This window comes from Musa acuminata, chromosome BXJ2-5 (assembly GCF_036884655.1).
Source record: "Musa acuminata AAA Group cultivar baxijiao chromosome BXJ2-5, Cavendish_Baxijiao_AAA, whole genome shotgun sequence".
NCBI lineage: Eukaryota > Viridiplantae > Streptophyta > Magnoliopsida > Zingiberales > Musaceae > Musa > Musa acuminata.
Window position 1 is genome coordinate 36,494,136 of NC_088342.1, and position 72,089 is coordinate 36,566,224.

At 37.8% G+C, this 72,089-nt stretch overlaps 1 protein-coding gene across 2 annotated transcripts; it reads right to left on the bottom strand.

The window, feature by feature from the left end:
* Positions 1-567: 567 nt before the first annotated feature.
* LOC103985151 (protein OSB3, chloroplastic/mitochondrial) lies at positions 568-31,185 on the bottom strand. Of its 2 annotated transcripts, XM_009402776.3 has the most exons (9): positions 30,683-31,185; positions 28,568-28,706; positions 23,490-23,583; positions 16,072-16,131; positions 12,583-12,686; positions 12,335-12,494; positions 1,207-1,268; positions 935-1,108; positions 568-828 (listed from the first exon to the last, which is right to left on the bottom strand). In XM_009402776.3, the coding sequence occupies exons 1-8, from the start codon at positions 31,084-31,086 to the stop codon at positions 944-946; spliced, it is 1,188 nt and encodes a 395-aa protein (XP_009401051.2). In that variant the 5' UTR covers positions 31,087-31,185; the 3' UTR covers positions 568-828; positions 935-943. The 2 variants fall into 2 exon arrangements, with proteins under 2 accessions (XP_009401051.2, XP_064965289.1); XM_065109217.1 differs by lacking the exons at positions 12,335-12,494; positions 12,583-12,686.
* Between the last annotated feature and the right edge of the window lie 40,904 nt (positions 31,186-72,089).

The window sequence follows — 72,089 nt, forward strand, 5'->3', positions numbered from 1 at the left end:
TGTGAAGATACTGCTCGAAACATATGCAAACACGTTATAAATGTCACGTAACACAAAATGCACTAGAATTGTAGAATTGAATAAAATTCTAGTGCATATTAGAATTGTAGAATTGAATAAAATTCTAGTGCATATATGTCCCAGCATGCACTAGAATTGAATACAATTCTAAAAGAAATTGTATGATAACCGACAACAACACATGCAAAATATGACCCAGATGACCAGTCCATAAGTCAAAACTGAAGTCAGACATCATTTCTTATCTATGGTTCAAACCTATTAAGTTAATACCTGTCACAAGTCGAGTTGCAGCTTACAAAACTGGCTGTTTGATGCCGGGAGTACATTGAAATGTCCTTTAACAACACGTAAACTGGACCTAGTATTAATATATGTCAGAACAGAAACTAATTAAACCCAGAACAAAGGAATGAATTGCAAGCAAAAAAAGAAAAAAGATGCATTGCAGAACACACTGATGCGTGGAGTGGGAGATCTCTGGATTCCTCCTGTTTGGGGAGGAATCACTGAAATCAGCCAGATGAAAAGCAAATAAGCACACAATTGATCATGCAAACCCCTATTAGCACTACTGAACAACATTGTTTAATCATGCTATGATCCAGCAGTTTTATAAACTCAGAAATAAATTTTATCATAGTAGTTTTATCAGCAAACACTGTAAATGATACAACTAAAAAAAAGCCTTGTGGCATCTGAGTGATATCGATAGACCACTCCAAAGTGAATCCTCTGAGTCTCGTGTTCATGATATCCAAGGAATTATCAGAAATGGTGAGCCACAACATAGGATGATATTTTAACCTGCATCAGGAGTATAGAAAAATGTCCACATGAGCAAAATGGTGTCTAATGATGATTAAATAACGAACTTCAAATTACATATATAGATCAAAATCAAAAGGATTACCTGCGAAGATTAAGAAATTATAGTAGCCGGTGATGAAGATGCCATTCTCCTTTCAAATTTTTTTTCTGTGTTCACTGGAGGCAAGCTCGTCAGAACCCACTGAGGTGTAGTAGAACTTAGCCACAAGGCTTCACCAGTTTTCTTGTGTTTAAAATCAGGAGATTTCTGATTGAACTGCATATGTAAGAAAAAACAACAAATAAGTAATATCAAGCAGTCAAATAAATTGATGTCATCTTAGTTGAAATATCTGTTGAATATCAGGGTTATACCTTGTTTGCCCGGTTGTCCCACCAATCATTTGGATTATCCACAAGGCTCTTCCATGAATTTTCTGCCAATGGCAATCGAAAAATGTTAAAAGAAAGCATAAAATATATTCCAGACCAAATTATACTATCATAGTAAGTCGAAGGAAATGTTTAACTAAGGTAAACTTATAAGAAATAAATAAGTGATAATTATTTTTTCAACAACAATCATCAAAAGCTGTCATATATTTAAAACACAACTGGAGAAAAAAGTCATAAACTTCCAATCATAATTCCAGCATCCTGACGATTTGTCAAAACACCCTTGGTGAAAATTTTCTTTTGATAAAGTAAAATAAGCTTTTTACCAGTTGTAACTTAAAGAACTAAAAAAGGAGAACAGTAAATTAAAGATTCAATTGGTAAGACCTGCTAGTATGCAAAGTCTAGGAAACCCATAAAATAACAAAGTCCATGAACTTGCACTTGTGATCATTCTTTAAATTCAGGACGAATAAAGTTATGCCAATACCATATGAACATGCATAATCACATTCCACCGAATAATACAATTAAATTAAATTAAATTAATCTCAACCTTGAGAGCAAAATTTTGAAGGAATGGGACTAATTAAGAAAAAAGAACAGCAATGCATCGCCAAGAAATGGAAAGAAATGTTGTTTTCTTTAGGAGTTTCTCATGCACTACTCCACTGTCCTTGGGCACGTTTCTACATATTGGGGATAATTTACAGACATGCTAATTGCCACTTCACCGTCATCATCATCATCATTGTCTAGACAACAATCAAACACGTCATGCAATGCAAGACCAACTGGTTGCGTGGAATGTAGGATGGATAAAGTTGACAAAACAGGACAAATCAACTGAGGAGCCTCTCTCTTTTTGTGTATGTCCCTTGTCGAGCCCTTGTTAACACCATCTTCTGGTCTCATTCTCCCAGTGTAATGGTTTTATCATGAGCTCACACCACTCACCCCTCGAGTAAGATTTGCTGTTATCAAATTGCAAGTAGCAGACAATGCTAAAGAACAAGAATTAAACTAAATGACACTAGATATCTTACTTTGGTTCTTTAGGTGCGTTACCCAACATGTTGCAGTCTATATGGACATAAATAGAAGACAATCTGGAGGAAAAAAGAAGAAACAAATTTTGAGAGTGAACAAAGAGCCTCACAACACGACACAAGTTCTCGAAGATCAGGAGAGGAGAGAACAGGTGGAGAGAGGAGAAAACAGGAAAGGTGCAGAGAGGAGAGAACAGGAGACATAGAAGAGTGAGAACAGGAGGAAGAAGAGTACCAAAGGAGATGAATGGGAGGAAAGGAGAGAACAAGAAAAGGGAGTGCTAGTTACAGGTGCCCTGCAATGCAATCACGTGAGTGATGACATATGTAACATGCTGCATAGTATTTTTGGTTATGACATTTTCACACTTTATATTGGTTGATAAATATATTGTGATGTCCTTAGATCTATGCAATGAGAGTTGGATCATGATTAGATCATAATAATGAGACTAATTCGCCTATAAACACATACCTTAAATATTCCCCATCATAGGTTGCTTGAGAAGAACATCGAAATAACTGAATAGACCAATATGCTATATACTCATCCATATGATAAATGTAGCTAGTCTCATAACTACTTGTGTGGAGACACTAAGGATATAGCACAAGTGCTCACTAGAGAATGAGTTTACTGAATAATCCGCTCACGGAATGCTGGATGGTTAATGATACCTTATCGTCAGACAGTGGTTTCGTGGTCCTAATTGTGTGTCTGATCCTTAGAGTTGAGACACCAAGGATGTCCTGTATGAGTACTCCACTCTTTGATACCAGACTTAAAGGTCTAGAAGTTCCAAATCTAACACAACCGATCATCGGAAGTGGTAGCCAACCTTACAAGGGCAATTGAGTGTCGATAAAGGATCATCCGCTGAGAGGAATGTCCCGTATGTTCTTGCTCAGGCAAATCCCTAACCAAGGTCATTCAAATTGAGAGGAGTTCTCCAAGAGAATCCGATTAGAGCAAGGCTCGAGTAGATTCCGTAGGAGCCTGACAACACCATGTCAGGTATACGGTTATTGGGATATTAGATTAATAAAGGACTATAGATACACGATAATAGAGAGCAGACGAATCCAATGGATTAAATCCTCTTGTACCGTTTGGGGACTATGGCATAGTGGCTTAGTACATCCATAGTCGATGAGTTGAGCGAATTATTATGGGATAATAATTCACTAAATCAGTTCTGACAAGTGCAACTCACGACCGGCTCGGTATTCGGCCTAGAGGGACACACATATGGTGGATGATGTGCCGAATAAAAGATTGGATATATGATATCCAATAAGCCCCTGTTTTATTGGATCTGTTTTCGGTATTCGGCCTAGAGGGTCACACACATATGGTGGATGACGCAACGAATAAAAGATTGGATATATGATATCCAATAAGCTCCTATTTTATTGGATCCGTTGAGTGAAACCCAACAAGAGCTTAGAGTGGATAATTGGATAGAGATCCAATTTCCATCAAGCTAGGGATAATTAGATGATGATCCAATATCTAATATACTAGGGTAATTAGATGAAAATCCAATACCCAATAGGGCAGGATCCATTAGGGTTAGCAAAGAGGGCTCTTTATAAAAGAGATACGGGACTAAAAGGGTTACAAGGCTGGACCCAATAGCCGCCACCTCCAGGACCACTCTCTGCTTCTTCCTCAACCGACTACCCCCCTCTCTGGTGAGAGAGGGCAGCAAGGACTTCCCCTGCTGCGTGGTGGTAGTGCACGAAAGTGAGGAAAGAACGCGTCACGAGAGGAGGTGCATCGTCGAGAGGAGGTGCATCGTCGCCTCATCCGCCGTGTCGCGAGACGAGAATGCGAGATCTACTTCATCCATAGACTAAGATATACGGACAAGGGATATATGAGTTCCCTTAGGTGAGAGCGTCTCACAAATCTTACACAGTTTTCGATTTCACGATTTTTTCACTCCCAATCGTCGAATGCGATTCAATATACATCTGTTTTTAGGAAACCGATTTCCGTTCTATTTTTCCGCTGCGCATGTGATGCTCTCCCAGGTTTCCCAACAGTGGCATCAGAGCCAGGTTGTTCGTGCAACGATTGGTTATTAATTACGTGTGTTGTGCTGAATCGTGTAAAATCGATGTTTACGTAAAGTTGTTACGTTTGATACCGATCATAGATTTGAACTGCATCAGTTTTGGCATTTAAAAGGTCATGTTGACCACTAATTTATCATCAAAACGATTGACAGAAAATTGGGAAAAGGGCAACAACTATTGCAGCCCTGCAATGTTAGCGGAAGGCTACTTGCAACCTTGGCCAAGAGTAGAACTTGATGCTCTCGGCCTTGCCAAAGGTTGCATGGCCAAGCAGAACCCCTATAGCCAAGGATTCTTCGTTGCAAAGGGGTCCCTGGCGGCTAGGGTTTCCTGGCCACCCAAGCAACCCGTGCGGCCAAGATTTCCTAGTCGTATGGGATACTCAGTAGTATGGATACTATAGAGTTTCCTAATTGGATTAAAAGTTAATCCAAGTTTAATTAATTAAATAATTTAATTAATTATTACCTAGTAGTCCTATACCTTTGTGTACATATGATGTATGATGTGAACAGATGATCATGGGCCATGTGTGATGATGTGTATGTGATTATTATTATTGGAACCTACGAGCCTCCCTCTCCCTCCCATGTATCCGACATGTAATTCTATCTCTCTCAGTATTGTACTTCCTCTTAATTGAGATCAAAGCTTCTCATTATGTGATATGTGTATTTGTGGGCCTATGTGCCTGTAATTAAGTTGTAATTTCATGAGAAGGCGCAATGAATGTTTGGAGATACTAGCGAGACCAAAGAGGACGAGGCGAATGATCATCGGGCATGGAGATGCACCGAAGTGTCGATAGGACCGATGAGGACGAGACAGATAATCACCGAGCATAAAGATGCGCCGAGGCACACTTGAATCTTTTTGTTTGTGATCAAGCCTTTGGCTCGGTTTTGATCACTTTGGCTCTGGTCCATGATTATCTGGTGTGGATGTATGTGCATATATATGATATATATTTCTACACCTACTAAGTAATATATATATATATATATATATATATATATATATATATATATATATATATATATATATATACACATGAGATATCAATAATATATTAAATATATGTGTGTGACACATAACGTTTAACCACAAGACCGAATTAAATTAAAAAAACCCCTCTAAAATAATATTGACCCACGTGTCCTTCCAACATTATAGGCGGAAATCATTTTTCGACGTAGGCTGAGTTGGTTAAGTCCTCAGAGACAATAATAATTCGGAGGCCGAACATGACGGAAATCACAAGTTATGATTGGCAAGAGTTGCCTACCATTTGGGTTTAATGTGATTGGTCAAGTCCCTCAAGGTCATATACTAATATGTCGATTGGATCCCAATCCCCACTAAAAAATCGTCGGGGATTTCCGATTCACATATCGGAGGGAGTTGTGTGTTTCACGAGAAAATAAGAGTAGATTAAGATAAAAGACCATATTTTAATTGTAATTGTAAAATCCAAAATCTGCATATTATTTACTTTTCAACTACATCTTTAATTTTTAGAAAATGTCACTTTCAAATCCCTTATATGGCATACTTGATATCAATCGTCTCACTGGTCCAAACTACACGGATTGGCTCTGTAACCTAAGAATTATTTTCATGACAAAGAAAATCACATATGTCCTTGACATAGTAATATCTACGCCCAAGGAAATGGCAAGTGAGGATGAGATCACTCGCTACGTGAAGTACATAGATGACTCCACTCTTGCTCAATATTACATGTTGGGCTCCATGACTCCCAAGTTACAGAGGCAGCATGAAAAGATGAATGTTAGATTCATTCTCCTACATCTCCGCAAATTGTTTAAGGAACAGAAAAGGACTCAACGATATAAAATATCCAAGAGTCCCTTTCGCGCTAGGATGACTGAGAGGACATCCGTTCAGAACCATGTCCTTACGATGATTGAGTGGATAGAAAAACCCACTGATTTAGGAATGGTCCTAGAGGATAACTTGTGTGTGGATCTTGTATTTCAATCCCTCCCAGATTCTTTTTCGCAGTTCATTATAAATTTCAACATACACAAGCTTGAGGTGACTCCCTGAGCTCCTTAATATATTGAGGGAGGCTAAGAGCACCATCAAGAAAAAAAAGTCAGTTCTCTATCCTGGTAAGACCAAAAGAAAAGGAAGGCAGAAAAGTCCCTGCAGAAGGACAAGGGCAAGGGCGAACCGGGCAAAGCAAAGGTTGCAAAGAAGGACCCAACAAAGGACAAAGGCCAGTATTTCCATTATGGCAAAGACGGGCACCGGAAGAGGAACTACAAAAAGTACCTTGTAGAAAAGGCGAAACAAAAACTTAGAAAAGCTTCAAGTACATTCATGATTGATCTTCATTTGTTAAAAAATTATAATAGTGCATAGGTATTAGATACCGATAGTGCATCTCATATATGCAATTCATTATAGGTTCTGGCAAGGCTAGGAGATTAGCAAGAGGCGAGATGGACCTTAGGATGGAGAATGACGTAAAGGTTGACGTTAGGAAGGTCACCCTACAGTTGCCTGGTGGAGCTCTTTTAGCATTAAATGTTTCCTATTTTGTTCTTTTAATTATCAAAAATATTATTTCTATTTTAGGTTTGACAAATAATGAATATAGATTAGTTTTTGAAAACAATGATTGTTCATTGATCCTAAATGATGAGAACATCGATAAATAAATATTAAATAATGGTTTATTCATATTAGATGATGCTTCATATGTCATGAAGCGAGATGAGATAAACAATACATACTTATGGCATTATAGGCTAGGTCATATCTATGAAAGAAAATTCTAGAGGTTACTAAAGGATGGATACTTAGATTCATTTGATTACGAATCATATGCAACTATCGAGTCTTGTCTTCAAGGGAAATTGACCAACTCTTCATTTAATAGAATTGGAGAGAGAGCCATTGAGTTGCTGCAACTCATACATAGTGATGTGTGTGGTCCCATGTCAACTCAGGCCATAGGCGGTTATTCTTACTTCATTACATTCACTGATGACTTCTCTAAGTATAGACATGTGTACTTGATGAAATACAAGTCCGAGACCTTCGAGAAATTTAGGAAATATAAGAATAAGGTAGAAAACCAAACTGGAATGAGTATCAAAACTCTTTGATCAGATCGAGGAGGTGAGTACTTGAGTACAGAGTTCACCCAATTCTTTAAAGACTATGGGATCTTGTCTCAATGGACCCCTTTTTATACACCTCAGCTCAATGGTATATCGAAAAGGAAGAATCACACGCTATTAGACATGATGCAGCTCATGATGAGTTTCACCGACCTACCTGTCTCATTCTAGGGATACGTCCTAGAGTGCACAGCTTACCTTCTAAACAGAATTTCAACTAAATCGGTAGTGCCTACACCATATAAGATATAAAAAGGGAAGAAGCTCGATCTTAATATTGTTAAGATTTAGAGTTGCCCTGCCTATGTTAGGAGACACAACCCCAACAAGTTGGAATCAAGGACAAAATGGTGCAAGTTCATGAGATACCCCAAGAAAACTTGTGGATATTATTTCTATCACCCCGAGGACCAAAAGGTCTTTGTTGCTAAGAGGACAGTGTTCCTTGAGAAGGAACACATTCTTAGTGAAAACAGTGACAACGTGATAGAGTTGAACGAGGTAGGAGAACCTAACTCGAGCACCATTCTGTAGGCCGAGTCTATTCAGGTACCTAGCATACAAGTTCCAACTTTGCGTAGGTCCGACAGAATACCCCCCTCCTGAGAGATATGTGGGACATATCAAAGGAGAGGACATTGAGGATGTTGATCCTCAGACCTACGATAAGGCTATTACGAGTATAGACTCCAAGACGTGGCTAGAGGCCATAAGTTTCGAGATGGATTCTATGTACTCCAACATAGTTTAAAACCTAGTTGATACACCTAAGAGTATTGTACCCATTGGTTACAAGTGGATCTTCAAGAAGATCGGAGTAGATGAAAAGGTAGAGACCTATAAGACTAGGCTAGTAGCAAAAGGGCATCGTCAAAGTCAAAGTTTTGACAATAACGAAACCTTCTCACTCGTAGCTATGCTGAAATCCATCCGAATTCTGTTGACCATTACAGAACACCATAATTATGAGATCTGGAAGATGGACATGAAAACCGCACTCCTCCATGGCAATCTCGAGAAGGAGGTGTATATGATACAGCCATAGGGATTCGTGTCCAAAGAAAGTCCAGATAAAGCATGCAGATTGCTTAAATTCATCTATGAACTAAAGGAAGCTTTCCGAAGTTAAAACATAAGATTTGATAAGACAATCAAATCTTATAACTTCGTTAAGAACGAAGATGAGCTTTGTGTGTATAGAAAGGTAAGTGGGAGCGCTATCACCTTCTTAGTGCTATATGTGAATGACATCTTAATCATTAGGAATGATATAAGAATGCTCTCCACAGTTAAAACTTAGTTATCTAAAAACTTCTCTATGAAGGACTTAAAAGAAGCATCCTATATTTTAGGAATTCAGATCCATAGAAATAAATCTAAGAGGATACTTGGCTTGTCCCAATCCCAGTACATAGACATCATTATCAAAAAATTTGACATGAAAAATTCCAAAAAAGGCCTCATACCAATGAGACATGAAATATCACTTTTTAAGAATATGTTCCAAAAGACTTCTGAAGAAAGGGCACACATGGATAGGATACCCAATGCCTCTGCGATAAAATATATCATGTATGCTATGCTATATACCAGGCCTGATATAGCGTATGCTCTCACTGAATCAAAAAGAGTTTTGAGTCAGAAGAGGTTCTGACAGGTGCAACTCACGGCCAGCTCGGTTTTGGGCCTAAAGAGTCACATATATATGGTGGATGACGCGACGAATAGAGGATTGAATATGTGATATCCAATAAGCCCCTATTTTATTGAATCTGTTGAGTGACCCAATAAAAGTTTAAAGTGGATAATTGGATAGAGATCCAATTTCCATTAAGCTAGCGATTATTGGATGGAGATCCAATATCCAATATACTAGGGTAATTGAATGGCGATCCAATACCTACTAAAGCAAGATTCATTAGGGTTAGCAAAACGAGCTCTCTATAAAAGGGATATGGAACTAAAAGGGTTACAAGGCTAGACCCCATAGCTGTCACCTCCAAGACTTCTCTCCCTGATTCTTCCTCAACAGACTACCCCCCTCTCTGATGCGAGATGGCAGCAAGAAGGATTGCCTCTACTGCGTGGTGTGGTGTGCAAAAGTGAGAAAAGAACACGTCATGAGAGGAGGTGTGTCGTCACCTCATTTGTCATGTGGATCACCATTAGAGAGGAGAACACGAGATCACATTCATCCACAAACTGGGATCTGCAGATCAGGTATCTGCAAATCAGGAATATACAAGTTCCCTTAAGTGAGAGTGTCTCACGAATCTCATGTAATTTTTGATTTCACGAGTTTTTCGCTCCCTATCGTCGCACACGATTCGATATAAATCTGTTTTGAGGAAAATGATTATTGTTCTATTTTTTCGTTGCGCATGCGATGGTCTCCAAGGTTTCCCAACAAGGAGGACCAGGATATGGAAGAGGAGAGAACAGGACAAGAGAGGGGAGCAGAGGAGAGAATAAGAAGAGGAAAGGGAAAGAGAAGAGAGAACAGGAGGGAAGAGAAAGGAAGAGAGAGAACAGAATGAAGAATACCAAAGGAGCAATAAAGCACATGTAGGAAGTGAAGAGGCGAGGGCTCGATACCTTGTTGCACTAGAAGTATATTCTTTTTTCTTTTTTTTGGCCTTTTATATAAGCACTATTGAGGGAACTCAAAAAACTCAAGCCAACACATATGGGTCAACCAATTTTTACAACCTAAGCCCATCAGCAATCAGGTTCAGTAACTAGGCTAACTCCAAGCTGGATATAGGTTGCAAGATCGTGCAATTTTAAGGTCTAAATCATGTTTACAATACCCATGGGAATCATCAACAATCAGAGATATGTGTCAATAAAAGATAAAAACAACTTTAAGGTATATCTGAGATCCAATAGAGATAGAAACTACTAAAGGCACTTCGGTGATCATTACAGATGATATTGCCCATTATAGAGCACAACAACGACAAGATTCCTTGTTTAAGGAAATAGTTTAGAGATTTGAACCCTATTTACTCACAAACTGCATCAATGTCCCAGGAGTTGGGACACCTAGAGGGATAAAACCAACCTCAATAACTATTAATAACTCCTATGGGGTAACTATCACTTTCATAGTTAAACAATCATAGAATTAGAAAAAATATATTTACAAAAGGAATTCTCATAGAATAGGTGCATATTATGATGTCTTACAAAGAAAAGAGTTAGCCAAACATTTTTCTCTAACATTAAAATCTTCAAAAGAGCAAATGTTTCATAACAAAACATGATTCCATCAAACGCGTTTCCGGTCCTTTTTAACTACTATGCACACATGCAATGAGCATACATGAAACGATGCTATGATAAGTCACATGTAATCACATTATCTTAATTTTGCATTATGAATCGGCGAAGTAATTCTCTTACCACATAGAGAAATTCTATCTTCAATGGAGACAAAGGTTAGAAATTAGAAGCATTGAGTTAATTAACACTAAGACCAAAAATAGAAATACAATTTGAGAATTGCTAAGAGATAAATTAAGGTTGTAATTACCATAGACGATTATGGAGTTTTTGTAAGCAAAAATTTTAAAAATCTTAGATCTGTTATTCTCCAAGAATAAGATTGATGATGACACTTTGATAATAATGAAAATTTTATAGTTAAAGTAGGGAGAGCTGTTGGGCGATTTGTGTGATCATCATTTGTTCCTTCAAATTACAAGATAGTTGTATGCTTTATGAACCATCATGTTAGATATTGTTGGAAACAACACTCATGAAAGGTTAGTGTAGTCGAGATAATATTCTAGAAATAAAAATGTGCGGTTACTAGAAAAATATAGAATAAAAATGTTTTCATTTGCAAAAAAATTAATGTAGAATAGTGAATAACATAAGAAATTTTAATTTAAAATGACATGGACATGTTCAAAAAAAATCTACAACGTAAAGCCGAGATGAGAATGTTAGGAGGTTGTGTGGAATTCATGAAAATGATAGACTGCAATGTTTTCACTACAAACAATTTGATGTAGCTCCAATAAAGAATAAAACAAAAAAATTAAAATGGTATATACATGTTCAACAGAAATTTACATACGAAATTATTAAAGGAGCTACATTAGTTAAATTAGTAGAAGAAGAAAGGTAAAAGAAAGCCCAGTGGTGAAGATAATACACTTAATAGGGATAATACACTTCAAAAGAGATTTTGGAAAACAATAAAACGAGATTTAACTACTATTGATTTAAATAGGGATAATACACTTATTCAAAGCTCAGTGGTGAAGATAGATTCATGCAAATGATCCAAAAATGGTGACGACTTGAGACATTAGAGGTGGTTGATATTATGTTCGCTTCTAATAATAAGCTAAATCGGTTCATGCAGTTGGATAAAACAATGTTTATCAATGATCAGACCACTATTACTAAAAGATACATCTTTTTCAGGACCTCAGGCATAAAACATAAATCAGAATCAATTCAAAATCAAAAAAAAAAAAAAAGCATTGCTTATCCAAACAAAATTATGCTAGATGTCAGTTGAAAAATGTATACAAAGTCCATGTACTGAAACATTATTAATATATATATATATACATATATATTATTAAATATCATTAGCATGTGGAAAAGGACTATTAAGAAGAGATCTATGCAACAGTGTGTCGAAAATTTAACTAGCCAACCAAAAGTTCATAGCTATACCCACCAGTTTCTTGTTTAGCTTTACCTGAGTTTTGAATATATTTACCTATTTAAAGAAAGCATGCACAAAAAAGATGAAAAAATCAAGGATGAGAATCAAGATGTAAAAGAATTCACATATACCATTACCTTTTTGTTGAGCGGGCAATTCTCCGTCTGATTTTTCACCCATCCTGGTAGTTCTAAACACTAAGCCATCCAGTTTTGCTGACACCCAACTTGGCGCATCATTAAGCCATAATGCTTTCTGAGTCTCATTGTGCTTAAAATCTGGGAAGTTGGGGTGCAACTGCGTAGCAGGATGAGTAAATTATTAGTTATGACAAATTTCTTCAAAAGAGTGCTAAATGGCATAATATGATTGAAAAAGTAGGCACCGATCCTTTCTTCTTAGCCAGCCGATTATCCAACCAATTGTGTGGATTGAGAACAAGATCATCCCATAGGTTTTCAGCAGACTTCTCCATTTTCTTGACACTTTCTGAAGGAGCCAATTTCTAGCATTAGGATTTGATCTGAGCGAGTTCCATTTGAAATTTACAACAGTCACTAAGAAAAACTACCAATATTTATGTCCTTTCTTGAGTTTTTTCTTAATCAAGTGAAAAATCAAATAAACATGAAAAAGGAAATTCTAAATTTATTCTTAAATATAGCGATTTAAATGACAAAACTTAATTCCCTAGTTTATTCAAAAAATCATGAACAACAAGATGCATCCATGTAGAAGAGCATATCAACTCTTCTAATCCACAAGCATAGTTGATATGCAGCAGTAACATACTGTACAACTGAAAGGATATATTACATACTGTACAACTGTAAGGATATATTATGTATCGTAGCACCTTTATAGGATACTAAAATTCAATATAAGCATGATACTTCACATACAACCTTCTCAAAATCCTTGACCTTGAGCACTCCCACTGAAGAACTAGATCAAGTGGTGTTGTAGTCAATATATTACTTCAACCACACCCCTTCACATGATGCTCAGGTTACTTATTACCGATCCATGGTTCCACCATTCGGCACGGTCAAGAGGCACAACTTCCATTTGCAGAGGCTAAAATTATTTTGCGAGGTCATAAGCACCCACAACTTAATCAAGTCTTTCAAGAAGCAACCGAATCTTTATGTGACAACTGGTCTGACCAAATCAAGATGGGTATCATAAATTTCCACAAAAGGATCATCTTCCACAACAGATCTACATATTATAAGCTGTCTAATCCTGACACTAATTTTGAGGCAAGTGAACAACTAATGGACACATCTTTGTGTGTTTTTTGAACACCATGAACAACCCATTATAAAGACATAATGATGAATATTAATGACATCCCACAGTCCCAGTGGTGAAGGCACTAAGCATCAACATTTTGTTGATAATCATCAATATTGGGTGTATGCAACCTGAAATTGCCATGGGGGAGGCTCCCACAACTAGGTGTCAGAATGAAGAATACATTTACCATTTTGCTAGATTATCTGATGGGAAAACCTTATGGAAGCACAATCTATCCTCTGAATTTATTGTGGTCACAGAACCATAATGCATATCCTGCATTAGGATGACACTTTAAAAGAGGTTGCACATGGACTAGGTGTACCACCTTATATGCACTGCTAGGGTAGAGATCCATCCCTTTTTGCTAGATTATCTGATGAGAAGACCTTAGAGAAGCACAATCTATCCTCCAAAATCATTGTGGTTGTAGAACCATTATGCATATCCTACATTAGACTGACACAAGAAAAAAGATGGCACATGGACCAGGTGTACCACCTTATATGCACTGCTAGGGTAGAGTTCCATTAGGGATTCACTAATATGAAGATATCCAAGTACTTCCTCCATATAAATGACCAGTGATAGAACACTCAGATGTCCGAAGAACTTCATATGACATGTGAAGTTTTCATTGTTTTTAAACTTTGAAATAATAATAGATATCATATCATTTGTCTGATGTTGTCAATTACTACCTCAACCATGCCTACCAATACCAGTACTACCTACCAACGGATGATAACTTGGTTGTCATTCACAATGTCAGAACTAAGTTATAACTAGATTTCTCAAGTACAACTCATTCAGTTAGTGAGGTATAGGAATACTTTATTGTTTTTTGTATACTTTCAATTTAAACACTTAAACAACCAACTTATTACATATGTTTCCTTCAAGGGTAACTATTCAAAGCCTATTTCACATTCAGTATTAACTGTCATGACAATATTATCAATGGATTCTTCATCAATATAATATAGATAACCAACCAACATACTTTACACACCTTGACCCACCTCCAATCTAGCATAACAAACCTTTTAATACTGGTAGCCATAGAACCTTTTAAGTACGTGCATATACAAGTTTTAGAACTATAGATTTGTAATGCATGTATCATGTACAAATTTCATGCACTTTTAAAAGTTCTATAGAGATGTTCTTGACATATAGTCTATCTTACGTTTTTAAAAATATATTCATTTGTTATCGAGTGCAAAAAACTAATAACAAGGTTTCATAGGGATCTATTGGGTCTGAGATCAGTATTAATTGGTTCAACTGGTACCAAACAATACCATGACTAGCAAAGATTCTAGTTTTGTCCATGAGATCAGTATTATATTTACCAATCCAAGCCAAGCATGTTCATGCAATATGACTTGATACAAAAAAACCACTCAACAACCAGCACCAAGTTGTGTAAAGGAGTAAGCCTACTGCCCGCTATAAAAATAAACCCGAGCTTCCTCTAAAGCACCATTTGTATCACTACCCATCGTCCATGGCATCACCTTGAGAATAAAAATACTCGCCTTTAATTGCAGCTGCCTTGTCCACATCACTTTCTTGACTAGCGAAGGGTTCGCCCTTGGGTGTCGCCACATTGGCCATGTCTTCTCCTTAGTTGACAACCTCCTTCCCTCCACCACAACCTGTAAGGCCCTCATCCTCAAGCATCATCGCCTAGTCCACAACCCAGTCGGCCAACAACCTGACCTGCCTCCACCATAAGTGTAGTTTTATCTCTCTACTCTTAAGGCTGTAGGCGTCTCCACTAGTAACCGCCAATACCAAACCATACTGACACTCGAATACATTAGGTATATCGGCATCATGCTGGTCTGAGACCACCGACTGATACTGATACTGATAAAGATTTTAATCCTTGGTATCCAAAAATAGAGATAATGGATCAATACTTCAAAGTTTGCTACATACATCTCTTCTCCGACATGTTATGTACAAGAAAAGGAACTACCAATGTTAATTTTTTTATTATAATGGCATTAGTGAGGCCCTTCGAGTTGTTTATCTTTTAGTATCAAAAGATCAACTATCACATTTTCATCTTTCTAAATATGCATGGAAGTTGTCATATATTGGATTCCTCAACGATATTTAAGGTTTATTACACCACATGGAAACTCAATCTTGTAACACAATAACTCTTCAAGCCCAGGTTTAGTTATTTTATACTTAAGGGCATAAGCTTACTATTTAAATATTTTTGGAATCTACTTAGATTTGAGTATATGATTCAATAAGATCCATTTTTCTTTTGGTTTGTCTAAACTTCAAGTATTCAATAAACATATGCTATCAATAAAAGACATTTTCTTTTGGTTTGTCTAAACTCCATTTATTCATTAAACCTATTAGATTCAATTCATTTTCTACAAGTAGAATAGAAGCTATGGAATGTGTGCTTTCCAATAAAAACCCCAAAACATTTGTTGGGCCTCTAACCAGTAGGAGATAGCAACCATGAGAATAGATGAAGAAAATTATAAAAAAAGGTTACAGCATGACCACACGAATGACCATTTGAAAACAAAATGTTACTTACTATGGTTATTGAAAACAATGGCCATATGTTGTCTTTGATGCCCATCCCAGTGTCGTTTTCCTGTTTTAAACAGAAAACTAAATATATAATATGACATTATAATGTTATGTTCATAATGCAATTTTGATAAACATGGAATCCACATCCAAATTAAGTTGAAGTAAATGCTTGTACAAAAATGTTTCTAATAAAACATTAATGACTTGTGCTACACAAACTAACCAGGTGTCTGAATGGAGCTTATTAGGAGGATATCATGAACATTTGATGTTAAAGAGGACCCATCTCTAGTAAAGAGGCACTTGAATCAAGCATATGATGTTGCAAAGCAAGGACACCATCTCTATAAAGACAACGGTCCAATGCTTGTAAACATAATAACTTGTTAATTGAACCCATATCACAAACTTGAGCTGTAGAGTCGTTGATCTCATTTTTGTAGTTAGTCATGAGATCTACACAGAGGCTATACAGAAGAATCTCCTTTCTTCACAAGATCTACACAAAGGCATCTTCCATTTAGACAGTAGATAAGATTTTTTACCCTTGAAAACATTTTGGATAATTTATTATTTAAGAGGCAAGCCTTGGCAACATGATAAATTGCTGCTTTGCAACATGATGACTGGAGTTCAAGATGTGAAAACCTCCTCTTCACTCACAAGAGTAAAGCCTTCTACACTAACTCTACTTAGACTGCATTGGCAAATCTTTGATTACTTGCAAAGCAGCACAATACAGGATGAAGACATATAAAAATAGAAAATATGACTAATGCCAAGTGGCCAAGAAAAAAAATTTCATTTATAAAAAATCAAAAATCAATATTTTTTAAATTTTTCCAAAGATGTATTTTATTTAATAAAAAGTACTTGTTAGTGATTCACTCACAATACTCTTTAAAAGGAAAAAATAAAGACAACTTATAGATAAGTTTAGTTTATATAGGTTGCATTTGGGAACATATTTGAAATGTTAATTGAGGGCTCAATGAATATTTTAAATGTGAATTGGTATTTAATAAATTCTATCCAAATCGCATCAGGCCTGGATGCTACATTGGAAATGCTCAAAATTTTAGCGCTATCTTAGGGTAGCATCAGCAATTCAACATTTGTAGGGTGTAATATAATTTTTTAAATTCTGAAAATATCCTATGAGTTTATCTAAAATTACAAGATTGCCAAAATGATTTAATGAGAAACCAATATGATTTATATTTTTTATAGGTCAAAATTTATTTATTTATTTTTAAAAATTATTTTATATTTATTTATACTATTATATTTTTATTTATTATATATTTGGGCCATATGAAATTTTTATAATATTTTATTTAATTATTTATTTATTTTTAATTTAAATAAAAAAAATATGTATTCACTTTTGAATAAATATTAAAAATATTAGAAAGGTCAATTTGCCATAAAAAATTTAATGGGCTTTTAAAATACAATTTTACCAAACAAAACCTATGTCAATTCACATTTAAAATACAATTTTTATATATTGTTTATCAAGCACTCAAAGCATTCCACAACTACACATTCATTCGAGCTCTTTCTTTAATTGCACATTAAAAATAGAAATGTATTCCCAAACACAGCCATAATAGTTTTAGCTCATCAGGCTCTTTTCCAAAGCAACTTTTATTAAGTCTTTCCTTGAAAAATCTTGTTCTATCTTATAATGATTGAAATATCGTACCGTATCGGAGTTTCGACATTCGCTCGGTACGGTACGATACTGTATACCGAGCGGTATACCATTCGGTATACCACTCAGTGTGTGTATATATATATATATATATATATATATATATATATATATATATATATAATTTGACAATGTCACCTCTCTCTTCTCTCAACGAGATGACATCGCCTTTTCCTTCTCCCACGCATGGCGACGTCGTCTTTTATAAAAATATTTATATATATAAATAAATATATATATATATATATATTCCGTCCGGTAATGGGCGGCCCGTGTACCAGTCAGCTGACGGACTAGTACGTACCGCCCAGTATTATTCAAAACTGCATACCTAGTATCTTGTAAATGGTGCAATTCGCCTCCTTTCAACCACTAGTCACTTCACCATCCAGATACCTATCAAAAAATAATGGACACAACTCAAACAAAAGAGTCAACCTACTAAAATTTATCCTCCTCTTGGTTGCCCAACATCACACTCATGATCATTTGAAGTACTTTAATAGTTTAATAGGTTCTTTTTCTTGATCTTGAGCACTTGATGAATTAATATGTTCAAAACTAACATGCAGAGCCCATTGTCACATAAATGCCCTCAACTCAATGCCGTTCTTTTCAGCAATTTACTCTAAGTTAAAAGAATCCTGTATGCAAGCAGGGAATGAGAATGGATGTCCAAATGTGTCAAAATTCAAATTGTGACTCATTGCTCATCTATTCTCCCTTCTCTGTATTCCTCTTTCTAATCTCTCTGTCAAATACAAGGGAGAGCTGAAGAGAAGAGAAGCAGAAAACAATGATAATTTGATGTAACCAATCCCAAAAGATATCATATTCAATGATCATACAGCAAATAATACTTGTAACGAGACTCCTGTAGAACTTAAAACCCCCAAGTAAACTAGGAAGATGTTAGGACCCTTTTTATGAGCTTTTGAATAATGTTTATTGAGTCTATTTAGTCCAGTTGTTTATTGAGTCGGTTTGGTTCAGTTAGAGTCGAGTAGAGGTTTATTTAATATTTATTTATTATTACAGTTCAAGTCCTGATGGACTTTGGGTGGAACTCTATAAATAGGGATGTAACTGCTTCTTTTCGATAATCTATAAAAAATATTATTCTGTCTTTTGACAAACCCTAGGATGCTGATCCCCTCGAAGTGATCAAGGAGGGTCGATCCCCTCGAAGCGATCAAGGAGGCTGATCCCCTCGAAGTGATCATTATCATCCTCATTTCTCCCCTTTCTTCGACGATAAGGCTTTAGGGTCTTATCATTTGGTATCAGAGCGGCGATCCTTAGGGTTCTCGCTGCCGTAGCTATAAAAAAAAAAAAAATGAAAGAAAGAAAGACAGAAGAAGCAGCAGCAACCGCAGCCACGCACCCCTGCTTCCTGCTCGGCGACCACCGTCGCCGCTGCTTCCCGGCCAGCGCCCACCGCTGCCGCTGTGCCACGGCCAGCAACCTTCTCACCTCGCCTCCTCGCTGCCCGCATCTCGCTCAAGCGAGAAGGGCCACGGTCGCCGTTTCCCAGCCAGCGGACCACCCATCGCCGCTTCTACCGTCGGCGACGCTGCCCTAGCCGCACCGCCATTGCTGCCTTCCCTTGGTTGCAGCTTCGGTCGTGCGATCTGTCGACGTCGCTGTTTCTGTGGTGCGATAGAAACAGAGCAGCCGCCGATCCCTCTGCTACCGCAGGCGCCGGTTGCCTCTACCGCCGGCGTTGTTTCTCGGCCACTTCAACGCCACCCCTCTCCTTCGTTGTCGAGCCACCACCGCTGCCAGGCACCGTGCGACGACCACCGCACGCCTCCCAGCAGTCGATCCCCCTTGCTCTGCATCTTTTGTAACCGAAACAGAGCAATCACGGCAACTCACATCTGTTGCCCTTGTTTCCAGCCGCCGTCGTCGCCTCGAGCGTCGTCGCCGTCGCCTCGAGCATCGTCGCCGTCGCCTTCCAGCCGCTGCTCCCCCGTGCGACGACCGCCGCTCGCCTCCCAGCCGCTGCTCCCGCTCGCTTCCCAGTCGTTGCTTCCCCTTGCTCTGCATCGGTCGTGACCGAAACAGGGCAGTTACCACCGTCGCAGTCGCGGGTCCCCTTGCTGCTGCGAACGCCGGTTGCCACCACCGTCGCCACTGCTGCCCAGCCAGCGACGACGCCGCTCGCCGCCCAGCCTGCCACGACCATCGCTGCCTCCTTCTCCACCGCCGCCGCTACGCTCCGGTCAGCAACGACTGCTGCTGTCAGCCACCGCAGCCTTCACCTCAACCCCCTCGATCTGCACCGTTGTTGCAACCCCCTTGCTCTGCATCATTGCCGCAGCCACCGGTTGCCACCACTGCAGCCTCAATCCCGGCCGCTTCAACGCCACCTCCCTCTTGTTCTGCCTCCGCTGCTGTAGTTGTCGATTGCCATCACCGCAGCCTCAACACGGCTGCTCGGCGATTGCTTCCTTGGGTCACAACAGTCGCAACCATCGCCTTTCAGCCTTGGTGCTCTCATCTCACGTAGTGACACAAACACAGGGTAGCTACTCTTCCTCTAACGCAGCGACCGCAGCACTGCCCTTGGCGTCCACCTCCTCGGCAACTTCGCATTGATAGTGTTGATGCCCTTGACTGACACCAAAAACAGGAGTTGAGATTACAAATTTGCAGTCTTACGCAATGGCCACTGATAACTCGGTGAAAGCACAAATGGAAGCATTGGAAATCAGAATTGAGAACCGACTGCAAGAAACACTTAATGATTTCAAAAAGAGCCTACTGGAGAGCCTCGGCAAATTTCAACAAACTGGGGGCTCAAGTTCTACGTTGCACAGATCTGAAAATACAAGAAAAGGATCCCAAGATTGTGACACAAATTACTCACACATGAAGGTGGAATTTCCAAGATGGAAAGATGAAGATCCAACCAATTGGATCTCTAAGGTAGAAAATTTTTTCCGTTTTCACAGAACCCCAGAAGAATCCAAGGTAGAAGTGGCCTCAATCCAGCTCAAGGGAGATGCACTCCAGTAGTACGATTGGTATGAAACTTTCCACGGAGTTCCTTCGTGGGAGCAGTTCAAAAGAGGGCTTCTTGTTCGCTTTGGCCCATCCGAATATGAGAATGTTGATTGCCAACTCGCCAAAATTCATCAGACTTCTACAGTGTTAGAATATCAGAGTAGGTTTGAAAGATTGTCAAATCAAGCTAGAGATTGGTCGGACCGACAACTTCTGGATACATTTATTGAAGGGCTTATTCCAGAGATCCGGTATCAAGTTAAGGCTCGTCAACCCCGTACTATGATAGCTGCGATCTCATTTGCAAATCTACATGAGAAAAAAATTAACAAGGAAAGATCAGCAAGGGGTTTGTATTATGATGAAAAATGGAGTATGGAGCACCAATGTAAACAAGTGCAACATATGATGATTGAGCCAATTGGAGAGGAACCGAAAGCAGAAGAGTTGGACTCTGATTATGAAGATGTAAAAACTGATGAAGATATTGAAGTCATCACACATACAGTGCATGCATTGGCTAGCTATGCTAACCCACAAACTATGAAAATCAAAGGAACTTTGAAACATCAGCCTGTCACTATGTTGATTGATACGTGCAGCACAAATAATTTTATGGATAGGAAAGTTGCAGCCCGATTAGCTTACCGCATTGAAGGCTGTGATAGATTCGAAGTAAAGATTACTGATGGACGGATTTTAACTTGTGATAGCAAAGGCCAGGAGTTTCTTGCAATGATTACTACACTAAAAGATCGACTTGTTGCTTACACTGTCAAAAAGTGGAGACCATACTTACTTGATCAACGGGTTGTGATGCGTTGCAGATAGCCTATGATTGAAGTGCTGAAAGAGAAGCTCCCCGAGATTGATGCTGCTCAGCCTTGAGGACAAGGCTGATTTGAAGAGAGAGGAACTATTAGGACCATTTTTATGAGCTTTTGAATAATATTTATTGAGTCTGTTTAGTCCAGTTGTTTATTGAGTCGGTTTGGTTCAGTTAGAGTCAAGTAGAGGTTTATTTAATATTTATTTATTATTAGAGTTCAAGTCCTGATGGACTTTGGGTGGAACTCTATAAATAGGGATGTAACTGCTTCTTTTCAGTAATCTATGAAAAATACTATTCTGTCTTTTGAAAAACCCTAGGAGGTTGATCCCCTCGAAGTGATCAAGGAGGGCCGATCCCCTCGAAGCGATCAAGGAGGTCGATCCCCTCGAAGTGATCATTATCATCCTCATTTCTCCCCTTTCTTCGACGATAAGACTTTAGGGTCTTATCAGAAGACTTAATAGAAAACTTTCCTTTTCCATGAAATATCATAATTCCACAAAAACTAGCAAAAATTCATCCAGATCTCGCCAAATAAAACTCTAGATTTTATGCAGTATAGGGCCATAATAGGATATTGGAGAGGAAGAGATGAAGAGAGGAAAAAACATTGACATATTGCCACAATTCACCTCAGAAGTTACTCAAATTTCATTGATTACCTCATCTTAACCCCAAATAAACTACAATGATTTATGAAAGAAAATAGTTTCCTTTTATGGAAATATCATAATTCCTCAAAACCACAGCAAAAGACTCCTCTCGATCCATCCAAATATTATTAAACACTTTTTTTAATTACACTAGACAAAAAATTTTGATTCTCTAACAATGATATCACCCAATAATAGAATCCTAAAACATTAGGACAGAAGAAAGAAAAATAAATGAGAAAATCTGAACAAAATTCCAAGAAAGTAGTAAAAACTCTGATATAAACCTAAACTCTACGGTCTACTCAATATAAGCTAAATAGGATTCAGTTTGGTGACCTCGCCTAAACCAGACTAATGACCATCATGCATCAAGTATTGAGTAAAGAAATCTACAACAATGATCTTACAGCTGAATATGAACCAAAAATGCAAAAAGAAAAGTCAATGTTTAAACTTGTATAATTAACAATGACAGTATAAAAAATCAAGATGTCCAACATCAAAAGAAATTAACTCCAAACAATAAAATTGAGACAAAAAAAGAAAAATTCATAGAAGCAAGGCAAAGAATCACTTGGATTTTGCCAATTCATGAATGAGATTCCATGCATCAGATAGAAAGTGGGAGTACACATGAAAAGCACAAAAAAAAACTTCCAACGATTTAAAGTCTTTCACACTTCCAAACAGTATCATGCATGCTGCCCATGTATATGGTCACATGACCAGCATAAGCAACCCAAAGGGGCCTTAGTAGACTTGCTAACCTTGCCATGCAAATCAATAACTCGCAAGACCTACCGAAGGAAGGAAAACTATGCATTCCCGTACCAAAGCAATGATGAATTAGTTCTAGTCATGTGCTAATCATCTAAAAAAGGCATTATATTTATTGTTGATCGCAAGCATAATAACAGGAAGCAAGACAAATAAGAAGCTTAAAGAAAAGCCTAAAAAGCTAAGTTTGAAATAAAATTTATCTTTTTACAAACTTATAAAAAAGGTATTCCTAGCATGAATTTGAAATCACATACTGGAAATGTAGAAGCATTGATCCAAAACACAGGTATTCTCCCAATCTTATGATAGCAATAAAAAATTATTCATAAAGAAAAACAAAAAAGTCAGAAACTGATACATGAATACAGCCAATTAAAGCAAAATTTATCAAAAGTTATAAATTATGCATTAAATAAAAAAATTACCCAAATCCAAAGATGGTTCATCTTTCTCATTTATGTTGTCATCAGCCTTATCTGAATACTTGCTTTGGACAAAATTTAAGCTATGAGCTAGCACCTATGGCATTCATGACAAAACTTTAGTTACCTTGTAGACTTATCTGAATCCTTGTGTAGAAAAATGTATGAGAAACAAGTGGAGATGACAGACGTACAAAGCCTACTAGATATAACTATGGTAGTGAAGTCTAAAATTAGAATATTTAGTAAAACTGAATGACATGAGCATAACTTTCAGAAACAAATAAAATTATTGGAAATTCAAGTGCAAACAAAGTTACAAAGGCATATCAACAACAGGCTTTTATTTCCAATAGCTTGGGTCGACTATGGTGACCCTTTGCTCATTTAATTCCACAAAGAAACACACTCCAAGAATCCTGCTACCATTATATTCTTACCTAACTTTCCAACGAGAAACTAAAATAGAAATTGAATTTGATTTCACATATAGTGGAATGAAATGAATGCAAAGGAAAAGAACTTTCCAAAGTGACCTTAATCTGAAACCTGTAGCCCATTGTTATCCACAAGATAATTAGTTCTTCTGTCCCTCTACTTGTTCGATTTTTTATCCCTTTATTTGTTCAATTTCTTAATTCATTTGTCTCTACATGCTTCCTTTCATTTTCTGCAATGACACATTTTTAGTTTTACCAACAACAGAAACATAATTACTTTTGGAAGAAAACACCCTCAATTTTTTTTAGAATGTTAACTGAGGATTTGCATAAGATGTTATTTGTGTTGGAAGCCAAAGTTCTTGTTTTTCATAAATGTATTTATCATCACATCTAAAGAGTCTACATAATATTTTAGCAAAATAGAGTTGGTTGAGGGCCATAAGTTTGTGAATTTTCTTAGATGTCTGTTGTTTATGCAGGAAATCAGACCTCTAGTAGTTTGCTTGTTGCATTGCATGTCACAGGTCTAAGGGCTACTAGATAATTCCCATCTTGGTTGAGGGCCATATATGTATGTTTACTTACTTTTCTTTGATGGTGAGGGGATTTATAATTTATGTCAAAGTTTATGAATCATATGGAATATATCTGTCCAAAAGATCTTCTACCAAATTGAAGGCAGGTAATACCCTGGTAAAAAGGCATTGGTCAAGGACCACATAATAAAAAGTCAGTATCACACTAAACAAAAGGCTATAAACCATGAAAAGAACAAATGAGAAGAAATACCCACTACAATAAGCACTCAGTATGAAAAGCAGGAGTAACTAAGTTGGTAAGCAGTGCAAGAGTTGTTCTGCATAACTACAGAAACAACATAAAGTTTAAAATGTGCAAATGAAAACATCTCAACTAGGCCAGTCAACATGACATGTGAAAGAAATAGTTTTAAGGAGGGTGTAAAATGTTGCATTTGCTTGTTTGGATTGATAAGGTGACAATATCAAATATAAGCTCATTTTTATATATAAGGTTTGAGATAGACCTGACCTCTGGAACTGGCAGTTCTGGTTCCTAAATTTTGGGAACCAAAACCGAACCATATAGGGGCCAGTTCCAATTCGAACCGACTTTATTATTTTCTATAAAAATTAATTTAAAATCGGAAAAAATCACACATATTTTAATTGTGAACCGTTGGTTTGAATTAGAACTGGAACCAGCGATTTCGGTTCAAGAACTACCGCCTTTGGTTCTCAAAAACTAGGAACTGTAATTGAACTACCCAGGTCCAGTCCCGGTTCAGTTTGAAACCGACGAACCAACGGGCCGATTCGGTTCTGGTTCCAACTCGGTTCTAGCCTCGTTCGGAACTGTTGTGAAGGTTAGTTTGAGAAAATAAAAATTTTCTTTCAAATGAAGTAGGAATGGATTTATGTTATCCATGCAATTAGACCTTTGGGATTATATGTCATGGGGAATTAAAGCAAGCAACTTTATACAGGTAGAGGTATTTTAATCGCATCGAAAATCAGGATATTTCCTCCCATCAATAGTCATCATCTTAGCATTTAATAAGCAAGATGTTTCTTATTAAATAAACATCATAAAAAATTGATGTTAAAAAATTCATAGTAAAAATTCATAGATAAGATGGTAAAAAATTGGCAAGTAATTAATTGCTTTCCAAAATGATAAGATTACTGAACTTTTCAGACTAATGAAATCATTAGCCTCAATAATTTATTGAGACAAAAAAAGAAATCATTACTTTTATTCAATAAGATCTCAATAATTGAGTGAAGGAAACATAAAGGTAAACCCACATAACAAGAAGACAAAAAAGTTTACTCATTTCAGTGATCCTGCTTATTAGCACAAATCTATGAGATGTAAACATCCCTTCCTACTATAAAACTTTTATCCAATAATGGCTCTTCAATGAAAATAGAAAGCTAAATTTTTGCAATTGTTGAAGAAGTAGAAGATTGTGTCTAAGTTTCTAGTAAACAAATGCTACCTCTACCAAAGGCATGTACATTGAATCCATCCTAAGATCATATCTTTATGTAGAGTTAAGATGATGACAATCCATCATATCAAACCTGTCTATCACCCACAAAAGTATTTATTCTTTATGTTTAAAATATATTAAATTATTCCTTAAGTTCAAAAGCTCGGAGACCTTGTTTTTAACACAACCTAAACAACCCATGGTGGACAGCCTAACTAGCACACAACCCAACCTTCAACCCGCACCTCCCAGACCAAACCAACACAAACTTGGATATCTAAGCTACGGTATATATAATTCGTGCCCACTCTGACTTTTGTGAGACATGCAACAAACAATAATAGATTGCATCAAGATGGCATAGCTTAAATTCACACTGGCTCAAATAGGTGAGGAATGGGCATAAAAGAAAAAAATGGAGTCTTTGGTACAATCAAAATGGTGGCAGTTCATGTGGATAGAAGAAGATAGGACAATCACAACAAAGATCACAATAGACAATAAAGTTCAATTATCTTATCCTATAAAGTTCCTACCTAAAACATTAGTCTGATAGTGGTTTGTTTGACTTGCTTCGAGTTCAAAATCTACTCTTCATACAGATTTCATTTGCAAAAAAATAAATCCTTTCAAGCTACTGAATTAAAATAAAAGATAAAAAATAAGTTCGAAAAACAAAATTTGAGGATGTCATTATGCATACCAGCCATAAATAAGAAGAAAAATTATATTGCATACTTGGCAACTCAATGGAACAACCCTTGAGTCAACAGAGCAAATTACAAACTCACCAACCATATCAATCTTTTCCAGTTCATGTGGCTACTCCTTGCAACAAAGTTGGGCATATACTCAACCAACTTGTGTTCAAGTAAAGTCAGTATTCAAGAGAATGTGGGAAGGCCTCCATGCAAATGGTGGTGAGGCAGCAATGGGTAAGGGGTGACTTGACAGAAAACAGTAATGCTGACAGAGGAGATGATGCTCTACAGCAATGCGATGATGATAGGATTTAGGAAATACAAGATCATGCCACCACATGATGACAATAGTTGGATGATCAAGTCGAACTTATAGTTCCATGCACAGAACAAATTCGTCAAAGAAATTTTGAGAGCAAAGATCAGCACACAAAGAAACTTCAAAGAGGAACTACATAGCTAGTGATGCATGAAAGAAATTTTAGAAGAAAAAATAGATTCAAGGGAAAAAAAGTTTATATATAATACATGTATGTACATATACATACATACATACATATATGTATATATATATATATATATATATATACATATATGTATATACATACGTACACACGCGTGCGCGCACACACACACACACACATATATACTCTTTGATGCTGAACTGGATACTAGTTGCTTGGGTTGCCAGACCTCCCAACGGAAGTTAGTGATAGAACATGACCTTCTTTTTTAGAACTTTTTTATCCAAAGGGACAAGAAGGGTGTTTCGGTCTATCAAACAGAGAAGTAATCTACCAACCTAAATAACTTTATTGCATAAAAAGAATATCACATTCAAACATAAGACCTTTGGCTTGCATCCTCTCAGACATATTGACAAATGAGATGTCTTGTGCAGAAGAACTCAATCTGTGATTACTACACCCTCCCAAAACCCAACACTAGATACCCCATAACTATCTGTCTGCATATGATTCCCAGCAAAACAAATTGCCTAATATATATAACCATATTAGGGCTTTTAAACTTTAAACAGATTAATTGGACTTTGCAGAATACTGCATCTGAAAATAATAAAAAAATAGAAAATATAAGCCTAACACCACTAGGACTAGGTAAGGAGAGTAGGGGACTCAATCTATCCTCTTCCTTCCTAACTTGACTGGGAGTGAATTAAGCAGGCTCAGGTTGCTTCGTAGCAACCCAACCCGAGTTTGTCAGGCTACTATTTTGCTGACTGGAGCTCATGTCCAACCCATGAAATAATGCAGGTTGGGCTCGAGCCAAAGCTAGGTTGAGTCACCTACGTTGCGCATCCCTACAAATTAAATTCTAAAAAAAGAAGAAAGGCTTGAAAATTTCCCAATTGTCCCTATGCTTTTCAGCCAAATTAATTTCAAAAGAGATATTGACGTGTTTACTATCTACAGTCCAATTCCAAATTATTCCTTCAATTAAACTCAACCAATTCCTGATATTTGATTTAACTAACAAAAAGGCTTACTTAGTTCTAAATACATGCTGCGTCACCCTTCATTTATCTAATGACTATTTTACCTTCTACAGGTCGGAGAATGTGTTCATAGAGAAATTGAACATGTTGCAAATTTAGGTTTTCATACTTCTCAGCTGGTTGCTTATTTGTCCTTACTAGACCTAGTAACCTAGATAGCATCTCCATATCAACCAAAAGACGTCTTATAATGAAATTAAAAAAATGTTATGACAGCATCACAAACAAAATAGACATCAAACAAGTAATACTCTCTTTACACCGCTTACTATTCATTGCAATAGTTTAATTGTCCAATGGTAACATTATGGTTCCAATGGAAACATCATCCACACTGACACATTCCCATACAAATTCATACACATTAAGTGTAGATATACAATAGTACAAATATGACTAACTTCTACCTGGAGTTTAGTATGGGCATCTTCAATTGCATGAGGTGGTGCATCTCCACTTAATTGTCCAGTCACATAGATCACATCATTTACCTTCAAGTGACAAGCAGCAACCTGCGCCAAATCACCTTGAAATTTTACTGGGATCCTGATAAAACAGAAAACACAAATCAAGATAAACACAAAAGGTATAAATTATAACACCTAACTCAAGGTCAAAGAAAACAATCTGGTAAACAGAGATCACAAATAAAGAAATACTAAAAAGAATTTAATTTTTTGGAACAAGTCAAAGCACCGTTGAAAAAACAAAAGGCACACTCCAAAAACTCAACAGGAAACAAGGACCTATTAGTCAGATTTTTGGTTTCACTGCCATTTTTTAACACATTTTTGTTCATACTTTCATTTGTATAAATTCATGCAATTATTTTGAATGATAGACTGTTACGAAAGTGGACAGAACCCAGTTCACTAGAATTAAAAAAATGAATAAAAATAACCAAAACATAGAAATATATAAGCATTTAATGCTTTGATAACAAATTAATTGGAGTCGATGAAAGCTGAGCCAATAGCCTTAACTGGAGCTAAGAAAGGACTCTAGCGAAGGTTTTGTCAAATTAAATGGTGCTTCCACTACAAAAAGTCTAGCAGATTTACATATGCTAATGAAGACAACACTGACCTATGGCAGTCACCCTGCTGAGGGACTCACAAGCCAAGGTCGCTTATCGAGCTCCAATAAAGGCACCACTAGCCACTAGCAGTGGCAATCCCGCAACCAATCGCATGGGCGGAAGTCTTGCATAGCACTAGCTGAGCCACCAAATAATTGTTAAGACCACATGCTTTAAAATGTTTATCAATTAGTTGAGCGCTGGGAGTTTTTGATGCAATGTTTCAGACATCTAAGACCTTACTTCCCCTCTATAAATATATCTGGAGCTAGTCATTTTGAGAAAAAGTTTAAAGTCTTTTTAAAGCATTATTTAATATATCTTCTTGAGCTTTGTTTGATATTTCTTAGTTTTACACTTGACCATATTCTTCTATGTGGTGCTCATTTTTAGTGAAAAAAAAAAGTTTAAACGACATGCTAGTGTTTTTTTCCTCTTGCTTTGGTTTTTCTCTTGTTGTGAAGGTTGGCTTGGCAGGCTGTGCATCATGATGGTGATGCAAGAATTGGCTCTTGAGCCCGAGAAAAAGGTTGTTGATCTCTCATGTCGAGATCGTACGACTCAGAAGGAGGACCCTCCCGGGAGTGCTGTTACTTGTTAGGGATTGCCCTTTAATCCCATAAAGGATAACACCAATTGCAATTGATTTGATTTTCACTGACAAAGAGGAGCAAATAATGAAACAGCCAGCCTAAAGGAGTTAAGAAGCCTAACAGTGGATGTAAGCTTGTTTACCTAAATCAATATAAATCGTTTGAGTTTCCATCTTATCCTCTTATCTTCCTTACTTATATTTGCTTATCGGGTATCTTGAATATACACTGTGTGGGTTCCTTATACAATTTCATCAAATGACAGTTGACTCTCTCTCTCTCTCTCTATTATCTTGGTTGATTATTTAATCATTTTTCTTAAATATAAACGTGTATATTGTGCTAAACATCATATCACAAACTTATTTACTCATTGAGAATAATCACGACCATGCTTTCCTTTATTTAGCTGAGGCAATATTATATCTTGAAAACCTTTTGTTTATTAAAAACCATTTGCACGAGGGCATAAGTACTTCGATAGCACTAGTTCAAACTTTGTTAGTGTCATCTCAATCCATCGATTTACTTGTTTTAGAACCCTTGTACATTTCTTAAAGTATAGGATTTCTGCAGCTGCATGATTCGTTTCACCTAAGTTTTCTCTGCTCAGAAGGATATTACTTAAAAGTACCAAGTGACAGCTACCTAAAATGGCAATACGCACATTCCAACCACAAGCATTCACGGTAGACTCAATCATGCTGAATTTTACTCAAATGTAAACCCCTCACGTCCTCAAATCACTAAACGTGAAGGTTTTTTCTAAAAGTATTTCTTCTTTAAATAAATGAGAAAAGAATGATTAGAACGGACGTTTTGGTCCAATGCCATTCAAGAAAAGAGCGTACCAGAACTGATGGAACCCCTTGGTCTTCTCGGAGGCAAGAATCGACACCGCAGTGTATGCGCCATTGGGCAACGCCTGCAGCTCAACCGGCACGCCCACGGTGCCGATAAGATGAACCTGGTTGGCGACCTTGGATTGGAAAGGTATCTCGCTCGGGCACCGCGGGTCCAACGATTCCTCCTCCCGGGAGGCGAAAGCAGGGGACGTAGCGACGGGTGTCAGAGGGTCAGCCTCTGGTTTAGGTTTGGCGGTTCTTCGATAGGTGCGCTTCGCCGGTGCGACGGAGTCAGCAGAGAGATAGGCGAGTTGGAGGGCGGCGAACGGAAACTGGCGGAGCGATAGCCATTTGTTGGACCGGCAGCAGTGGGAGGATAGCACTCTAGTGATGGCTCGAGAGAGATTCATGATGGAGAGAGAGAGAGAGAGAGAGAGAGGCTTGGTGAGACAAAACCCTAGGAGGAGGGATGAGCCAAAACCCTGAAAGAGGACCCTTTAGAGAGGCGATACGAACCGACGATGGCAATAAATATATTAAAATCTCATGATTAAAGGCGGTTGCCACGGGCAATCCTTAGCAACCCTCACTCATTATCATCCCTTAAAAAATATATATATATAATCAGACTAAATATAATCCGTCAATTATTTTCTTATTTATTAAGGTTTTAGTTATTATTATTTTATATAAATCATTGTCATAAGCATAGATATCAGAACCCTTTTTTTTTTTTCTACTCTTCGAAACCTGAGCTTTATTGACATTGCTTCGACATCAAAACCCTAGCTCCGATCATCTCCCAAAGAAGAAGAAAATTAGTGTATAAAAAGAGTTAAAAGAATTTATTGAAATTAAATAATAAATTAAGAATATTTATGTTCAATTAAAAGAGGCATCGATGGTTAAAATTTTTTAAAATAAAATTATAAATAGTAAAATTATTTTTTCATGTAAAACCCTCCGTTCTCCTCTCTTCAATTTGCTGGTTTTCTTAGTTTTTCCATGTCACGGCATTCTGGTTCGCTGAGAGGTTGCGGTCAGGTTTGCCTGACCCGGAAGCTAGTTAAAAGATCTTTAGAAAATAATATGACTGTCTCATTTTTAGAATTTTCTTATCCAAAATATACACAAAACCTCCTTATGACAAAATACTCAAAATTTGATATCATTTAACAATAGTTTTGTCAATTATACTATTTTCGTGATACAGTATAACTATCTCATTTTTTTTTGACTCAAAATAGTACCCAACTAATCTCCTTTATCACAAAAATAGACAAAACTGAATATAATTTTTTTTGTTAAATAGTAAAAAAAAAATAGTGTTATTGCTTTAATCAAGAGTATTTAGTTAAAAATATAACTACTAAAGAGATAAGTTTTTAGTTTAAAACTCATCCTATAGAATTTGAGCAAATGTAGATTTAATTTAGTGACGATGTGGCCACTTACAAAGGTTCCTTGGAGATATTATAATAGTTTCGTTTCTGTTTTCCAACATACAGCAAAGAACCTTTCGCAGAAGAACAAACAAAATCGGATAGAAAGTCTTGGTCGGTTTTTTTTTTTTCAAATACTGTTAAGTATTTCAAACTTGAATATTTTCAGCATAAAATGCATCTAATAAGTATCATTATCAAAAAGACTATTCTTGCGGAAGATGAATAGAACTGGATATCATTTTGTAAAGTTTTGAGAAGTTACAAATTATGAAAATAAGACACTTGCTTCGATCTTGTGGTTTTATTAGCCTAAGATATAACCATAGTACTTTATTATTATGAAGACATCCTGCAAAATTTGCAAATTTAGATTTAAGTTATTAAAGGTACGATTAGTTACAAGGTTTGTTTTCTTAGAAACGGTATAATTAATCATAATTTCATCATTATGAAACTTTGTAACTGATCATACCTTAATCTAAATTTTATGCTGTATTTTTATGATAGAGAAGTCTTGTGAGTAAATTTTAGGCCACAAACTCAAAATTAAAACAATTACACTATTTCCCCCAAAACCTTATGACTAGTTTTAACTTACTAAAGTTATCTAATTTATCCATTTTCCACGGACATGAAAAGTCTTTGTGATGCTGATGAGGTTCTTTTGTTATATTTTATTTTGAGACCAAAATACTCAAGAATCTCGTAACAAACCAAAACTTCATTAAGTAATATCCAATTTTATTAATCTTCCCCATTGTGGGTCTTTGTGATATTGGTGTTCTTTGGGACAAAACCCAAAATGTGATAATCTCACTGAAAACCTGTAACTTAGCGTATCATCACTAAATTGAATATTAATTTACTCAAATTCTGCATAAAGCAGTTCGGTGGGTATATTTTAACTCAATAAGCTCAAGATTGGAGCAGTTACACTAATTTTAAAAAACCTTATAACTCAAAGCTTCAATATATAATATCCATTTTTTTCAATATATAAAATCCAAGAACGTGATAATTAATTCCAAAAAATTAAATTTGAAATAAATGGGACTAAAAATAGAAAAATATAGGCTTTGATTTTAATTAGAATATTTATTCGAATAGATTTTGATGTGATTATATTTTTAAAAGGAGTTTTGAGTTCTAATCACACTTTACAAAGAAGGAAATAAATAAAATTAAATTATTAATTATTAAATTCATGACCTTATGATACAATTAATTGGAATCTCTTCCTCTCCCATCCCCATCATGTTGTAGTTCCTGACTCTCTTAATTTCATGATTATGGTAATTTTATAATTTTATTTTATAGGGGTTAGATTTAATTGTAAATTTTGTGATTTTTAGAGTGAAATTCACAAAATCTATGATTTATTAATGGTTCTAAAACTCCATTGCAGATTATAGTTCTGATCATATTGTATTTTATCTAGTCTACAATTAACTCAAAAGTTTCTATACAAAATATTCATGATTTATTAAATTTTAAAATTGAAAATATTAACTTATTAAATATTTAAATATGCATTATGTAAAATTTCACATGTCTTAAATTTTTGTTCTTATAATTCTTATGATTAAAACTGTTATTCTAGATTTTTTTAAATTCTATTAGGAAAAATAAAATTAATTCAATCGAGGAGATTGAATTGGCTAGGCTTGGGTCTCACATAAGTCTAACTTAGTCAATCTAGAGCCTACCCAACTTCCAACTTAGCATAGGTTCCAACTCAATAAAATCTGTAGCTCGACACCATATAGCTTAGAGCTTATAAGTAGGTCGCCGATCCAACACGTCAAAGTGACATTGCACACCATTGATCAGCTTAGTGCTAGTTGGCATAAACTAGATTAGAAGGCCTAAATATAGCTTATCGTTTGATCTACACGAGGTTCGAGTTCAACAATCTTCTCTCCACTCGATACCACCTTTTGAATAAAAATTTTGACGAAGGAAAGAAATATCGTTAGGAAACTGGTGTAAAATCAAAACAAAATAATCTCTATTATTTGTAAAGTTAAAGTACGAACTAAAAGATTCAAAACAATGAAATTGAAAGTATGATAGAAGACTTATAGATATGTAAGAATGCAAATTGTCCTTGGACACTGCTTAGGTGCTCTCAATAAATTATGTGTTACTATTGATTTAAGATTTATATGCTTTTTGCAACAATTGATAGGAGCTTGATGTAGAGTTTTAGTTATTAAAACTCGAGGAAGAATGCTATAGTTGGAAGGATTGATTGTATCAAGCTCCACCTTGCATAATTCTGCTCTTCTCTCTTCTCTTTTTTAAGGCTGGGACAGCTAGGGCTAGTTAGGTACTTATTGGGGACTTCTTTTTATTTCCCTTAGGATCCTTTAGATGGATCTCTCCTCCTTTTATAGCTGAGGAAGGGTTGGAGTCCTAGTTAGGTTAAAATTTAGAGAATTCTAATGCCTTGGTTTTAGAGTCTTTAATGTCCTTAGGTTATGAAGAGTCTATCATGCCTTTAAGACTTGTTAGGGTGGTGCATGACATTTCTATTTCTAGTCACTCTCCCCTTGTGGTTGTCCCTATTTGAGTACGAGCTATCCTAATCCTAGTCATAGTACCATTGGGATTGAGCTAAGTGAGCTATTGTGATATGGGTTTTGCTTACTTAAATAGGACTTTGAGTTTTCAAGAGACCCTTCCATAGGGGCCGATAAATCTAGTTGAGTGTTGTTGAGATCGTTCTTCATCATCATTGATGCTTAACCTATTACTCTTTTCCTTATGTAGACACTTACTACCCATATGACACATTTTCGAGCCCATGCGAGCTAATCTGAGCCCAACCTATAGCGTTTGTTAGCACTATATCAACTTACCTAAGACATTTATGGGCTCTCCAAATAAACCTAAAGTTGAGGCCCCCCTATTGTGTGCATGTATGCTAATTTAACCTAGTCCTAGTAGAGCCTTATGTAGCTAGTTTAAGGTAGGCCCCAGGCACCTTGTGACCTAGGCAGTCACCAAACCTTATGATCCCCTTAACCTATGGCCCTTTTGTGGCCTAGCCATTGGTTTAAAGTTGATCGAACTAGATTGATTTAATCGTATCAGGCTAGTTCAAGATGATTTCATATCGATCTTGATCAATTTAAGTCTATTTTGTTAGGAACAAGTCGGCACTAAGAGGGGAGGGGGGGGGGGGGGTGAATTAGTGCAGCGGTAAATTACGTCGGTTTCATAAAACTCTTTTGTATGTTAAAAATCGAATTTGAAAATATAGCTTGAAATCTCATTCGTATATGAAGTGAATGCAGTAGGCAAGTAAAGATTCAGTTTGCAGTAATGTAAATTGCTCAAATATAGAAATGCAAACCAGAGAAGAACATGCCAATTTTATAGTGGTTCGGTCGTCGTGACCTACATCCACTCCTCTGATTCCTCTTCTGTAAAAGCTACCAACATCCACTATTGATCTTCCTTTAATAGGCAAAGATTAACCGCCTTCTTACACCCCTCTTCTCCTTTTACCGGGTTTAGGAGACAACCCTTACAAGCACTCAAGAGATTGTAGTAGCGTTTTCTCACTTTTAAATTCTCTGTGCTTGTGTTGTTAACCAGAGATGCGAGGGGTATTTATAGGCTTCAAGTTGATTCAAACTTGGAGCCTAAAAAGGTCTCATCCTAGATTTCTTGGGTATTGGCGGTACCATCGCCATTCCTAGGCAGTACCACCATCGAACAAGGGTAGTACCACCACCGAACAGGGGCGGTACCACCGCTGGTAGCATTACTGCCAACAGTACCACCGCCCAGGTTTCTTGGGGTATTGTTCCCCAGGCGGTGCCACCGTCGGCCATGGTTTTAGCACCCTGGTTGGGCCTTGAATCCTGCCCAAACTAGTCCAACTTCGGTCCAAGTTGGCCCCTAACAGAGTTGATGGGATTACCTCCCAATCCTAACTCCAATTATATGCTAACTATGATTCCTAAGACATAATCTAAGCAAGATAAGTCTGATTTCTTCCGGCGAGGTTCCGACGATCTTCCGGTGAACTTCCGATGATCTCTCGGCAATGTTCCGACAGACTCCTACCAAGCTCCTGGACTTCACGATGATCTTCTTGGCGAGTTCTGACAAGCTTCTTTGGCAAGCTCCTAGACTTCTCGGTTGGTTTCGGTAAAACTTCTAACGAACGTCCGAACTTCCGACGAACTCTCGAACTCCCAACGAAATCGCGTTCTTGACTTAGGACTTCATTTTGCTTTATGCCTTGCTATCATAGTTAATCCTACACACACAAAAATACACTTCGATCAAGACAATTATTACTAAGCATGAATCATGTTGTCCGGCATGTCATTGGTCCACCGACGTTTCGTTCGATTCTTCGGCGCATCGTCCTCTCTTGCGGCCTATTGCCCAATCGGCCAGTTGACCTCTGCAACTCCGATATCCTTAGTGCAATATCCGCTCTTCTTAGCCCGATGCCCGAATCCATGGCCCAAAGCATTCTATCGATATGTCGACTGATCCTCCGGCCTGACATCCAATCTTCTGACACGTTTTCCTCCGGCCCAACATGATTCTTCTTGCTTTAATTGTCTCTCCCTGATCGAAGCATCTTGTGTCACTGAAAACATAGATTAAATCATAAACACTTATCAATTGATTTCATTATCAAAATATGAGATTCAACAATCTCTCTCTTTTTGATGATGACAACCATTTGATGATGGAGTTAACCTTAACTCTCGGAGTTTAAACAAACTCCCCCTATCAATATATCATATTGATAGAACCTTGAATTCAAGCTGAATTCAAGTTGTTGCAAATTTCATCATGAATATTTGCAACACATCATTATGCATAACATGATCATACTTCTCCCCCTTTGTCATCAATGAAAAGGAGAAGTTCCAACTATCAAGTGTTTGAGATATAAGTTCAAATCATTGCATGTAAAATATCAAGTTTTATCATCATGCAATTTGTGAGCTAGAAAATTTAGCAAGTGTTACATCATGCAAGCTATCAAGTTTTAGATATGTTAGGTAATAAGATAATAAGTTTACAACATACAAGCTAGCAAAAATTTTACAACATTTTAAAACATGCAAGCTAGCAATTTCGAGATATTAAAGAAACCAACTCTTGTTTCTTGAAATATAAATTTTGCTATATGTGCAAGTTAGCTTTTTTTTTTCTTCTTAAGATAGACATGATATCATGTCTTGGTGATGTTCAAGATAGTAAGTTCTACATCATGCAAGCTAGTGAATCTTATAATATTTTAAAACATGCATAATCACTAAATCATCATAAATTTTAATGATGTGTAAAATTACAAATTTTGTAAGTTTGCATTTGTGAGTTTCGAGATTTGCAAGATAACACTTCTTGCTTCTCTTTTGATATGAGCAAGCTAGCAAGTTTGCTTCTTTTGTAATGTACAAGTTTCCAAATTTTACATCTTGACCTAGCAATATTTCTCCCCCATTGTCATTGTCAAAAAAAAGAGAAAAATACAGTTTTGTAGTTCCTTTTCCCTTTTACAACGATTTTAAGATCATGACAAAGGTAAAGCATTCATTTTTATTTCAAAATGTCATAATTAAGGTAAATCTTGAATTCAAATCAAAGCAATTTCAATCATGATTCACATCATATACGATACATCACATACATCATCATAATAAAAAGTATAAGTATTACCTGCATCATTCCAAATCATAAATATTTCATATCATGATGGTATCAATTTGTCAAATTATATCCTACCATGATTATAACTTCTCATTTGTATGCATCAAAATAATATCAAGAGCATTTTCATGCATAATTTTATATCATCACATAAAAAATATCAAGAGAATTTTGATGATGAAATACATAAATTATGAAGACAAATTATGAATATCAAGAGACATATTATGATTCTTTTTGGATAACTTAAATGGCAAAAAGAAAGAATCATAGTAGACAATCTTGATTTATAAAAAGAATTTTCAAGTTATAAATCATGAGAAATCAAGATCATGATTTTGATAAAATTCAATAAATTTAAATCATTTTCATAATCCATGAGATTCACAAAAGCATAATATATATGGATTCATTAGTGAAGAATCAAAATCAATTTCATGGTTCAAAAATTCATAACATAGGAATTAAGAAATTTTCAAGAAATGTATTCCCCTTTTATTTCATACAAGCATGCCTTTGCTAAATAAAAACATTCGTCATCTTTTCAAAACCGAAAAAGCCACTTTTCATCATGAATAACTTCAAAGTCTCATGCATAGAATAAATCATCAAACATGATTTCATTAAACATAAATCATCTTCAATCAAAATCATGAAATCATCAAGATACACATTAATGCTTTTTAAACTAATATTGTTAGGTGTATATCTAACATTTTATTACATTATTATATCATTAAAACATCAAGCATGATTTCATAAGGCATTCAAAATTATTTTGTTTATTTATCATAAAACATATAATTTTCATGATTATTTTTAAAATTACTAGCATGATCATAATTTTTGTATTTTTATTTTATTTTTAAACATATATTTTTTTAAGAAAAATAATTAAACTAAATTAAAAATAACTCATTAAAAGGATCATGTAATTTTGAAATAAATTAAGGGAGTTTCGTTTACCTCATCGTCAAAAGCCATTAAGGCGTAGTTTGCCACCTCGCCTTTGTTGTTTTTCTCCTTGTCTTCGGAGGAGCTCGATTCATCTTTTGGCAACTTCTTCTTGCGTTCATAGTAAGTAGTTTCGTTCTTTTTGTTTTTTAATTTTTGTTTAATGATGTTTTTAAATTTCATAGTGATGAGTTCAAGTTCACCATCACTTGAGCTTATGCTCGAGTGGTTTTTAATTGTTCTTAGTCTGAAATCCTCTTTGTTCTTTGAAAGGTGGTTCTCGAGTTCTTTTTTTACCACATTATTCATTTCATAGGTCATTAAAGACCCAATTAGTTCTTCGAGTGGAAGGTTGTTTAAGTTTTTAGCCTCTTGTATGGTAGTTACTTTTGAATCCCAATCTTTAGAAAGAGAATGTAAAATTTTGTTTACAAGTTCAAAATCAGAAAAACTTTTACCAAGTGATTTTAAACTATTGATGACATCCATAAAACGGGTGTACATGTCTCCAATGGTTTTGCTTGGTTTTATATGAAACAATTTGAAATCATGCATCAAAAGATTAATCTTCGAAACTTTTACTCTACTAGTGCCTTCGTGTGTGGTTTCAAGAATGTGCCAAATGTTGAAAGCAGTTTCACACATAGAAACACGATTAAACTCAGTTTTGTCTAAAGCACAAAATAGAGCGTTCATAGCTCTAGCATTTAAAGAAAATATTTTTTTCTCTAAATCATTCAAATGGTTCATTGGAAGAGAAGACCTTTGAAAATCGTTTTCAATAATATTCCATAAATCAAGGTTTAAGGAAAGCAAGAAAACTCTCGTATGCGTTATCCAATAAATGTAGTCCGTCCCATTGAACAAGGGAGGACGAATGAGAGAGTGACCCTCTTGAAAGTTGAAAAGAATCATTTCTCTTGGGTATTAAACCAAATGAGAAATACGAGGCTCTGATACTAACTGTTAGGAACAAGTCGGCACTAAGAGAGGGGGGGGGGGTGGTGAATTAGTGCAGCGGTAAATTATGTCGGTTTCATAAAACTCTTTTGTACGTTAAAAACCAAACTCGGAAATATAGCTTGAAATCTCATTCGTATATGAAGTGAATGCAGTAGACAAGTAAAGATTCAGTTTACAGTAATGTAAATTGCTTAAATATAGAAATGCAAACTAGAGAAGAACACGCCAATTTTATAGTGGTTCGGTCATCGTGACCTACATCCACTCCTCCGATTCTTCTTCCGTCAAGGCCACCAGCATCAACTATCAATCTTCCTTTAATATGCAAAGATCAACCTCCTTCTTACATCCCTTTTCTCCTTTTACCGGGTTTAGGAGACAACCCTTACAAGCACTTGTTGAATCTCGTATTTTGATGATGAAACTACTTGATATATGTTTATGATTTAATCTGCGTTTTGAGTGACGCAGGATGCTTTGATCAGGATGAGACAATTAAAGCAGGAAAATCATGTTGTGCCGGAGGAACATGTCAGAAGATTGGACGTCGGGCCGGTGGATCGGTCGACGTATCGACAGAAGGCTTCGGGCCGTGGACTCGGGCATCGGGCCAAGAAGAGCGGGTATTGTGCCAAGGATATCGGAGTTGCGGAGTCAACTGGCCGATTGGGCAATAGGCTGCAGGAAAGGACGATGCGCCGAAGAATCGGACGAAGCGTCGAAGAATCGGACGAAGCGTCGAAGGACCAATGACATGCCGGACAACTTGGTTAATTGCTTAGGATTAATTGTCTCGATCGAAGTTTTGTTTTAGTGTGCAGGATTAACTACGATGAGAGTAAGACAAGCAGCAGGTATTGCGCCGGAGTCAAGATCATGATCACGTTGGGAGTTCGAGAGTTCGACGGAAGTTCGGACGGTCGTCGGAGGTTCAGCGAGAACAGATCCGAGAAGTCCAGAAGCTTGCCAAGCGAAGCTCGTCGGAACTCGCCAAGTGGATCGTCGCAAAGTCCAGGAGTATGCCGGATGTCCGCAGAAGGATCACCGAGGGTTATCGGTTGATCGACGGAAGTTGGCCGGAAACTCGCCGGAAGAAGCGATTGACGCATCGGAGCAAAGCTGCAGAAGTTGTCTTAGAGTTAATCGTAGTTAGCATGATGATTAAGCATGAAAATGGGAGGTGATCCCATTAGCTTAATCTTGGGGCAATTGGGCCCCTGAAAAGATTCGAATTGGGCCGAATGGAGTGAACCATTCGGACCCTGATTGAGCCAGGAGGTGCAACCGCCTGGGCTGTGGGGTTGGGAGGTGCAACCGCCCCAGCCAGGAGGTGCAACCGCCAGGGCTGCGAGGCTGGGAGGTGCAACCGCCCCAGCCGAGAGGTGCAACCGCCCAGAGCTCAGTCTTCGAGCTAGATTGGGCGGTGCAACCTCCTCTGCCAAGAGGTAGCACCGCCAGAGCTCAAGTTTCGAGCTCTGCCAGGCGATGCAACCACCGAGCTCAGTCTTCGAGCTCTGGCAGAGAGGTGCATCAGCTTGAGCTCAGTCTCGAGCTCTGCTAGGTGATGCAATCACCGAGCTCAGTCTTCGAGCTCTGGCAGAGAGGTGCATCAGCCTGAGCTCAGTTTCGAGCTCTGCCAGGTGATGCAACCACCGAGCTCAAGTTTCGAGCTCTGCCAGGTGATGCAACCACCAAGCTCAGTCTTCGAGCTCTGCCAGGTGATGCAACCATCGAGCTCAGTCTTCGAGCTCTGGCAGAGAGAAGCAATCGCCTGAGCTCAGTCTTCGAGCTCTGCCAGGCGGTGCCACCTCTCCAGTCAAGAGGTGCAACCGCCTGATCCCAGAATTCTGGGATTTGATCGATTTGATCGTTTTGAGCTCGAATTTTGAATTGGGTTGGGGCCTATAAATACCCCACCCATTCAGCACTGAAAAGATACAGACCTACACCGAAATCTTGATCTTTTCTGTGATTCTAAGAGCTCAAAAGTGTTGTAAAGCCTTTAAGTCTCCTCCTTCTGTTCTTCAAGTTTTCAGTTGTAAAGTGAGGAGAGAAAGGTCTGTAAAGGTTGTCTCCTAAGCCTGTCAAAAGGAGAGAAACTGTAAAAGGGCAGTTAGCCTTCGCCCATTGAAGGAAGGCACCTAGTTGACGTCGGCAACCTCGTCGGTGGAGGAAGCCAAAAGTGGAGTAGGTCAAGGCTGACCGAACCACTCTAAATCTCTGGTTTGCGTTTATTTTCGAGCACTTTATCATTACTGCAAACCTCCCTCATAACTACTGCTCTCTGTGCTTTCACGAACAAGTTCTAAGTGCTGTTCTTCCGAATCTGCATTCAGACGTAAATTCGTATTTTCATACGTTACTGTTTACGTTTACGTTTGATTCTGCAGAACTGTCTTCCGTGCTTTTACGAACGAGCTTCTTTACAGTTTATACTTACATTTTGATCCTATTGACAACTGCAAACTTTCCTCTACGATTTTACGAACGAGTTTCAGCATTTAGACGTAAAACTGCACTCAGACGTAAATCGGCTTTCCACGCTCTATCATCAGATCTCAGTTCACGTTTACGTCTTGATTCCAACTGCATACTGCCTTCTGCGAGTATACAAACAAGTTTCAAAGTTTAGACGTAAATCTGCGTCTAGACGTAAAACTGCGTTTAGACGTAAATCTGAGTTTAGACGTAAATCTGCGTTTAGACGTAAATCTGCGTTTAGACGTAAATCTGCGTTTAGACGTAAAACAGCGTTTAGACGTAAATCTGAGTTTAGACGTAAACTGCGCTTAGACGCAAAACTGCGCTTAGACGCAATCTGCGCTTAGACGCAAACTGCACTTAGATACAAACTGAGAATTTGCTTTTGCATCATAACAGTTTTTGAACGAACGCAGCTTTTGGTTTTTTAATCGCTGTAAGATTTCCGCTGCACTAATTCACCCCCCCCCCTCTTAGTGCTCTTGATCCTAACAATTGGTATCAGAGCGGGGTATTTCTCATTTCGGATTTACACCCGAGAGAAATGGCTCTTCAAGAGGGCTTATCGGTTGTTCGTCCACCGTTCTTTAACGGATTGGACTACACTTATTGGAAAACTCGAATGAGAGTTTTCTTGATTTCTCTTAATCTGGATTTATGGAATATTGTTGAAAACGGTTTTCAACTTCCCTCCAAACCGATGAACGAATGGTCGGATTTGGAGAAGAAGTATTTTTCTTTAAACGCAAAGGCTATGAATGCCTTATTTTGCGCTTTGGACAAAAATGAGTTCAATCGGGTTTCTTTGTGCGAAACGGCTTTCGATATTTGGCGCACTCTTGAAATCACGCACGAGGGAACTAGTAGAGTCAAAGACTCGAAAGTTAATATTTTACTACATGATTTCGAGCTTTTTCATATGAAACCAAGCGAAACCGTTGTTGACATGTACACCCGTTTTACGGATGTCGTCAATGGTTTAAAATCACTTGGTAAAAGCTTTTCGGATTTTGAACTCGTTAACAAAGTTTTGCGCTCACTTTCTAAAACTTGGGATTCAAAAGTAACTGCTATTCAAGAAGCTAAAAACCTAAACAACTTACCACTTGAAGAACTAATTGGTTCATTGATGACATATGAAATGGTGCACAATGCACATGATGAACATGTTGAACACAATCACCTTCCAAAGAACAGGAAGGATTTGGAACTCTGGACAAATGAATGCCACTTGAGCGATGACTCAAGTGATGAGGACAATGATGAACAAAACAACCTTCCAAAGAACAGGAAGGATTTGGGACATAGAACATTTGAAGACCACTCGAGCATAAGCTCAAGTGATGGTGAACTTAAACTACAAATGAAACGAAAATTAAAAAGCAAAAAGAATGGAACTACTTGCTTTAAACGCAAGAAGAAGAACAAAAATTGGGATGAATCGAGCTCCTCCGAAGACGAGGAGAAAATCAACAAAGGCAAGATGGCAAACTACGCCTTTACGCCTTTCGACGCTGAGGTAATCAAAATGCCTTTAATTTACTTCGAAATTACATGATGTTTTAAATGATGCATTTTTCTTTTTCTTTAAATTTTCTTGAAAATTACATTTTTAATTTAATAATGAAAATGCAAAAATATGATCATGCTTGTAATTTTGAAAATGATAATGAAAATTGCATGTCTTATGTTAATGCAAGATCGAAATCTAATGATTGTACACCTAGTGAGATTAAATCTTATTTATGTGCTTGAGAAGCAAGAATGTATATTTTGATGATTTTCATATTGCTTTTCAATGACGATACATGGCTTTTGTCTGGAAGGCTTGATATTTTTTTGTCTTTGTTTGTTAAATATGATGTATGATTTTGACATAAGAATAAAGATTTAAGATTTTAAAGTTATACATGATGATTTTTGTGATTGATGGTTTTATGATGAAATCCATTTCACGATCCTAAACGTTGATGCATGTTTTCATTTGACATAAATGAAAAGGCATGCTAACATGAAATCGATCACTTAAGATGAAACACTTAAAAAAAGGGGAGAAATATATGAATTGATGCTATAAACACTATGCTATGATTATCCCATGCTTGCATCACCAAGAAATATATGATTGCTATCATTGCTATATGCCCTGTATCAAGATATCAAACAAAATCTTGCTTCACAGTTTTACGCATTGATATCTTACCATATGATGAAATGCTACAATTGATGAACACTTGAAATATAATCCTCTATCTTATTGATTTTTCAATAAATCTATGCTTGTCATATATGAATTTATTGAATGTAATTTTGAGGATGATTTCAGATTTTACAAATGCTTGATTCGTATTTACGACATAAGATACACTTTAAATATGGATCATGCTTCAATCATGTTAAATGCTTCAATCATTTTCTATCTCTAGAGTTCTCTATTTTGATGAAATACAAGTGATAAATTCATTTATAATATCTTGTAAATCACTTGAATTATGAATGAGTTTTTTTTTATGATCACTTAAAAAGAAAATGCTTTTCCCATCTTATCGAGATTAATGACTTCATGATATTGTGTGAATCTCGAAATTGATTTTGATGAAATAGTAATAACGTTATTCATGTTACGAATCTCAAAAATGATAATATGCTTCATGTGATAATATGAATACATGAAACACTTATGATATGATTTTTATACAATTCCGTGTATTCATAAAATATTTATCTCATCATCCAATAATTCTTTTTGATATTCCCCATGAGATGAAATGAAATAATGCATGAAATACAAATGAGGAGTTAATGATCATGCATAATAAGGATGTAATGAATTCTGACATTTAGATACCATCGTTTGAATATCTATGATCATGTTACCAAAATGATATATCATGAATGCTTGAATATCATGTTTGATATGCTCATGATGATGATTGATTTTTCGGTATCAAAAAAAATGAAATGTAATGTTAATGAATTTGTGCATTGAAACTATAATGATGCACAAATAAGAATGATTACTTACCTTTGTCATGATTTAGAAATTGATGTAAAGGGTTTTTCCCTTCTTTTTGACAATGACAAAGGGGGAGATAGATTGCTAGCACAATTCAAGAAAAAGGCAAAAATTATAAAGGAGAAGAAATTGCTATCTTGAATATCACCGATAATTGCTAGCTTGAAATGTCAAGAAAATGCAAAAACTTGTTTATTTTCTTGCACATCTAAAGAGAAGATGCAAATGTAACACTTGCCAAATTGTTTGCTTGCCTCATGTAAAACATCATCTCTTGCTAGTTTGGCATTTTGCTAGCTTGCACTTTGCAAAGAAAGCAAAAATGACACTTCTCAAAAGAGAAGAAAGAGCTTGTTATCTTGAACATCACAAGCTTGTCAAACAAAAAAAAAACTGCAAAAGTGCTATCTTGCCTATCTCAAGAGGCAAAAATGCTAACTTGCACATCTAGCAAAACTTGACAAATTTGCATATCTCAAGAAGCAAGAGTTGCTTTCTTGAACATCTCTAAATTGCTAGCTTGCATGTTCTAAAAGTGCTATCTTGTATGCTGTAAAACTTGCATATCTAAAACTTGATAGCCTGAATATTCTAAGCATGATGTAACATTTGCTAAAATTTTTTGGCTTCAAAACTGCATGATGATAAAACTTGATATTATGTTTTTCATGCAATGAGTTGAACCAATATCACAAACACTTGATTGTGATACTTCTCCTTTTTGTTGATGACAAAGGGGGAGAAGTATGTTGATGAAAGTATGTTGATGACATGACATGTGATGCATAAGTTTATGCATATGTTCATGTTGACGTGTTGCAAGTATTCATGATGAATATTGCAATGACTTGAATTCAGTTTGAATTCAAGGCTCTATCAATATGGCATATTGATAGGGGGAGTTTGTTTAAACTCTGGGAGTTAAGGTTAACTCCGTTTATGATAACATGTTGCTTAGATTTTTGAATCTAAGAGTTTCTATCAATATGGCATATTGATAGGAGGAGTTTGTTTAAACTCCGGGAGATAAGTTTAACTCCGTCATCAAGTGGTTGTCATCATCAAAAAGGGGGAGATTGTTGAATCTCGTATTTTGATGATGAAACTACTTGATATATGTTTACGATTTAATCTGCGTTTTGAGTGACACAGGATGCTTTGATCAGGATGAGACAATTAAAGCAGGAAAATCATGTTGTGCCGGAGGAACATGTCAGAAGATTGGACGTCGGGCCGGTGGATCGGTCGACGTATCGACAGAAGGCTTCGGGCCGTGGACTCGGGCATCGGGCCAAGAAGAGCGGGTATTGTGCCAAGGATATCGGAGTTGCGGAGTCAACTGGCCGATTGGGCAATAGGCTGCAGGAAAGGACGATGCGCCGAAGAATCGGACGAAGCGTCGAAGGACCAATGACATGCCGGACAACTTGGTTAATTGCTTAGGATTAATTGTCTCGATCGAAGTTTTGTTTTAGTGTGCAGGATTAACTACGATGAGAGTAAGACAAGCAGCAGGTATTGCGCCGGAGTCAAGATCATGATCACGTTGGGAGTTCGAGAGTTCGACGGAAGTTCGGACGGTCGTCGGAGGTTCAGCGAGAACAGATCCGAGAAGTCCAGAAGCTTGCCAAGCGAAGCTCGTCGGAACTCGCCAAGTGGATCGTCGCAAAGTCCAGGAGTATGCCGGATGTCCGCAGAAGGATCACCGAGGGTTATCGGTTGATCGACGGAAGTTGGCCGGAAACTCGCCGGAAGAAGCGATTGACGCATCGGAGCAAAGCTGCAGAAGTTGTCTTAGAGTTAATCGTAGTTAGCATGATGATTAAGCATGAAAATGGGAGGTGATCCCATTAGCTTAATCTTGGGGCAATTGGGCCCCTGAAAAGATTCGAATTGGGCCGAATGGAGTGAACCATTCGGACCCTGATTGAGCCAGGAGGTGCAACCGCCTGGGCTGTGGGGTTGGGAGGTGCAACCGCCCCAGCCAGGAGGTGCAACCGCCAGGGCTGCGAGGCTGGGAGGTGCAACCGCCCCAGCCGAGAGGTGCAACCGCCCAGAGCTCAGTCTTCGAGCTAGACTGGGCGGTGCAACCTCCTCTGCCAAGAGGTAGCACCGCCAGAGCTCAAGTTTCGAGCTCTGCCAGGCGATGCAACCACCGAGCTCAGTCTTCGAGCTCTGGCAGAGAGGTGCATCAGCTTGAGCTCAGTCTCGAGCTCTGCTAGGTGATGCAATCACCGAGCTCAGTCTTCGAGCTCTGGCAGAGAGGTGCATCAGCCTGAGCTCAGTTTCGAGCTCTGCCAGGTGATGCAACCACCGAGCTCAAGTTTCGAGCTCTGCCAGGTGATGCAACCACCAAGCTCAGTCTTCGAGCTCTGCCAGGTGATGCAACCATCGAGCTCAGTCTTCGAGCTCTGGCAGAGAGAAGCAATCGCCTGAGCTCAGTCTTCGAGCTCTGCCAGGCGGTGCCACCTCTCCAGTCAAGAGGTGCAACCGCCTGATCCCAGAATTCTGGGATTTGATCGATTTGATCGTTTTGAGCTCGAATTTTGAATTGGGTTGGGGCCTATAAATACCCCACCCATTCAGCACTGAAAAGATACAGACCTACACCGAAATCTTGATCTTTTCTGTGATTCTAAGAGCTCAAAAGTGTTGTAAAGCCTTTAAGTCTCCTCCTTCTGTTCTTCAAGTTTTCAGTTGTAAAGTGAGGAGAGAAAGGTCTGTAAAGGTTGTCTCCTAAGCCTGTCAAAAGGAGAGAAACTGTAAAAGGGCAGTTAGCCTTCGCCCATTGAAGGAAGGCACCTAGTTGACGTCGGCAACCTCGTCGGTGGAGGAAGCCAAAAGTGGAGTAGGTCAAGGCTGACCGAACCACTCTAAATCTCTGGTTTGCGTTTATTTTCGAGCACTTTATCATTACTGCAAACCTCCCTCATAACTACTGCTCTCTGTGCTTTCACGAACAAGTTCTAAGTGCTGTTCTTCCGAATCTGCATTCAGACGTAAATTCGTATTTTCATACGTTACTGTTTACGTTTACGTTTGATTCTGCAGAACTGTCTTCCGTGCTTTTACGAACGAGCTTCTTTACAGTTTATACTTACATTTTGATCCTATTGACAACTGCAAACTTTCCTCTACGATTTTACGAACGAGTTTCAGCATTTAGACGTAAAACTGCACTCAGACGTAAATCGGCTTTCCACGCTCTATCATCAGATCTCAGTTCACGTTTACGTCTTGATTCCAACTGCATACTGCCTTCTGCGAGTATACAAACAAGTTTCAAAGTTTAGACGTAAATCTGCGTCTAGACGTAAAACTGCGTTTAGACGTAAATCTGAGTTTAGACGTAAATCTGCGTTTAGACGTAAATCTGCGTTTAGACGTAAATCTGCGTTTAGACGTAAAACAGCGTTTAGACGTAAATCTGAGTTTAGACGTAAACTGCGCTTAGACGCAAAACTGCGCTTAGACGCAATCTGCGCTTAGACGCAAACTGCACTTAGATACAAACTGAGAATTTGCTTTTGCATCATAACAGTTTTTGAACGAACGCAGCTTTTGGTTTTTTAATCGCTGTAAGATTTCCGCTGCACTAATTCACCCCCCCCCTCTTAGTGCTCTTGATCCTAACAATTGGTATCAGAGCGGGGTATTTCTCATTTCGGATTTACACCCGAGAGAAATGGCTCTTCAAGAGGGCTTATCGGTTGTTCGTCCACCGTTCTTTAACGGATTGGACTACACTTATTGGAAAACTCGAATGAGAGTTTTCTTGATTTCTCTTAATCTGGATTTATGGAATATTGTTGAAAACGGTTTTCAACTTCCCTCCAAACCGATGAACGAATGGTCGGATTTGGAGAAGAAGTATTTTTCTTTAAACGCAAAGGCTATGAATGCCTTATTTTGCGCTTTGGACAAAAATGAGTTCAATCGGGTTTCTTTGTGCGAAACGGCTTTCGATATTTGGCGCACTCTTGAAATCACGCACGAGGGAACTAGTAGAGTCAAAGACTCGAAAGTTAATATTTTACTACATGATTTCGAGCTTTTTCATATGAAACCAAGCGAAACCGTTGTTGACATGTACACCCGTTTTACGGATGTCGTCAATGGTTTAAAATCACTTGGTAAAAGCTTTTCGGATTTTGAACTCGTTAACAAAGTTTTGCGCTCACTTTCTAAAACTTGGGATTCAAAAGTAACTGCTATTCAAGAAGCTAAAAACCTAAACAACTTACCACTTGAAGAACTAATTGGTTCATTGATGACATATGAAATGGTGCACAATGCACATGATGAACATGTTGAACACAATCACCTTCCAAAGAACAGGAAGGATTTGGAACTCTGGACAAATGAATGCCACTTGAGCGATGACTCAAGTGATGAGGACAATGATGAACAAAACAACCTTCCAAAGAACAGGAAGGATTTGGGACATAGAACATTTGAAGACCACTCGAGCATAAGCTCAAGTGATGGTGAACTTAAACTACAAATGAAACGAAAATTAAAAAGCAAAAAGAATGGAACTACTTGCTTTAAACGCAAGAAGAAGAACAAAAATTGGGATGAATCGAGCTCCTCCGAAGACGAGGAGAAAATCAACAAAGGCAAGATGGCAAACTACGCCTTTACGCCTTTCGACGCTGAGGTAATCAAAATGCCTTTAATTTACTTCGAAATTACATGATGTTTTAAATGATGCATTTTTCTTTTTCTTTAAATTTTCTTGAAAATTACATTTTTAATTTAATAATGAAAATGCAAAAATATGATCATGCTTGTAATTTTGAAAATGATAATGAAAATTGCATGTCTTATGTTAATGCAAGATCGAAATCTAATGATTGTACACCTAGTGAGATTAAATCTTATTTATGTGCTTGAGAAGCAAGAATGTATATTTTGATGATTTTCATATTGCTTTTCAATGACGATACATGGCTTTTGTCTGGAAGGCTTGATATTTTTTTGTCTTTGTTTGTTAAATATGATGTATGATTTTGACATAAGAATAAAGATTTAAGATTTTAAAGTTATACATGATGATTTTTGTGATTGATGGTTTTATGATGAAATCCATTTCACGATCCTAAACGTTGATGCATGTTTTCATTTGACATAAATGAAAAGGCATGCTAACATGAAATCGATCACTTAAGATGAAACACTTAAAAAAAGGGGAGAAATATATGAATTGATGCTATAAACACTATGCTATGATTATCCCATGCTTGCATCACCAAGAAATATATGATTGCTATCATTGCTATATGCCCTGTATCAAGATATCAAACAAAATCTTGCTTCACAGTTTTACGCATTGATATCTTACCATATGATGAAATGCTACAATTGATGAACACTTGAAATATAATCCTCTATCTTATTGATTTTTCAATAAATCTATGCTTGTCATATATGAATTTATTGAATGTAATTTTGAGGATGATTTCAGATTTTACAAATGCTTGATTCGTATTTACGACATAAGATACACTTTAAATATGGATCATGCTTCAATCATGTTAAATGCTTCAATCATTTTCTATCTCTAGAGTTCTCTATTTTGATGAAATACAAGTGATAAATTCATTTATAATATCTTGTAAATCACTTGAATTATGAATGAGTTTTTTTTTATGATCACTTAAAAAGAAAATGCTTTTCCCATCTTATCGAGATTAATGACTTCATGATATTGTGTGAATCTCGAAATTGATTTTGATGAAATAGTAATAACGTTATTCATGTTACGAATCTCAAAAATGATAATATGCTTCATGTGATAATATGAATACATGAAACACTTATGATATGATTTTTATACAATTCCGTGTATTCATAAAATATTTATCTCATCATCCAATAATTCTTTTTGATATTCCCCATGAGATGAAATGAAATAATGCATGAAATACAAATGAGGAGTTAATGATCATGCATAATAAGGATGTAATGAATTCTGACATTTAGATACCATCGTTTGAATATCTATGATCATGTTACCAAAATGATATATCATGAATGCTTGAATATCATGTTTGATATGCTCATGATGATGATTGATTTTTCGGTATCAAAAAAAATGAAATGTAATGTTAATGAATTTGTGCATTGAAACTATAATGATGCACAAATAAGAATGATTACTTACCTTTGTCATGATTTAGAAATTGATGTAAAGGGTTTTTCCCTTCTTTTTGACAATGACAAAGGGGGAGATAGATTGCTAGCACAATTCAAGAAAAAGGCAAAAATTATAAAGGAGAAGAAATTGCTATCTTGAATATCACCGATAATTGCTAGCTTGAAATGTCAAGAAAATGCAAAAACTTGTTTATTTTCTTGCACATCTAAAGAGAAGATGCAAATGTAACACTTGCCAAATTGTTTGCTTGCCTCATGTAAAACATCATCTCTTGCTAGTTTGGCATTTTGCTAGCTTGCACTTTGCAAAGAAAGCAAAAATGACACTTCTCAAAAGAGAAGAAAGAGCTTGTTATCTTGAACATCACAAGCTTGTCAAACAAAAAAAAAACTGCAAAAGTGCTATCTTGCCTATCTCAAGAGGCAAAAATGCTAACTTGCACATCTAGCAAAACTTGACAAATTTGCATATCTCAAGAAGCAAGAGTTGCTTTCTTGAACATCTCTAAATTGCTAGCTTGCATGTTCTAAAAGTGCTATCTTGTATGCTGTAAAACTTGCATATCTAAAACTTGATAGCCTGAATATTCTAAGCATGATGTAACATTTGCTAAAATTTTTTGGCTTCAAAACTGCATGATGATAAAACTTGATATTATGTTTTTCATGCAATGAGTTGAACCAATATCACAAACACTTGATTGTGATACTTCTCCTTTTTGTTGATGACAAAGGGGGAGAAGTATGTTGATGAAAGTATGTTGATGACATGACATGTGATGCATAAGTTTATGCATATGTTCATGTTGACGTGTTGCAAGTATTCATGATGAATATTGCAATGACTTGAATTCAGTTTGAATTCAAGGCTCTATCAATATGGCATATTGATAGGGGGAGTTTGTTTAAACTCTGGGAGTTAAGGTTAACTCCGTTTATGATAACATGTTGCTTAGATTTTTGAATCTAAGAGTTTCTATCAATATGGCATATTGATAGGAGGAGTTTGTTTAAACTCCGGGAGATAAGTTTAACTCCGTCATCAAGTGGTTGTCATCATCAAAAAGGGGGAGATTGTTGAATCTCGTATTTTGATGATGAAACTACTTGATATATGTTTACGATTTAATCTGCGTTTTGAGTGACGCAGGATGCTTTGATCAGGATGAGACAATTAAAGCAGGAAAATCATGTTGTGCCGGAGGAACATGTCAGAAGATTGGACGTCGGGCCGGTGGATCGGTCGACGTATCGACAGAAGGCTTCGGGCCGTGGACTCGGGCATCGGGCCAAGAAGAGCGGGTATTGTGCCAAGGATATCGGAGTTGCGGAGTCAACTGGCCGATTGGGCAATAGGCTGCAGGAAAGGACGATGCGCCGAAGAATCGGACGAAGCGTCGAAGGACCAATGACATGCCGGACAACTTGGTTAATTGCTTAGGATTAATTGTCTCGATCGAAGTTTTGTTTTAGTGTGCAGGATTAACTACGATGAGAGTAAGACAAGCAGCAGGTATTGCGCCGGAGTCAAGATCATGATCACGTTGGGAGTTCGAGAGTTCGACGGAAGTTCGGACGGTCGTCGGAGGTTCAGCGAGAACAGATCCGAGAAGTCCAGAAGCTTGCCAAGCGAAGCTCGTCGGAACTCGCCAAGTGGATCGTCGCAAAGTCCAGGAGTATGCCGGATGTCCGCAGAAGGATCACCGAGGGTTATCGGTTGATCGACGGAAGTTGGCCGGAAACTCGCCGGAAGAAGCGATTGACGCATCGGAGCAAAGCTGCAGAAGTTGTCTTAGAGTTAATCGTAGTTAGCATGATGATTAAGCATGAAAATGGGAGGTGATCCCATTAGCTTAATCTTGGGGCAATTGGGCCCCTGAAAAGATTCGAATTGGGCCGAATGGAGTGAACCATTCGGACCCTGATTGAGCCAGGAGGTGCAACCGCCTGGGCTGTGGGGTTGGGAGGTGCAACCGCCCCAGCCAGGAGGTGCAACCGCCAGGGCTGCGAGGCTGGGAGGTGCAACCGCCCCAGCCGAGAGGTGCAACCGCCCAGAGCTCAGTCTTCGAGCTAGACTGGGCGGTGCAACCTCCTCTGCCAAGAGGTAGCACCGCCAGAGCTCAAGTTTCGAGCTCTGCCAGGCGATGCAACCACCGAGCTCAGTCTTCGAGCTCTGGCAGAGAGGTGCATCAGCTTGAGCTCAGTCTCGAGCTCTGCTAGGTGATGCAATCACCGAGCTCAGTCTTCGAGCTCTGGCAGAGAGGTGCATCAGCCTGAGCTCAGTTTCGAGCTCTGCCAGGTGATGCAACCACCGAGCTCAAGTTTCGAGCTCTGCCAGGTGATGCAACCACCAAGCTCAGTCTTCGAGCTCTGCCAGGTGATGCAACCATCGAGCTCAGTCTTCGAGCTCTGGCAGAGAGAAGCAATCGCCTGAGCTCAGTCTTCGAGCTCTGCCAGGCGGTGCCACCTCTCCAGTCAAGAGGTGCAACCGCCTGATCCCAGAATTCTGGGATTTGATCGATTTGATCGTTTTGAGCTCGAATTTTGAATTGGGTTGGGGCCTATAAATACCCCACCCATTCAGCACTGAAAAGATACAGACCTACACCGAAATCTTGATCTTTTCTGTGATTCTAAGAGCTCAAAAGTGTTGTAAAGCCTTTAAGTCTCCTCCTTCTGTTCTTCAAGTTTTCAGTTGTAAAGTGAGGAGAGAAAGGTCTGTAAAGGTTGTCTCCTAAGCCTGTCAAAAGGAGAGAAACTGTAAAAGGGCAGTTAGCCTTCGCCCATTGAAGGAAGGCACCTAGTTGACGTCGGCAACCTCGTCGGTGGAGGAAGCCAAAAGTGGAGTAGGTCAAGGCTGACCGAACCACTCTAAATCTCTGGTTTGCGTTTATTTTTGAGCACTTTATCATTACTGCAAACCTCCCTCATAACTACTGCTCTCTGCGCTTTCACGAACAAGTTCTAAGTGCTGTTCTTCCGAATCTGCATTCAGACGTAAATTCGTATTTTCATACGTTACTGTTTACGTTTACGTTTGATTCTGCAGAACTGTCTTCCGTGCTTTTACGAACGAGCTTCTTTACAGTTTATACTTACATTTTGATCCTATTGACAACTGCAAACTTTCCTCTACGATTTTACGAACGAGTTTCAGCATTTAGACGTAAAACTGCACTCAGACGTAAATCGGCTTTCCACGCTCTATCATCAGATCTCAGTTCACGTTTACGTCTTGATTCCAACTACATACTGCCTTCTGCGAGTATACAAACAAGTTTCAAAGTTTAGACGTAAATCTGCGTCTAGACGTAAAACTGCGTTTAGACGTAAATCTGAGTTTAGACGTAAATCTGCGTTTAGACGTAAATCTGCGTTTAGACGTAAATCTGCGTTTAGACGTAAAACAGCGTTTAGACGTAAATCTGAGTTTAGACGTAAACTGCGCTTAGACGCAAAACTGCGCTTAGACGCAATCTGCGCTTAGACGCAAACTGCACTTAGATACAAACTGAGAATTTGCTTTTGCATCATAACAGTTTTTGAACGAACGCAGCTTTTGGTTTTTTAATCGCTGTAAGATTTCCGCTGCACTAATTCACCCCCCCCCTCTTAGTGCTCTCGATCCTAACAGCACTCACTCCTCTCTTACAGAATTCTAAACTTAGAGTGGAGGAGGGGATTTCTCAAGAGATTGCAGCAGCGTTTTCTCACTTTTAAATTCTTTGTGCTTATATGCGTTAACTAGGGATGAGAGGGATATTTATAAGCTTCAAATTGATTCAAAGTTGGAGCCTAAAAAGGTCTCATCCTAGGTTTCCTGGGTACTGGTGGTACCACCGCCATTCCTAGCCAGTACTACTGTCGTAGGATCTGGTACTAGGTGGTACTACTACCGACAGGGGCGGTACCACCGCTGGCAGCATTACTGCCGACGGTACCACCGCCCAGGTTTCCTAGGATGCTGTTCCCCAAGCGGTGCCATCGTCGGCCAGGGTTTCAGCACCCTAGTTGGGCCTTGAATCTAGCCCAAACCAGTCCAACTTCAGGCCCAGTTGGCCCCTGACATAGTTGATTGGATTACCTCCTAATCCTAACTCTAATTATATGCTAACTATGATTCCTAAGACATAATCTAAGCAAGATAAGTCCAATTTCTTCCGGTGAGCTTCCGACGATCTCTCGATAATGTTTCGGCGGATTCCTGGTAAGCTCTTGAACTCCACGATGATCTTCTTAGCGAGTTCCGACAAGCTTCTTTGGCAAGCTTTTAGACTTCTCGGTTGGTTCCGACAGAACTTCTGACGAACGTCCAGACTTCTAATGAACTCTCAAACTCCCAACGAAATCGCGTTCTTGACTCCGGGACTTCATTTTGCTTTATGCCTTGCTATTGTAGTTAATCCTGCACATACAAAAATACACTTCGATCTAGACAATTATTACTAAGCATAAATCATGTTGTCCGGCATATCATTGGTTCACCGACGCTTTGTCCGATTCTTCGGTGCATTATCCTCTCTTGTGGCCTATTACCCAATTGGATAGCTGACCTCTGTAACTCCGATATCCTTGGCGCAATATCCACTCTTCTTGGCTCGATGCCCGAATCCATGGCCCAAAGCCTTCTGTCGATATGTTGACCGATCCTCCGGCCCAACGTTCAATCTTTTGACATGGTTTTCTCCGGCCCAACATGATTCTTCCTACTTTAATTGTCTCTCCCTGATCGAAGCATCCTGTGCCACTCAAAATGTAGATTAAATCATAAACACTTATCAATTGGTTTCATCATCAAAATTTAAGATTTAACATGTTTAACTTAAATTAGATCAAATTAAATATAATTAGACTAGTTTTATATGATTGCATATTATTTTTATAAAAATTTAAGATATGTTCAATTAGATTCTAGTTGAATTAAGTCTAATTCAAGTCGATTGGATCGATTCAATTAGGGTTCACAAGGGTTGATTAAGGTATGACACCTCATGTCATAGATTTTAATTGGTTATTAATGAATTTTAGTTAGTTATTAACTAATAGAAAAGAAGTTTAATTATAATAGGATTGCTTAAGATATGATTTTGATGGGAGAAACTCTCCTAATTACCTTTCCCAGACCCTTACTCTTAGCTATATATAGATAGAACATTCTAAAATCATCTTATAATAAAAAGACATGTTCTCTCACCTCTCAATAAATCGCTAAAAGAAATAAAGGAGAAGAAGATTCTAACTTCTTTGTATATAGAAGAAGAGTCTAGATTCACAATACATGCAAATCATGGTAAGTTACTTCACGACATCTAAGGTATCTTATTAATTATTATGTCCAATGATATGCACTTTCTATCTTAAATCTAAAATATTTTATTTCAATCATGGAATTAAATTTTTGCATAATTATTTGATTTCCTACACTTTTACCTTCTACACTTCCACCACTACTCCTCACAATTTACCTAGAAAAGATATTACACTCAAATTATACTTATTTATAGAATATATTAAAAATGCTATAAATTTTTATATAAAAATATTTTAAATTTATCATAAAACTAAAAAACTTAAGCTATCCTAAACAATTTTTTTATTTAAAATTATACTAAATTATCTAAAAAATATTACACTCAAGTTATGAATATTCACTATTCATATTAAAATATATTAAATTTTATATAAAATTATCCTAAATTTATCATAAAACTAATCACTAAATCCTATATTTCCTATTTCCTATTCTTGACATAATTACCCCTGAAATTATGCTAAGTTAAACTCGATCACCTAACTTATTTTAAAATTAATAATTTTTATTTTTAGATAATTTTAGGATAATTAATTATCAAAACTTTAAGAATTATACTAGAATATAATTCTAATAAAAATTATACTAATTTTTTATTTTATGATAAGTTTAGAATAAGTTTATATAAAAATTAATAACTGTTAATAGACTTTATGAATAAGTGTAACATGAGTATAACTTGAGTATAATATGGCTTTTCTAGGTAAACTATAAGGAGGAGAAAACAAAGAAGGAGGAGCGTAATAAAAAAGGGAAAGATTGTTGAATCCTAGATATTTTGATGATAAAATCAATTGATGAGTTTATGAACTAATAAGCATTTAAGATTAGTGACATAAGAGAAACTTCGATCATGGACTTAAACCATCGAAAGGTAAATCGTTGAAGTAAGAGGATCAAACCTTGAGCTAGAGAGCATCATATTGAAGATTGGACGTCGGGTCAAAGGATTGATCGACATGCCGGAGGATGGACTATTAGGATCAAGTTGGCACTAAGAGGGGAGGGGGTGAATTAGTGCTAATAAAAATATTATGTTGAATCAAAAATTTCATTTGATAAAAGCTCGTATTGGAAAAGAGTGCTTGACTAAGAGTAAGTGAACTAAGTTTTAACTCAGAAAGTAATAGCAATGATAATGAAAAGCAGAATAGAAATTGCACAGTAGAGATCACACTAGATTTATAGTGGTTCAGTCATCGTGACCTATATCCACTCCCGATTCCTCCTTGTTGAGGCCACTGGTGTCCACTAACGGTCTTTCTTCAATAGGTGAAGACCAACCACCTTCTTACAACACTTTCTACTTTTTTGGGTTTACGAGACAAACCTTACAAATCTCACATCTCTCTTAAAATTATCACAAATCTAAAGAAAGAGGACACTTAACACTTTTATAATACTTTAAGATTTTTGTTCACACTTTATTACACTTTCATGCACGAAAGAGTGAGATATTTATAGACCCCAATGACTTCAAAAATAGAGTCAAAAAGTGTCTCATCTTGGGTTTCCGGGGTACTAGCAGTACCATTATCATTATTGGGTGGTATCACCACCTGATACTCTGACACTAGACGGTACCATCGCCTAGTTTGATGATACTACCACCTAACAGAGCCTCGGAGATTAGACTCTAATGGTACCACCGCTTGATATGACAGTACCACCGCTTGGCAGCATTAACTACCGGTAGCACCATCGCCCAAACCACCTAGGAGGCTGAGCATCAAGTAGTTCCACTGCCCACCTTGGGTGGTGCCACCACCTTGTCATGGACAAACTTCTAAACAAGATGTTTGATGTAATGCTTATGTATGTTCGTGTCTTTTGGCATGTTCATGCCTTGTACAGCATGTAGAGGGGTGGCCGAAGGCTTAATATTCCCATTTTAGTTGGGTTGGTTGCCTCTTTAGACTTGTAAATAAAGGTTGTGTCATGTGGACACACGCGAGAGATTTTCGATCTGTAATGGATCATTTTACCCTTTGTTGTGCGACTGTTCAGAGCTTGTAAAGTCTGTTTGTAATTTACATTGTCTATGAAGTGTTTTTCGGAGATGTTTGCTTGTGGATCCCGATTGAGGCGTTCTCTCTAGCTCGTTCTCTTTTTTGTTGGTCCTAAGGGACAATGGGAGGCTTCGGGGAGGCTGACCTTTGCGGACGGACACGCAAGGGTGCCGCACGACTTAGGCAAAACCAGCTAAGTCCGTGACAGATGGTATCATAGCGGGACAAGCACTCATAGAAACACTTAGCATGCAAATGTGGGGGACCTAGCGGGGCTGCGTTGAGGGCAGTCAGCACACGCATGATCGTTTGGGGGAAAACGGGCATGAAGATGTAGGGAAAAGGAGTCGCTCGGAGGAGCGAGCATCTGACATTGGCATTCAGAGGAATGGCCAACCCTTCGCGCAAGAGGCACCACGAGAACAGGCAAGCTTGGAAGAATACGGAGCGCACAAAGGTTGGAATGGCTGAGTTTGAGCTACGGCTCAACGTTGACAACTATACTTGATGCGGCTCAACGTTGACAACTATACTTGATGGTGCTCAAGGCAAGCAAGGCGCTTGGTAAAGGATGAGACCATGCAAGGTGGAATGAGTTGCTCAACGACCAAAAGAGTTCTGCAAAGCTTACAGAGGTGAGGGAATTGCTAACTCGAAGAATTTGGTACTCATGCATGGGCTTGTATGCGGACGATGGAATGTTTGTGGCCATCCCAAGGCGACCAAAACTCGGCGTCATGGAGAATTGAAACTTTCTCTTCGGCATGTGAAGGATACGTCCGTAGGAGGCTGAAGTGTGCAACGAGTTCAGCATGTTGTTAGGCCTTGAGTGGTGCAGCGGGGGCTGTATTAACGTGGAGTCGTAATCTAGCAAGTGCGTTTGCAGGAGGCAGAACAATGCACAGTTTATTCAGTAGATCGGAATAGTCCAAGAGGATGGTGGTCTCCGAAACAAAGATAGATGTTGCTCCAATGGGACAGTTATCCAGGAGGGATAAGTCCCGGCTCTCTAGAGGGAGAATCATGTGAGACGAACCTCATATGTTGAGGAGTACCTCAACAAACAATGACTCCACAAAGCTCAATGGACTGAGCAAGCGGCGAGGAGTCGTCGTATGATCTCGCTTGAGAGAATGCATTGGTGGATGCATTGCGAGATCAAGTGGGGGAGCGACCCAAAGCAACCCAAATGAAGGCACACTTGGAGTCGATGTGGAGATCGGACTCAAGGGAGGGCTGACCCGTGGAATGGTGGGCACGAGGGCCACCATCAACTCAATGCAAAAACGAGGAGCGGAGCAACTTGGGTGTAACTTGGCGAAGTACTCAAGCCGCATGAAGGGAGCCAGCATAGAAGTTGGAACATGGAGCAGAGGCACTGTGCTTTCCGTAGACAAAGGTCAAGGACATAAACTCTTACAGAGGCAAGAGTAGAATCATGTTGTTCCATGGGTCCTTCATTCTGACAGAGTGGACTCATCTTGCATGGTGCCAAAGACGAAAGGAGCTTCTGGGCATATGCACCTTATCTCGGAGAAGCATTTGATGGAGGAACTAAGGCGACTCAATTTGTGGAGGCGAAATTATGTTCAGAAGGCCTTAGCACGGGTCATGAGGACTCAGAGGTGGGTACTATTGAAGAATATGCCACAATATTGCTATTCAAGTTACCATCAAGGAAGTGATGCGCAGTGGAGATTGTGCTGGTAGGGGCAGAGGCCCAGGATCCAGACAATGTACACAAGTTACAGTGAAGTCAGTGGACTTTGGGAGCTACTAGGCGACGGATTGTCATAGAGCGGTGCTTCATCTAGGTGTGACCCAAGAGTGGGTGGATGAAGGTCGATTGCCAAAGGAGCGAACAAATTCGAAGGTGGAAGAGACCCTGCGATGTATTGGCAAAGGCCACATATGGAGGGTTCACAAGTCGAGTTTATTCCACAAGGATCAGAATGCAATGAAGATGTCACCAGGAGGCGACATGGTGCAGCGGATCGTGGTGGAACAGTTCGTGGCAATGCGATACACACGACATAGTCCCGTGAGGGATTAGATCATATGGAGATATGATCGGGAGCTACTGGAAGCTCCACTTCGGTGAACAACATGACGGCAAGAAGGGCTATGGATTCAAGGAGTGAAGGCCATGGTACCGTAGAGGCGGGTCTTCCGTGCATGCATCGAATTTTGCATCGGATGAAAGCCTTGGTCATCAGCATATGGGGGTTGTGTTCCACCAAGGGAAAAGTTCGAATGCAAGTACCAGTGAGCCCCATGGGGGGGACTTGATCATGCAGAGGTATGATCGAAGCAGCTGGAGAGTTGGACTGCTCCAGAGCTCATATTCGCTTAAGGGAGCTCGGCAAGTCAGAGGACAAGGTCGAGTAAGCGAACGTTGCTACCAAGGAAGCTAAGGAGAACAAAATTGGTGCAAACCCTACAACGTGATGGCGGAGGCCATGCATGGGAGTTACAGTCTGTCTTTCCATTGACCAAAGGGAGCTATTTGGAGAACACAGAGGTGTTGAAGCAGGGGGTCGAAAGGGGCGAGGAAGCGACGACGAGTCCAGAGGGACTTAGCTACCCAAAATCAAGCATCAGTTAGAATGGAGGTGGACTCGGAGGAGTACCACAGAGGCATATCTACCAATTGTGAAGAAAAGGGATGCAGATGCGAGGTGACGGATAGTAGTGCCATGGGCATGGAAGCGCCATGGTTCCGCAGATGCAGGACTTCCGTGAAAGTTTTTGATCCCTTTCTCTCATGGAGGGAGAGTGCTTGGTTGTGAAAGGGGCCGAGGAGGCTGAGCATGTAGAGGCAATCTCCAAATACCGAGACAAGGCTGAAGGGCAAAGGCCGAGGAACTTCGTAAGACCGGTGTCAATGAGCTTCTCATCAAGATAGCCGAAAGTGAAGGACTTCGGGTCATGCAAGAGTGCATAACCAAGGAACGAAGCAGGCAATATATGGTGCTGTACCTTTTCTACTCAATGGAGTAGGCGGTAGGGTTGATGGAGAAGACGGTACAATCCCAGGGGCGACCAAACCTATGAGAGAATTACTTCAAGTTGGGGTGAAAACTTCCTGCATTCCAGAAGTTCGATGGCATTGAGAAGGTGAATCACAGTAACTAACTCAACGCAAGGAGTGCAAACACTTCAAGTGCTTTAGAAGTGTGAGCAAAGAGCAGGCGAAGGCTAGTAACCAGCTCGATGCATAAAGTACAACCTCGAGGAGGCGGGCGAAGTCAAGTAACCTTTGCCTTCTCAACCCTTAAGAGAATGGGCGAAACTGAATACCCCAATTCTCTTATCTATCCAGCACAGGAGTTCTACATAAGTTCAAAGACCCTTCGAAGACAATGAAAGACAATAGTTGTCAAATCCTCACCAACGGTGATCAGTGCTACTGAGAGTAGATTGTTCGCTTCATTTCCCAATGAAATGTCAATCGAAAGCGAAAGTGATGCGAACCTACTTGGATGTGACAACTAAGTGAAAGAAGAGTCAATGAGCAAATTTTGTGGAGGAAGGACCCAAAACTTCAGAAGTTTGCGAGACGATGCTCGTTAAAGCTCCAACAAGCATCCACCCAGTTCAAGCAGCATGAGGAATTTGAGAGACTAGCGTAGTAAGGATGGTCTTTTCCTTCATCTGGGGGATCCGCAGGAATCAACAAGGATCAACACAACTTAGCCAACCCCACACCAGAGTCAGAGTCATTGGTGAGTTGAAGCAGCATGGCGGATCAATGGTTCGACTACTCAAAAACAGCAGTCGAGAGCGGCTAGGAGCCAAGAGGCGCATTGTAGTTGGAGTAGAAGATTGAAGACTCAGCAAAGGCGAGGAGTTGTAGTGTCGACAAAGGCTTCAACGAGGATGTCGAAGGAATAAGTGGGGGAGAATGTCACGGACAAACTTTTAAACAAGATGTTTGATGTAATGCTTATATATGTCCATGTCTTTTGGCATGTTCATGCCTTGTACAGCATGTAGAGGGGCGGTCGAATGCTTAATAGTCCTATTTTTGTTGGGTTAGTGGCCTCTTTAGGATTGTAAATAAAGGTTGTGTCATGTGGACACGCGCGAGAGATTTTCGGTCTGTAATGGACCATTTTACCCTTTGTTGTGCAACTGTTCAGAGCTTGTAAAGTCTGTTTGTAATTTGCATTATTTATGAAGTGTTTTTCGGAGATGTTTGCTTATGGATCCCGATTGAGGTGTTCTCTCTAGCCCGTTCTCTCTTTTGTCGGTCCTAAGGGACAATGGGAAGCTTCGGGGAGGCTGACCTTTGCGAACGGACACGCAAGGGTGCCGCACGACTTAGGCAAAACCAGCTAAGTCCGTGACAACCTAGCATGGCTCTAAGTGGCCGAGTGGGTTATTCATTTGGCTCAACTTAGCCCTATTTTATGCCCAGTTGGCCTCTAATTGAGTTAGTAGGATTTCTCCCAAATCTAACTCAAATTAAGACATAACTACATCAATTAAGGCTAAAACAATTACAATCAAGCAATCTAGTTGTTCGGCACATCAATTGTTCATCCAAACTCCCGGCAAAACTTTCGGTGTACTTCCGATGAACTCCCAGTAAGCTTCCGACAAACTTCTGGCATATTATTTAGATATTTGGCGTATCGCCCGATCCTTCAGCATGTTGACTCCTGCAACATCTGTTCTCGATATATACTCCAATTCTTCTAACCCGATATCCGATCTTTAACTCTGGCCCAACGTCCAACTCTACCGTAATTGTTTTGCCTTTTTTCTACGTAGTTAGTCCTGCATCACTTACCTCAACACATGTATTAGATCATTAATTTATCAATTGATTTCATCATCAAAATATGAGATTCAATAATCTTCTCCTTTTTGATGATGATAACTAATTGATGACAGAGTTAACCTTAACTCCTCCTATCTATATATCATATTAATATAAGCAAACTTGAATTCTAAAGGAATCATGACCTTTAAATTTAAGTGAAACAATTTCGATCACGACGATCAAATGCAATATATCAAATTAAAATTTCATATGTTATGCATTATTATAACATACATAATTTTAAAACATTACGTTTCATCATCACTTTATGCATGATACCAAAAATAAATCAATATCACTTTGGGCATAACATACATGATATTAAAGCATTAAAATTTTAAGCATTTATCACTTCATGCATTAAATCAACATTTTGATCATGATACCATTCATCATTTCATGATATCAAATATTCATTTCTCCCCCTTTGTCATCAACAAAAAGAAGAATCATTCAACAATTTATACAAGTATTTTAAACTATTCAAGTAAGTTTTATACTAATTTATAGAAGCTAGCAACTTTGTGAAATGAAAAGTTAAGCAAAAACTTTGTATGATAACTACTTTTGCTTCTTGAAATGGGCAAGCTAGCATTTTAGCGAATGCCCAAATATTTTTTGGTGCAAGTTTCTTTCTTCCTTTTGTTATAAGAATAAGGAGAAGAGGAAGAAGAGAAAGGGAGGAATTCATTCTTCATAAAAAAAAATCAAGAACCAAATTCATGAAAGGATTTGAACCAAATCAAATCCATGATAAATAAGTTTCATTGAATCAAGCTTCCACTATCGCAAAGTGAAATGATTCATCATACAAGATCAAGATATACATACTAAAAATCCATGAATCAAATCCTTTTTCTTATAAATAGGAGGAAGAAGGATTCAGAGGAATTGATTATCACATAAAAGATCAAGTATATCAAAAGTCTAATAAAAACTCTTCTTTCATTAAGGATAAAAAATCCATGAATAAAATTTCTTCTTTGGTGAATTGCAAGAAGAAGAAATAATGGAAACAATCTCAATTTAAGGAGAAAACTCAAGTTATGAAAAACTGAGAAATCCGAAAAACTTATAAAGGAATTCATGCATTTGGAAGGTTTAACATGCCTAATTCTCTTCTAATAAAATAAAATTATTCCTAATCAATGGTTTTATAAAAATATCTGCTAATTGATGCTTTGTATCAATAAATTCTAAAGATATGTCATAATTATTAATATAATCTCTAATAAAATAATATCTAATATTAATATGTTTAGTTCTAGAGTGTTGAATGAAATTTTTAGTTAAACATATTGCACTTGTGTTATTGTATTTTATAGAAAATTTTTTAAATAAATTTTATAATCTTCTAAAGTGTTTTTCATCCATATAACCTGTGCACAACATACACTTGCTGCTATATATTCAGTTTCGATTGTAGATAATACAACCAAGTTTTGTTTCTTGGAAGATCAAGAGACAAGTGCATAACCTAAGAGTTGACATATTCCGGATGTGCTTTTTCTATCTATTTGACAACCAGTAAAATTAGCATCGGTATAAGTAATCAATTCAAGATTTTTAGTTTTTGGATACTATAATCCTAGATTAGGAGTTCCTTTTAGGTATCTAAAAATCTTTTTAATAGCTTTTAAGTGAGATTACTTAGGATTTGATTGAAATCTAGCACATAATTCAACACTAAACATATGTCTAGTTGCTGTGAGGTATAATAAACTAACTATCATACCCCTATAAATCTTCTGACCAAAACATTCTTTATTAATGTCCATATCTAATTTTATAGAAGTGCTCATTTGTGTATTTATAGCCTTAGCACTATCCATATTAAACTGTTTTAATAGATCTAACGCATACTTAGTTTGACTAACAAAAGTTCCATCACTAAGTTATTTGATTTGTAAACCTAGAAAAAATATTAATTCCCCCATTAAACTCATTTCGAACTCTTGGCTCATACACTAAGCAAAAGACTCACATAAAGACTCATTTGAAGAACCGAAAATGATATCATCACCATAAATTTGAACTATAAGAAAATTATTTTTAAAATATTTAATAAACAATGTAGTATCGACCTTGTCTTTCATAAAATTATTCTTAATTAGAAAGAAACTAAGTATCTCATACCAAGCCCTTGGGGCTTGTTTCAAACCATAAAGAGTTGTAGGCAATTTAAAAACTGTTAGTGCAGCGGAAAACTTTCGACGATTAAAACTGCGTTCGTATGATAAAAATGATTTCGGTAAGAAAGCCGATTTGGAAATTACTTTAACTTAAGATTAGGCGATGTACAGTTAAAGTAAAGCTATGGAGGCAATTTGCAGTTAAGATAGAGAACAGAATGTAAATGCAAACCGAGATTTAGAGTGGTTCGGTCAATCTTGACCTACATCCACTTTTAGCTTCCTCCTTTGATGAGGTCACTGACATCCACTAGAGGCTTTCCTTCAATAGGCGAAGGCCAACCACCCTTTTACAGTTTCACTCCTTTTGATGGGCTTAGGAGACAACCCTTGCAGAATTTTCACTCATCTCTTGAATGATTAAAACTTGGAAGAAAAGAGGGAGGAGAACTTTTGGCCTTTACAACACTTTTGAGCTCTAAAATCACAAAGTAAGATCAAGCTTTCGGTGCTCTTTCATGCAGGAAAGGGTGAGGTTTATATAGGCCCCAAACTGGTTTGAATTTGGAGCTCAAAAATATCATCTCCCGGATTTCCGAGGTCCTGGCGGTACTACCGTCATAATTTTGCGGTACTACAACTCGGAGACCGAGCTCAAGCGGTACCACCACCTGATAGGGGCGGTACCACCGCTTGGCTTTGCTCGGAGGCCGAGCTCAAGAGGTACCATTGCCTGATAGGGGCGGTACCACCACTTGGCTTTGCTCGGAGAACGAGCTCAAGCGGTACCACCGCCCAGTCTCGCTCGGAGACTGAGCCCAAGCGGTACCACCTCCTGACCTGGGCGATTGCACTGCCCAGCTTTCCTGGGAGACTGAGCTCCTGGGTGGTGCCACCGTCGGCCAAGAAATCTAGGTCCGAATAGGCTGATCCATTCGGCCCAATTTGAGTCTGTCAAAGGCCTAATTGCCCCATATTAAGTTAATGGGATCACCTCCCATTCCTAACTTAATCTAACTATGATATTTCTTAAGATATTTACTATAACTTGCTCCAGTGCATCAATCACTTCTTCCGGCGAGCTTCCGGCGAACTTCCGATGAACATCTGACAAACCTTCGACGATGCTCCTGTGGACTTCTGGCAAACTCCTGAACTTGCAACGATCCACTTGGCAAGTTCCGACGAGCTTCTTTGGCAAGCTCTTAGATTTCTCAGATTTGTTCCCGTAGAACCTCCGACGACCGTCCGGACTTCCGTCGAACTCTCGAACCCCCAACGTGATCATAGTCTTGACTTCGGCACAACTCATACTTCATGTCTTACTTTCATAGTAGTTAATCCTACACACTTATCTCAACATATGGATTAGATACCAACTGACAATTGACTTCATCATCAAAATTCGAGATTCAACAAAAACATGATTCGAAAAAATAGTATTCTCAAATCTAGTTGGTTGTTTAATATAAACTTCTTCAGAAATAAAGTCATTAAGAAAAGCACTTTTAATATCTATTTGAAATAATTTAAAATTATTACAACTAGCATAGGCAAGGAGAATCCTTATGGCTTCAAGTCTAACCATAGGAGCGAAGGTATCTTCATAATCGATACATTCTTCTTAGTTGAAACCTTTGACCACTAGTCTAGCCTTATTTCTAGCCACGATACCAAGTTCATCTTGCTTATTTCTAAAGACTCATTTAATACCAATTACCAAATGGTCACTAGGTATAGAAACAAGCTTCCACACCTCATTTCTCTTAAATTGATTTAATTCCTCATACATTGTAAAGACCTATGAATAATCTTTTAGGACTTGGTCAATGCATTTAGGTTCAATTTGAGATAAAAAGGTTGCATTTGCACAAAAAAATTTAAGAGAAGAACGAGTTTGAACACCTTTTGATGTGTCTCCAATGATTAGCTCCTTAGGATGAACATCTACATACTTTCAATCCTTAGGTAAGGATTCTTTAGTGTTGAATCTCAGATTTTAATGATGAAACCAATTGATAAGTATTTATGATTTGATCTGCATTTTGAGTGATGCAAGATGCTTCAATCAGGATGAGACAATTAAAGCAGGAAGAATCATGTTGGGCCGGAGGAAAACATGTTAGAAGATTGGACGTTGGGTCGGAGGATCGGTCGACGTATCGACAAAAGGCTTCGGGCCATGGATTCGGGCATCGAGCCAAGAAGAGCGGATATTAAGCCAAGGATATTGGAGTTGCGGAGTCAACTGGCCGGTTGGGCAATAAGCCGTAAGAGAGGACGATACACCTAAGAATCGGACGAAGTGTCGATGGACCAATGACATGCCGGACAATATGATTTATACTTAGTATTAATTGTTTAGATCGAAGTGTGTTTTACATGTGCAAGATTAGCTACAATAGCAAGGCATGAAGCAAAATAAAGTCCCGGAGTTAAGGACGCGATTTCATTGGGAGTTCAAGAGTTCGTCGAAAGTTCTACAGGAACTAGCTGATAAGTACAAGAGCTTGCCAAAGAAGCTCATTGAAACTCACCAAGAAGATCATCGTGAAGTCCAGGAGCTTGCCAAGAGTCTGCTGGAACATTATCGAGAGATTGTCGGAAGTTCCCGGAGGCTCGCCGGAAGAAATTAGACTTACAAACTTGTTTAGCTTAGGAAATGTCTTAGATTTTGTAGTTAGTGTTAGGAAAAGAGTCGGTACTAAGAGGATGGGTAAATTAGTGCAGTGGTAAAATAACGTCGGTTTAAAACTTCATTTCGATTAAATCCGTTTCCGACTAAAAACCGTTTCGTAAATATCTTAACTTGAAACACGTTTGTAAATGTATTGAAAGTCGTAAGCTATTAAAGAGGTTTTCAGTAAAGATAAATTGCTCAAAGTAAAATGCAAACTATATTTTAGAGTGGTTCAATCATCGTGACCTACATCCACTTCGTCGATTTCTCTTTCGTCGATGCCACCGGCATCCACTATCGATCTTCCTTTAATAGGTGAAGATCAACCTCCTTACAACTCAATTCTCCTTTTACCAGGTTTAGGAGATAACCCTTACACCCCCACTTACTCCTCTCTCAAACTATTCTAACCCTTAGAACTTTTGAGAGGAGTTCACACAAGATTGCAACAACATTTCTTTCTATTTTTACTCTCAAGTCTTGTGTGTGTTAACCAGGGATGAGAGGAGTATTTATAGGCTTCAAGTTAATTCAAACTTGGAGCTTAAAAACATATAATCCCAGGTTTCCTGGGTCTAGGTGGTACCACCACCTGTGTTGGGTGGTACCACTGCCTGTGTTGGGCGGTACCACTACCAATGTCAGTCTGACATTGGCACTGCACTCGACGGTACTACCGCCTAGTCTGGCGGTACCACCGCTTGGGAGGTTGTACTGGGCGGTACAATCACCCAGACCGGTGGTACTACCGCCTATAGCCTCTTGGAGGTTGTGTCTGGGCAGTACTATCGCCCAAACCGACGGTACTACCGCTTGATATAGTCTCAGTGACTATGCCACAACGATGTCACCTCTTAGGGCACTGTTTAGGCCTTTTCATTGGGCCAACCCAGTTCTTATATGGCCCAACTGGCCCCTAATTGGGTTGGCCCAAATTTAGTCCCAATTATGTGCTAACTACCATTCCTAAGACATATTCTAAGCTAAATAAGTCTGTAAGTTTAGTTTTTTCTAGCAAGCTTTCGGTGAACTTCCGACGATCTCTCGGCAATATTTCAACGGACTCCTGGCAAGCTCCTGGACTTCAGGATGATCTTTTTGGCGAGTTTCGACGAGCTTCTTTGGCAAGCTCCTGGACTTCTCGGCTAGTTCCTATAGAACTTCTGACGAACTCTCAAACTCCCAATGAAATCGTATCCTTGACTCCGGGACTTCATTTTGCTTCATGCCTTGCTATCATAGTTAATCTTACACATGTAAAATACACTTTGATCTAGAAAATTATTACTAAGCTTGAATCATGTTGTTCGGCATGTTATTGGTCCATGACGCTTCGTCCAATTCTTCGGCGCATCGTCCTCTCTTGCGGCCTATTGCCCAATCGGCTAGTTGACTCTGTAACTTTAATATCCTTGGTGTAATATCCGCTTTTCTTGGCTCAATGCCCGAATCCATGGCCCGAAGCCTTTTGTCGATACGTCGACTGATCCTCTAGTCCGACGTCCAATCTTCTGACATGTTTTCCTTCGGCCCAACATGATTCTTCCTGCTTTAATTATCTCATCCTGATCGAAGCATCCTGCATCACTCAAAACGCAGATCAAATCATAAATACTATCAATTGGTTTCATCATCAAAATATGATATTCAACAATCTCATTTTTTATGATAACAACCAATTGATGACGGAGTTAACCTTAACTTCCCCTATCAATATGTCATATTGATAGAACCTTGAATTCAAGCTAAATTTAAGTTATTGTAAATTTATCATGAATATTTGCAACACGTCATCATGCATAATATGATCATACTTCTCCCCCTTTGTCATCAACAAAAAGGGAAAGTTCCAACTATCATGTGTTTGGACATAGAAGTTCAAATCATTGCATAATTAACATAATCTCTAGTTTTATCATCATGCAATTTTGCTATCATCAAAGATATGCAAGGTAGTAAGATAGCAAATTCTACAACATACAAGCTAGTAAATTTTATAATATTTTAAAACATGCAAGCTAGCAGTTTTGAGATGTTCAAGAAAGCAACTCTTGCTTCGTGAGGTATGCAAATTTATCAATTTTGCTAGATATGCAAGTTAGCATGTTTTGCTTCTTGAGATAGGCAAGATAGCACTTCTTTCTCCATTCAATTTGCAAGCTAGTAAATTTTTGCTTCTTTTTGACTTGTGCAAACTAGCTAGCAAGCTAGCTATCTCCCCCTTTGTCATTACAAAAAGAAGGGAAGAATACAATTTTGTATCTCTTTTTTCCTTTATAATAATTTTCAAAGCATGACAAAGGTAAAGTATCAACCTTATTTCAATATGTTTGTGCATCATTATGGTTTCAACTTGAAATATACATAATTTTAAAATCTTACATTTCATTTTTCATGCATGATACCAAAAATAAATCAATCATCACTATAACTCATCATGCACATTATTAAAATATAAAATCATCAAACATGATACAAAGATTTATTTTCAAAATATTCATCATTATTTTGAGCATATCATACATGATACTAAGACATTCATAATACATCATTTTAGCAACAAATAATAGTATTTCAAACCATAATGATATCTAAATGTCATTATTTCTTATCATGCATTATCATAACTTCTCATTTATATAATATCGTGAGTATTGTATGATTTCATATCATCACATGAAATTTAACAAAAAAATTGGTGATGAGATATACAAATCATGAAGACAAATTATGAATAACAAGAGACATATTATGATTCTTTTTAGATAACTCAAATAACGAAAAAAACGAATCATATTAAACAATTTTGATTTATAAAAAGAATTCTCAAGTTATAATTCCAAGAAATCAAGAGAAACTATGATTCATATTAACAAATATCTTCTTAACTAAAATGACGAAAAGAATTCTTAGGAGATCATAAAAAAAATCTTGATTCATAAAAGATTTTCAAGTTATAATCAATTCATGAATACCGAAAGAACATTCATGATTGATTTGGATAATTTTTCTCTTTAGTAAATGACAAAAAGTAGCATAGGAGATATAAGATTTTTATTCATAAATCTCAAGAATATGTGAAAGATTTGGATAAAAAGTCATTCAAATTTAAATCATCAAAATCATTTTCATGGTCCAAGAGATTCATAAAAGTGATACAAATACATTCATTAATCTCTTATCGAAAAATCAATAAGATAGAGATGGAAAATGTATTCCTTTTTTATGTTTCATTTAAAGTTGTTTATTTCATACAAGCATGTCTTTTTCATTTATGCCAAATAAAAATATATATCATCGTTAAAAATGAAAGAGAACTTTCATTACCGTAAAATCGATAATCCATAAATCTCAAGAATCATCATGCATAATTTCAAAATTTATTAAGCATGATCAATATGCATGACCTCAAAATATGATTTCAAAATATTAAATATTTTTATTACATAATTACATCATTATGCATCATCGAAATTGATTTCATCATAAAGCATTTTCGATCAAGATAATTTTGTTTGTTATAGTCATGCATTTTTCTTTTTAGGTGAATCTAACTTTTCATGCTTAGTTTTCCATACAAAAGTCATGCATCATCATTAAGCATGATATCAGATTTCTTAATATTTTCATTAAGACATCAAGCATGGTTTCGATCAAACTCGGAATCATCAAGACATACATTATTTCATCTTGAAAAATAAACATAGGATCATTAGATTTAAATCTATAATTTTATTAAATTAACAT

Coding starts and splice junctions, on each gene's coding strand:
- LOC103985151 (XM_009402776.3), bottom strand. CDS start 31,086: ATGAATCTCTCTCGAGCCATCACTAGAGTGCTATCCTCCCACTGCTGC. Junction 23,584..28,567: donor ATGCCCATACTAAACTCCAG/GTAGAAGTTAGT, acceptor TGAATGCCATAG/GTGCTAGCTCATAGCTTAAA. Junction 12,687..16,071: donor CATTGTTTTCAATAACCATA/GTAAGTAACATT, acceptor TGGCTCCTTCAG/AAAGTGTCAAGAAAATGGAG.